Source organism: Pieris brassicae, chromosome 1 (genome assembly GCF_905147105.1).
Source record: "Pieris brassicae chromosome 1, ilPieBrab1.1, whole genome shotgun sequence".
In the NCBI taxonomy this organism is placed as follows: domain Eukaryota; kingdom Metazoa; phylum Arthropoda; class Insecta; order Lepidoptera; family Pieridae; genus Pieris; species Pieris brassicae.
The window spans coordinates 21,888,658-21,960,746 of NC_059665.1; the positions used below are offsets into that span (position 1 = coordinate 21,888,658).

The following is a 72,089-nucleotide window of genomic DNA, read 5'->3' on the forward strand; positions in this document are numbered from 1 at the left end:
CTCAGACATGTACACATATACCATGTGGTATCCTTATATATATATTTTGTAAGTGTTGCAATTATAATGATAATTGTTTATTTAGCATAAATTTTGACTACTTTTTAAGACTTGTCGATCCGAATTGGTGGATGTCTGATGACCTGTAACATCAGTCTTTCACAATCAATCATTTCCCTAAATAGAAGGAATAAAATTTATAATCATAATAAATAATACAGTTATTTCTTTATGTAGGATGTTTCCATCAGAAAATATATAAAAATCATTATTATTATTAATGCATATATATTTTTACATATTTGTTAAGCAACTTTATATTGTTTTGGTTTTGAATTATCCATTGGTGCAAATCTGGCGTTCGTACTCACAATCTCCCACGTTTGTGGATTAGATTTATCTGAAGGCTTCAGGCCTATCAACACGAAACAGTTTTGGCTGTGTATCAAATAACTAACTGTTAAACACATACAATAATAAATTCTTTGTTAGTTGGACATCGTGTCAAGACAATTCTCGTACCATAAACATAAAAAAATAATATCTTTAAACTAATGTACTTGAAACAATTATAACTTATTACTTTCTTGTTTCAGGAATTGAAGAAAAAACACTTGTAAATGTGACCGAATCATTACACGTGTCAAAACCCTACCAAGTTACGAATGAAAACTATGTCATATAAAATGTAGACTAGTGTAGATATATAGTGTGTGATGAAAAATGACGTCATATGAAGTAAATGATACAGTGATGTGGGCATATGATGAGGGATTCCCACTTCTAATGCCTCGCTGGGGTTATGTTGCATCAGCGTTTGTGCTGTTTCTTATCGGATTTTTTGGATTCTTTCTGAATCTGATGGTGATTTTGCTGATGTTCAAGGATCGACAGGTAAGAATAACATTATATTTTTTTAACGCGCTATTGCGAGGTTATTTAAGGTACCAAGGGGCTCGCACAGTGCTAGGTAAATAAAGACTTTTCTAACTAAACATTATAACAAAATCAGTATTAGTTATAGGTAACACAATGAACTTCCTGTTCTCAAATAAAGGGCGTAGAATGAGAATTATACATAACTCTTTTTTATTTCAACAGTTTTTTTCTATTAATTTTTATTTGCCATTAGCAACATAATAGTAGTGTAAAATCATCTCAAGTTATTTTCTCTTCCTTAGCTTCTAGTCCCGAAACCCCAACTACCTATATGCTTCAACTTCTTGCGATTTATTAAACAAAAAACAAAATAATAAAACACGTTTATGTCTTTTATTATTTATTGACTGACTTCTAATGATGAATAATAATAAAAGGAACAGTGGACAAACCTCTCACAAATATACTCTATGTAGATATAATGATAGATTTGAAATATAATTTAAAATTATCATAATGAAAACCTAATACAACTAAGTATTCAGAATATTCATAAACTTCTAATATAATAAAAATCTAAATTATTTTTAATTAAAATAAATTTTTATAGGTTGGTCCTTGTGGCATTATACCTTTAACGCTGGCAGCATTTCCTCGATTTAATGCGATAATTATGCGTTGAGCGAGGAAAGCACCACCTCTGGGGTGACCGGTACGATCTACCAGAGACCCCAAAATATTGGAGACATTGATATTCGTAGAAAAACAAGTTTCTTAATTTTATTTTTATTTAACAATAGATAGATTAGGTATTAGATAAATTTGTTTTACCTCTATCAATTGAGTTTTACCATACAAAGGCATGTCTTGAACACAGAGTTCGAATTTCGAATTGTTTACAATCTCGATCTTAAACACGTTAGTACAAACTGGCAGGTATTCGGTATTCAAAGGGTCGTGGTCAAGACTACGTTGACTTCAAAGACTCAGTTAAACATCCATTTATTTTATTATTTACTTGTAATTGCCCAGTTTGAACTTTGAATCTGCAAATGTATTCGGTTTAGATTCAAACCTAAAAAGGTTGGTTGGTAGGTTTATTTATTTTAAGTTAAAGCAGTAGAGCTGCACTCATTACATTTTACTATAAACTATAAGTTGCTGGATAAATTAACCTATTATTTTTTCGTATGAACGACAAAAAATCTAATAAATCTATAATTATTTACAGCCTATTATGAAATAAATGGTGGTTACAGGCTCCATCGTACCTTTCCTTTTAAGTCTTGCTCCACATGTTATGGATGGTATTAACTATGAGTTAATGTAAGTAAACACGCAAAAAAGTAAATAAATAATGTCGCTAAACGCTAGTAACATTTACAATTCACACAGTATTTTTACGGATACATGTTAGGTTTTTGTTAATTATTTTACATTGTTTGTTCAAGCTAACGAGTTGTTTGGGTTTTATGTTTTACTCTATATAAATAAAGGTATATTGAAATAGAATTTTGTTTCTTATACGTGTTCATTAACCCCACTCTGGGTTTAAATTAAAGTATTATTATCGATCGTTAGATATCATATATTAATTTCAGAAAGCCTCAAAACTATCGGAACGCTCTTTTCTTATAAACGGTTTAACAAATTGGTATGGGGAACAAAATACAATCATAAGGTTATTGGCCTCGGTCTGTGCCTCAGTCTCTGTTCTGTTGTTTTGTTTTTCCAATAGGCAAGTAGGCGATAAGCCCACTATTTGGGTCTAAAGTATGTCGATTTCCTTAAGTTGTTGCGTGTTAAATGCACAAACAGACAGAAAGTCCATTGGTACACAGCTGGGGAACGATACGACCGCTTGCTTACGCCACTAAACCACTACTGCTAAACAGAATATAACGAGATATTTCGATAAAGTTTTTACCATGTGTGAAACTTATTTCACAATTCACAGGAGGCTATATCACTTTATGAGTTGACATGTGAGTAATCGGTGAACCCATATTCGCAATCCATTCAACATTTATTATTATCGGCTTACATTTTTCAAAATCAAATCCTAATGCATTTATTCATATAGCTTCATTAACATAACGAATTTTATGTTAATATTTCTAAAAAAAATTAAGGTTTATTATTATACACATATTAAAAGCTGTCAAATCAAGGCTGCAGAGTGGGTGATAAGTTTTGTTGAAGAACGTCTAAGTTATTTAAATCTAATTGAAGATACGAATTTCTCAACACACGAAATAAAACTTTTTAGTATGTGTATGTAATTTTGTTTAACATTTCTAGATTCTTTGGTTATTCCTGTAAACATCAACTAATTAAATACATTTAAGCTACATAAATTGAAATGTAATGATTCAAATGCATTTCACATGTAGCTGTGAAGCGACGAAGGATGGTTGAGTAAATTATAAATTGCAAAATAAATTAAACAAAACAGAATAACCCCGATAAACAGTCATAAAGCTCGTATATATTATAAAAGAATATTGAAAACACTTATTTGACAAGATGAAAAATAAACACAAAAATTTAACAACCTTTGAAGATTTAATGACCCCAACTCAGCGTGAAATTGCCGTTAATTAAAATAATACTGTTAAGCTACGCTATTTTTACAAAAGTAAAAGTTAATTTTATAATAATTCCTTCACTCCTCCTAAAAATGTATGAATTTCAAATTTATATTTCGTTAAATTATCTGTACCTCAATTAATAGAAACTCAACTCAGTAAAATTTACAAGATACCAACATAATTTTTTGTTCGTTACTAACAAAACAAGTCTCTAAAAAAAAATCGGCTATAAACTTCCAAAAAGTCCGAGGTTCAAATTTTACAAGAACGATACAAATTCTTATAATCTATCTTATTAGCTACGATTGAACGCAAAAATGCATGTACGATTGTGGTGGAATTACTGCAGATAACGTTTTTACGTAGACAGCCTGTTTTGAGATTTAATGTTAAATAAACCGGTCTTAAATGCAGTTGAAACCAGCTACTTATAAAACTTACGCCTACCTTTCTTCATCAATAAAGAAATTTATATTACAGTTGTATAGCTATAAGAGGCTTTGGATCGTTATTTCCAGCTTAGAACTCTTAGAACCAATATATACACTACTTCTAGTTGCCCTAATTCGCTACGTTTTTGCTACGCCGTAGCGATGTAGACAACTGGTCGGCTACGAGTACAGAGCACGAAACGTAGATAAAAAGCACAATTCAGTTAGATAAAATCATTTACTTTTTTAAAAACAAATACTATTTAAAAATATATAGAAAACAAAACTTTTGTTTGTGAATGTGGTTTGTACTCTTTCTTCTTCAATTAATATTGATATTAGTTAATAGAAATGTTGCTGCATATGTTAATAATGCAATAATTACTACTATCCCGTTGCTTTGTACTTCTCTTGGCTTAAAATTTTGGCTTAAAATAAGCAATAGTGTTATCAAATATTTAAGAAAATATAAATTACATTAGTGTAGGTTTAAATAAATAAATTGGTTTCTGATTAATTCAATTCCCATGTTTCTCAGAAAACTACGATCGTTATGATTGAGCTTATTGATGAATACCATAAAAGTATATTAATTTGTATCGGATTTAAAAGTTTAGTTGCTATAGCGACAATTTTAAAATCGGAATTGATAATAAAAACTACATCAAATACCTGTGAGGTGTAGACTACTGTATGACTATTTAACCGACGTAGAACTGGTTCCCTTAGTTGAATTGTATCTGCTTGAATTCAAAGGATCGTCCTGATCTTTTAGATTTCGAAATTTATTGACCACTTTCTAAATTTAGCATACAGGTCGCTACAGGTTGTTTACAGGTCAAACCAATAATTGTTCATGAAATCGTTCATGAAAAATGATTGTTGATATTGTTACGAGCTAGGGGATCGGATAGAAAATGCCTTAGATTTCTTCAATGCTTTATTTCTTGATAAATCAATGAAGAATTTATGAACACAAATTATTCGCAGAAATCCACTTATAACACACATAAAATCCAGTCACTAATTAATTATGCACACTTCACACTGTACTTTATTCGCACTTTTTAGCTTCGGTGTTTATCTCTTGATATCGCATTCGAAACTAAACTAAGCTGGCTCGCTTATATATCCCTAGAAATAATCTTAAACAATATTCGAGAACTCTCTAGGCGGGATTGCTACTGAGTAGCGATTGCCCAATTCTAGAACGTCCGCACTCTTTGTCTCTTTCGCACATTACTCCGTCCTTGTCGTACGGCGTTCTAGAGTGCTCAGTCTAGCTTCGAGAAGGTTCCGATCTTCCCTCTCTCTCGTGTATAATTCCATCCTTGTCCCACACCTAGAAAATTGGATCTATAATATTCCTTCATCAAAGTACTTGTGTACCAATCGACTACACATGTTGTGAAACTGCCTGAAAATATGTTTTAGCCTCCTGAAAACTACCTACTAATGTTACCTACATTATGTGAATTACAATTCTCTAATATATGATTGACCATCCTGAAACGGTCAGAAATATTACGGTCATATTTCAGCCTGCTGAAAAGCTCTATAAGTAGTGGAAAAATCTAGAAACATTGCAGTTGACCCGCCTTCGTAACAATATGAATAGCATTGAACAATAATCATTCATGAGCATAATCAGAATTAAATCGACAAAAGTACAACAATATACCCGCCAATTGTCAATGCGTAATTTAAAAACAAAATTCCAGTTAATTTTAAAAAAAAAATACTCGACATAAACGTACACGTTTAGTTCACTAAGTATAAGGAACTATAATAGATATTTAGTGGTAAAAATGTTCATCAGACTATGATAAGGTTCATGATAAAATGGCTTGTAAAACCTCACAAAGTCATACAACTCTTTTAAAAAATTTATTGAAGACAAAGCAAGAAAAGGAAGTAAAAAATATGACAAACGTACCATTTTTAATTGGTACAAAATTAGAATTTTGACGATTGACTTAAAAATTGATTGAAAATTAACATTGTCCATACCATTTTCCTCTAAAAAAATCAGTAAATTTTTCGGTGGTTGTAGTCTTCAGGTTTGATTTTTTAGACTACTTGGATCTTATATGTAATCTTAAGTCTATGGCCCAAAATCGTTAAAGTCTTGAAAGGTAGAGGCAGCATGTTCTCTTGAAAATTAACATTGTCCATACCATTTTCCTCTAAAAAAATCAGTAAATTTTTCGGTGGTCTTGTGTAGTCTTCAGGTTTGATTTTTTGAACTATTTGGATCTTATATGTACTTATTATGTGGAGGCATCATGTTCCCTAACTGTACGTCGTGGATGCTCTGCGACATCAGGTGTGACGCGGACGATGGTTTCAATCGATCCCACAGGTATATTTTGCGGGCGAATCGAATGATTTAGTAAACTTATTTACCCACGACTTAATGAACTTAATGCTAGGAGCGTCACTTAAATTTCCGGGCGGATTTCAAAGCAATTACAAAACTTGCGATGCTTCACTCATCGAAAAGTCATTGCAAAAGTACGCCCCCTGCAACATAGCAATTAAAATCTGCACTCGACAACTACCGACCGCTACCCCTCTATTACTAGAAGAATATGTATTGATTCCTTGGAGGATGGGACGGGCTTTGGTATGGGATGCTACATGTGTGGACACGTCAGCCCCGTCTCACCTTTCTCGGACAAGCAAAAAAGCTAGGACGGCCGCAGAGCAGGCGGAAAATAATACTGTGGTGTAGAGGCGCTAATAAAACATTGGCAGTTGGCGCCTGGTAGATAGTACCAGTCACCCCAGAGCTGGTGCTTTCCTATAGCAACGAATAAGTATCATCAATACAGCGAGGAAATGCTGCTATCGTTAAAGGTACACTGCCACACGGACCAAACTTTTTAATTTTGTTTTCATTTTGTTTTTATTATTATTATTTGTATGAATGTCAAGTAAATTGTATTTATACTGTATATTTGATTATGTTTTAATAAAGGATATAAAACTTATTAAATAAAAAAAAATATTACACTAATAATCATCAGAGCAGATTTCCAACTTTAATACCGACATTTAACATTAAATTTAATTTAACATTTGTTCGCTATGAATGTTAAGGTTACGAATTTAAATCAATCAACTTACTATTCAACTCGTTGATAGATGGTATTCCAAAAGTCAAGTAATTAATTAGGACTGAATTTATTTGTGAGAACCAAATGTATTTAATTACAGAAGTAATTGCTTTTTGGGCAATTGCTCTTTCTATTTATATTCATTTATTAAAAATACATCTTGAAGGTTGTTTTATTTTATTAAGTGTCTTAGCAGTAGTGTTGGCCTAGTAGCTTCAGCGTGCCACTGTCATCCCTGACGTAGGATCAATTCCCCAATAGACTTTATTTCTATGTGCGCATTTAACATTCGCTCGAACGGTGATGAAAACATCGCGAGGAAAAACCGGCTTGGCTTAAACCCAGAAAGTTGATTGCGTGTGTCAGGCACTGTAGGCTGATCACCTACTTGCCAAATTGAGTCAAATGCAAATGCGGAATTCTGAGGCCCAAATCTAGGAAAAGGTTGTAGCGCCACTGATCTATTTAATACTTGTCTAAATAGTAGTGTTTCTTTCTTTTCTTAATTAAATTATTTAGTCGATGGTACTGGTCAGTGAAAGTCAAATGTACGAAACCGACTCGATCTACCTAAATTTCTCAAATATATTCCTTGTCCATCCAAAAAAACTTCTATTCGTAATCATAAAATTACATAGTATTAATGTTAATTTCCTGTAATCTCTTTTTAAATGATAAGGTTCCCCGCAACGCTTTTAATGTAATTTTTATTTTCATTGAAATGTTTATAATATTTCAGTGAATTTTGTCTAATCAATTGTATGGAAAAAATCATTATCCAGATCACTACCATGTCGTTTAATTAAAAATAATATTTTAAGAATAAGCGATTTTTGGTAAAACCAATTGATTTGTTGCTTATTTAAAGCAGTATGTAGTCTTTTGTGTCATTTCCGGAGGTCACGGAGTCAAAGTTTATTCTAAATAGAGGTCGTAGGCTCGAACTCCGCTTGGACTTTCAGTTTAGCTGCGTATTGAAGACTCGGTAGATGAAGGGAAACATAGTGTGGGAACTAATAGAGTCAGGCATAGAAGCCATGTCAGATTGATCACCTAATTGGCTATCACGGCAAATAGGGTTGTATCACCACTGGATTATTATAATTCAGAACATATAGTTTATAACTATTATTTACAATGGAGTATTTTGTCCAAATAATGAGGTGGTTTTTTAACAGATGGTTCAGGAACAGATTTTTTAAAATAATTATACTCATATTGGTCTGATACTTATACTTAAAAAATTAAGTAAAAACCATATCAAAGCAACTTCATAACCTACAAAAAAATTAACTTTAAAATTTTATGAATCTTGTACATAGAATCAAAAAGTATGAAATACACAAACAGTGAGCACTCTCAAACATCTAATTAAGAATTTTCAACAGTCACAAAGTTGTCCAGGCTAATAACTATATTTAACAATTGCCTTTGATGTACTCTAGAGCCATGAAGTAGGTACCTAATTTATAAACACTTGCTCTGCCCAGATGAGATTCTCTAATTTGATGCGAGCAAATAATTTTACTCGTCGCAGTGGCTCACAAAATTGAATCAGAATCCGTCGTTTAATTTGAACTGTTTAATAGTAATTTCAGAGACTAATTTCTTGCTTAATTAGACAATACGGATTAACTTTAATGCCAAAAATTAGGCATGCGGTTGAGCGAATATTTATTATTTATAAATTACGTTAATGTAACAACAAAAAATAATCGCGGCTTTGCTTTGATTTAACGTCAATTACTTATGTGGGCAGTAGTAACTGAAGATTATTTTTTAACCACAAACGTTGACGACATAGTTAAGTTTTCTGGAGAGAAATGGAGGGAGGAAGATAATAACAGGTCCAAATGGAAAGTTCAGGAAGAGGCCTATACCCAAAAGATCCACACAGAAACGGAAATAACAATAACTAACGGAGACTAAAAGTATAATAAATTAACTAACCCTCATTTGTTATGTATTTATTAACAGTATGGAAGGCTTTATTATTATTATTATTACATCATCAGCGGTCAATACTTGGTAGGTATATATGATAAATAAAACTCTAATGTGAAGCTCAGTAAATATAGGGATTTTACCCAGTTTTAAACAAAAATCTTAAAATTAACCTAAAACGTGAAAACAGGTATAATTTATATTTAATCAATTACACAACAACAACAATTACTCAATGAAACAATATTTAGGGTTTGTGATTTCATAAAAGCATTTCGAAACAGTTATTGTTATTTATTATCTAATTAGATAGCCTCAAAAATAAAAAATAATAAAATTCTTGTAAAAATCGAATGAAAAGCCAAAACTCGCGTCGTTTTCTACAGACTAAAGGCCTATTTAGATGGAGAGTGTTTCTAGTCTCAAATGATCGTACCTTTGAGACGAGAATCGATCGGCCTTTTTATATAAATAATGAAAATATAAAAAAGTTTCTTCGTCTAAACATTCACATCTCTCGATCTTCCACTTTGGCGACAATTGCCTCGCAATAGAAAATTTATTGTGTCCGTGTAAACAGTACCTTCGAGACGAGAAACTCTCTCCATCTTAAAAGGCCTTTACTCTTCATATTACAATTAAATAAAAGGTCAGTTTTGACGTATAACAGAAAATTAACAATTTAAAATATATATTTATTTCTTTACATATTGTTACGAGCTAGGGGATCGGATAGAAAATGCCGTAGATTTCTTCAAGGGTTTATTTCTTGAAAAATCAATGAGGAATTTATGAACACAAATTAATCGCAGAGATGCACCTTTAACACAAAAACACAGTCACTAATTACTTCACTTATGCACACTTCACACAGTACTTTATCACTTGTAATCACTTTATTCGCACTTTATCGCTTCTCTCTTGTTATCACATTCAAAACTAAAGGTGACTAGTCGCGTTTCGGCTCGCTTATATATCCCTGGGAATAATTCTAAACAATATTCGAGAACTTTCTAGGTGGGTTTGCTACTGAGTAGCGATTGCACAATTCTAGAACGTCCGCACTCTTTGTCTCTTTCGCACATTGCTCCTTCCTTGTCGTACGGCGTTCTAGAGTGCTCAGTCTAGTTTCGAGAAAGTTCTGATCTTCTCTCTCTCTCTCGTATCATTTCGTCCTTGTCTCACACCTAGAAAGTTCGGTCTAGAATATTCCTTCATCAAAGGGGTATACCTAGGCCTGAAAACGCCTGAAAACGGGTCTCCTGAAAACTGCACCAATCGACTACACGTTCTGAAACCGACTGAAAAAAGGTTTCAGCTTCCTGAAAACTAGGGTAACATTATGGAAATTACAATTTTCTAATATGTTATTGACCCTCTCCTGAAACGGTCAGAAATCATATTACAGCCTGCTGAAAAGTTCTCTAAGTAGTGGAAAAACCTAGAAACATTGTAGTCGACCCGTCTTCGTAACAATATATTTAAAATATTATAAGAATGCAGCAGCAAAAAAAATCTTTAGCACTTGCGAAATACTGTGTTGCGTTCTGTTCAGATTTCATTTGAACATTTGAACCAACTGCTGCGACGTCTCACGTGTGTTCCAAAATGTTAATAGCTGAAGGTGCGCAATACACCAACAGCTCACTAAAATAATATCATGTATGTGTGAATAGGTGTAAGTAGTATTTAAGATATTGTTTATGAACAATCAATCAGATTTGAATATTGCTCTGTCGTATTCATTTCTCGCTTACTCTCAAAGTGGCGAAGACTACAAGCCCTTAATTATCGTGGTGAGCCTGGCCGATAGCTTTGAGATAATCCTACCACCTCGAACCTTTGATTCTACCCGTAGGGCTCCATCTGTTACCTTAGATCTCTTGGTGCAGACATCCCGTACTTATTTATATATTCACTATTTATATGTTAGGGTACATCTGTAAGGCTTAGGGATTCGTAGGGTTGTTAGGTTCTTACATCTCACCCTCTTATATATTTAGTTATCTAGTGCAGCTTGCTCATACATACATTACATATACTCCTAACATACAATACATATAAAGATTAAACACATTTTTCACAGTCCACTAGCTAGCAAGATGTACACGTTCTTAGCTCTGAAACAAACTTTATCGCGATATTATAGAAAAATATGGTTCGACAGTACTACCTCAGGGTCGCTGTAGCCACTACATAAGTATGCAGAAGTCTTAGTGCTCATACTGTTGATTAATATGGAATTTAAAAAAATGATATTTATTTGTATACCTCTAACACTAAACTGAACTTAAATGGAATTCAAGCTGGAAGTTCTAGGCATCATCGTCACCGTCATGTCGTTCATCATCTTTATAGCGTGTACGGTAGCAGTGTATAAAGGGTGTGTATACAAGATAAAACGTATTTTACGCCAAGAATCGCAACATGTTAGTGCGAATGTTATGCAACAACAGGTGCATAGGCCTAACGTTAGACCTTTTTAGAGTTCAAACATTGTATTTAGTTTTAAGAAAGAAAATATGGTTTTCATTTGTAATCGTATATAATAACAAGTAAAAAAAAAATTATACAAAAGTATCAGTAGTCAAAAAAATTTGTTATGTTTTTTGTGTTTATATGGCTACTTGTTTTTATTTCTTTTAGTAGTAGTTTGTAGGTGTAATTATATATATATATCGAAATTTCGTAATTCTATTTGTCACGTGGATCAGGCAGTTGCCCTAAAACCGCCAGATATTGGAGTGCTGATAATAAAGACAGAGAATACTAATTTCGGTTTTGATTTGTGTACCTCTAACACAAAAACTCCATGGCGAAACCCACTTTGTTCCAACAGACGTCGACAAAATTTTTCACTGTGCATATCAGTTACAATTAAATTTACCTTTGTTTTATATTTTCAGTTATGGACACCATTGAACATAATTCTCTTCAACTTGGTGTGTTCGGATTTCTCTGTGTCAGTGCTGGGGAATCCTCTCACCTTAATTTCTGCTCTATTTCACCGCTGGGTTTTCGGGAAGACTATGTGTGTGCTCTATGGATTCTTTATGGCTCTATTAGGTAATATTTACATTAGTATTGTCTTTTGTTAACATAGCTTTTACACATTAAGAAAACACTTTTTAAACGGATTGAATCGTTTTTCCCACTTGTCCGACGTTTCACGTGCTGTACAGCGTGCGACCACCAAAATTTGAATTTAAAATTATGTATCTAATTATATATTTATAATAATAATACATAGCTGCAATCGGTTTAAAAAGTGTTTTGGAAATATTGATATTACATCATTTTTTGCTATCATGTGTTAAAAATTTAATGAATATAATATTCTTGAATTAAATTTTCCGTCTCTTTTTATACCAGCGTAAACATAGTTTGCAGGAAAGAGAGAAAATATCACTTAAGAAAAACACTTCTTGAACGGATTAAAGATATGTTTTAAGTCGAAACGTCGGAAAATAAGTTTTAAAAATAGTACATAGCTTTAATCCGTTCAAAAAGTGTTTTTCTTAATGTGTAAAAGCTATTTTAACAAAAGAAAATATCACTTAAGTTAAAAGAGTACAATTATACCGTTTTACTTTTTAAAAATAACTTTTTAAATCCTTAAAAACATCCTGCAACTATTGTAAATCTATTTTGGAATTTAGAATCTCTTGTAAATATGACATCATCAAAAATATCACTATCTGGTCCATCTATGCTGCTTCCGTTTAGATATTTCCAGCATACAAACTCATCTACTACACGACTCACGCTTAATTTTCCTCTGCAACATGCTTGAAAAGTTAATATGGTCGCGTTAATTAGAAATATGCAATTAGTAGCAAGATAATTATGTATTCATGATATTGCTGTAATAGAGGTGTATTAATATGAGGCTTTTACGCGAAAATGGCAGAGTAAACATTAATAAAGTATGCTATTGTCGTCGCATTAGGATTATGTGTACTTTTATTATTGCATCCCAAAAACCGGCGACTTTAATACAATACTAAGCTAACTCCACAATATTTAAAACGATATTCCGATCACATTTTCAACGATTGCCCGGTTGTGCTCGTAAAGCTGTCCTGATCCTGTTTGGATACTCCAAGGGACGAAGTCAAAGTCAAAAATCATTTATTGATATAGGTAACACAATGTACACTTATGAACGTCAAAAAAAGAAATATACATTAAATGCTTCTAATTTAAGATTTACTGCCAGTTCTCGGCGTAGAACGGAAGAAATGAACTGGCAATAAACTCTCCGCCACTCTTTAATCGCCAAGTTTTTTTTTTGTTTTACACAACGTTCGTAAGGAGCTGCAACCATTACACCATGTTATGACATCTTAAGTAGGTAGGTAGGGTGGACTCAATTTCCGCACTTAGACGCGTAGTCGGTCCATTGTGCGTAGAAGCCCTGGCTAATTTAGCCAGCCCAACTCCTTCCAGAAGCACAGAAGTCTCCCGGGCACTTCACAGGCTTCGCGGAGCGACCTCACTGTTCCGAGGATTTTTGTACGTTGATTAGCCACAGCCTCGCATTCCAGGACTACGTGGGTGACTGATTCCTCTGCGCTGAAACAGCCTCTGCACAAGGGGCTGTCTGTTGCGCCTAGGACGAAAAGATGTTTGTTAAGGAGACAATGGCCCGTGATTGTCCCTATCATTGTTTTGAGATTGGTTCTGTTCAGGTTTAGAAGTCGCTTAGTAAGTTGCGGGTTCACAGCCGGCAGAGCCATTTTGGACTGTTTACAATCTACACTTCGCGACCATCGTTGATTCTGGAGTACAGTGGATCTCTGGCGAATCCAGGTTCGAACTAGCGAGAAGGGCAAGGGGAGGAGCGGATGCGGGCCAGCAGGCATCATACCAGAGCCTCTTCTCGCAAGCTCGTCGGCTGCATCGTTGCCGAGAGAGCCACTGTGGCCCTTAATCCACTGTAAGGTAAATCTATTTGTTAGAGCTATTGCCTCCAGTGCTTCGTGACACTCCAGTATTAATTTACTGTTTGTGTTTTGGTTACCGAGCGCCATCAGCACGGATGCACTGTCGGATATGAGCTTAATGCAAAAGTCATTAACTCCCATCCGCTGTACGGCTCTGGCTGCTTCGGTTAGAGCGACACATTCACATTGGAAGATTGTGCTTTGTGTGCCCAGAGGTAGGTGTATGTTGATGTTGAGATCAAAGGAGAAAATACCAGCGCCTGAGCCACACCCTGTTTTTGAGCCATCAGTGTATATACGTAGCTCATTCAGGGGCGACTGATCTTGCTCCTCTTCTCTCAGTTGTATAAGATATTTCTTGTTGAATATTAACTGATTAGTGATTCTGTCACATGGCGCAGCTATAAGAGGTTGGTACTCTATTGCCCTGTTGAGAATCACTGTGTGTGAACTGTAGTGGTTTTTTCCCCATAGGTCCAATACCATAAGCCTGATGGCCGCAAGTGCCGCCTCCTGCTGTATGTGTAGGTCTAGAGGTAAGATTTGCAGGGCTATCTCCATTGCTGCGGTCGGAGTTGTTCTCATACAACCGCTAGCAGCGGACAAGGCAAGCCTTTGGAAGCGTCCCAGTTTCGTGATCGCCATTTGAAGTTCAGATCTTGGCCACCAAACCAGGGCTCCATAGGTCAGCATTGGCCTGATTATGGCAGTGTATAGCCATAATGTTATTTTAGGCGATAAGCCCCATTTCACGCCTAGCATCTTTTTGCATTGATATAATCGATCTGAAGAGATGGCGATCGTTGCTTTGCTCAGTTTGTGTTCTAGGTGTTACCCAAGTACTTTATTTCATTTTTGAGTTTGAGTTGTGTGTTTTGTGTGGTCCCAGAACCCTCCGGTTTGTAAAGTAAGTAACTCTGTTTTTGATGGGTTGACAGATAGCTCGTGCTTGTTGCACCATCTCTCAATTACTTTGAAAGCCCTTCCCATGAGATCGCATAGGGTACTTTCAAAGCTCCCCGATATCAAGATAGCTATGTCGTCCGCATAACCCACTGTGTAGAAGTTGCCAGCGTTGAGTTCTGTGATGAGCTCGTTAACTACGAGGTTCCACAGTAGCGGCGATAGGACACCACCTTGTGGACAGCCTCTGCTGACAATGCCCCGTGTTGTGGAATTAACAGTGAACTGTTTGCTCGTTGTTTTAGCATGTTGTTTATCCACCCTATCAGGGTTGATGATACTCCACATGTAACGAGTGCTCTGGTTATGCTCGTGAAGTTTGTTTTGTCAAAAGCGCCTTCGATGTCAATAAATGCACCAAGGGTTGACTGTTTTAACTTCAGGGAGTCGCCAATGCGAGACACAACGTTGTGGAGTGATGAATCCGTTGATTTGCCTGGGCTGTAGGCATGTTGATTTGGGTGCAGGAATTTGGATAGCGATACCTGGCTACGTATTTCCAGATCTCCAAGCCTCTCCATTGTTTTTAACAGGAAAGATGTGAGGCTTATGGGTCTGAAGGATTTCACCTGGGTATAGTCCTGTCTGCCTGGTTTTGGGATGAATATTATTTTCACTTCCCTCCATTTCAAAGGTATGTAGCGGTGGGCTATACATGCTCGGAAGATTGAGACAAGATAGTCCACCAAAAGGTTTCCACTCCATCTTAGTAGGCCTGGGAAGATGCCATCCAGGCCAGCCGCTTTGAATGGTAGAAAGGAGTTGATTGCCCATGTTACTTTTTCATTTGTGATTATTTTGTGAGCTACATTCCAGTCGGTGGTGGCTCTTTCTGAATAGGGTTGCCATGCCTGGTCGTTGGCAATTATGCAGCCTGGAAAGTGTGTTTCCATCAGTAGTTCACATGTTTCTGCATCGGTTTTTGTAAATGATTTATCAGGTTTTTTAAGACAACCGATCGAGTGATAAGGCTCACTAGAGAGGCATGATTTCACTGTGGTTGCCTGGTTGTTGGTTTCAATGCTGGTGCAGAAGTGTCTCCAGCACTCTTGCTTCCTAGCACGTAAACGTTTTTTGAATCGTCTTCTCGCGATTGTGTACTTGTCCCAATCGGCAGGTAAACGAGTATTACATGCTCTATTGAACAGCTTCCTGACCTTCTTTCGGTGTCTCTCCAGTTCGGGGAACCACCAGTTATGTCTACTCCCCCACCTAGGCATGGTAAGGGGACACGACCGTTCAAAGCTGGTCAGGAGTAGGGACGTTAGGTTATTTACATGTTTGTCTATGTCTTGTACATCAATGGTGGTTGGTATTGTTAGTTTGCTTACCTCTGAGCCGATTATACTGTAAAAATTTTCTGAATCAGTTCTTCGAGGTATGCGTCGTGGATGTGGTTTAGGTAGCTACCCTTTGATTGCAAAGCAGATCCACCTGTGATCTGAGCATGATAGCTCTCTGGAGACATGCCAGTCCTGTATGTGATCAGACAGACCAGAGGTCACCATTGTTAGATCGATTATGGTTTGCGAGCGTGCGTTGATAAAGGTTGGTTCAGAGCCGCTGTTTGCTAAGATAAGATTATTGCTAAGAATGAAGTTAAGCATATTCTCACCTCGAGCGTTGGTATTTGCATTACCCCATAGCGTGTGGTGCGCGTTGGAGTCTGCTGCGATTATAAGCTCCAGTTTCTCCCTCTCACAGTAGTCAGTCAGAAGGCCGAGTTCTGGAGTGGGCACGTCCTCGTCACCTGGTAGGTAGGCGGACGCCAGGACGATGTCTGGATGTGCGTCCCTAGGTAACCTAATGGTTGTAAGGTCCCTTGAACACAGTTCGTTAATTAGGTATGCTGGTACATGTTTAGGTATGATAATGCAGGTTCTTGGGTTACTTACGGAGGTATCCAGCAAAAGTTTACCACCGGTGTTACCTAGGCCGCATATCTTGCCATTCCTGATCCACGGCTCCTGGATCGCAGCAATGGTCTTCGGGTTGGTCTCCAGCAGTCTGCGTAGTGAAGCCGACGCTGTTTGGCTGTGCTGGATGTTGGTCTGGATAAGGTCAGTCAGGTTAGGGGGAGGAGCGCAAACAGCTGTCGCTGAATTCACTCCCCCCTGTCTCCTGAAAGAACTCGTCATCCGAAGTTAGTTACACCGGTGAGGGTGGTTGTTGAACTGTCTCCATGGGGACGTTTGCCTCGGCGACCGCGGCTACCTCCGTCGTTGACGAGGGCGGCTTTGGCCCCGAGGATCCCGTCCCCGATGTACTGGCAGTGGTTACTGTGGCGGCAGCTACCTCTGAGGGTTCATCCTTTTCAAGAATTCGGATATAGATCTTCCCCATCAGATAGTAGATGCGGCGTTCGTGTGCTTTGATTTTTGAGATCTCATACTCCGGAACACGAAGGAACAGAGATACGCCTGTCGGGTCCTGTGTTCTACGTTCGTGAGTCAGGGTCCAAGATCTGATGTTTAGGTGGCGGTTTTGCCTGGTGATCAGTTTCCGTAAAGTTTCCGTGCTACCAGTGAACTCTGGAACATGCAGTAAGCACGGCACCTTCTTCGGAATGTCTGACTGAGGCCGTACCACCAGTTTGGTGTCCAGTATCGGATTGTTGATGACATCGCATGCTCCGGTAAGCAATCCCAGTGTGTAGGTATCCTCGCACCAAGTTTTGAGGACACCATCTGAGAAGTGGGCTCTACCCCGGAATCTGATGTCGTTGGTTTCAGTTGCTAGGGTAGCTTCAAGATCCGCCATGAGCTCATCTTGGATTTTACCCTCGATTTGTAGGCGGTTGTTATCTGCCTGTTCTTGTGTCATGTCTATAAAGGGCTCAGTCATCACGGCAACACAAAGCTCGTTGGCTTTGTAGGATGCTGCCGCTTCCGTGTAACTGGCCGAGGTCCCTGACTCCAGCTGGAGTTTGTTGGGTTTAACCCTTTTACTCTACCCAGTCGGTGTCACGGTTTCCTCCGGCCGATCGCGTTTCTGGCCCTTTGTTTGTTGTTTGGTTGATTTTGGGTTTTTGGTTTGGTAACCCCCTCTAGGTTTCTTACCGCCCTTAGAGCCAATAGGCTTGAGCGTGGCAGAGGACCTAGTCGGCTTCGGTGCCCTTTTCCCGCCTCCTGCAGTTGTGGTGACCGCGGGGGCAGTTCCAGGATTCTCAGGTAGCCTCTGAGAGCCGGTAATCAGCTGTTCCTGTTCCGTCGCTCTTTTGGCCTTCCTGAGCCGTCGCCTTTTTGAGGAGCTTAGGACCATTCTGGGAGTCGATTCCTGAATCGCTGATTTCAGGGCCGACATGTCCATGGTCGAGGTTTGTGCACTGGACGTGCTCACCGTCGCAGCCTCGGTCTTCCGCATCGATCTTGCTTCGGATGCCCCCCCTATGGACGCAGACATTGCTATATCATCCTTCGGAGTTGCTATCTTCTGCTCGACCGACGCAGTCAGCCTGGCCGCAACAGTGGACGCATCCTTGTGCGGTGGTGTATGAGATACCATTGGAGTGGGCACGGTTAAGGGTGCATCCCGGTTTGGCGCTTCCTCAGCCGCTACCCTCTCCTTTGGTGCCTTGGACGCTGCCCTATTGGATGCATCCGTTTGCGAGATAGGGGCATCAGAGTATCGTGTCACTGGTGACTTGCACCTCGACACGTCCTGCGACGCAACCCTGTTTATGTTAGTTTTGGGCGCATCCGTGGATGCAGCCTTTTGTTGGTTTGTGTGTTTTGCCTCTTTATCCATGAGGTGGTATGAAATAGATTCACCGTCGGAGCTCTCCACCCGCCACGGAGCCCTCAAGTCGGGGACGTCCCTTGCTCAGCAAGCGACGTCAGAGCTACTCCTTCGGTATAGAGCCAGCGTGTAGAGGGGCAGGCGCGTCCGCATGCCGCAAGAGAGTACGGAGCTGTTCGCATCCCGAGACGATGACGCAAACTCACCCCGAGTCCCGTGCCACGCCGACGCCCCGACGCCCCCCCCCCCCCGACTCTCGCTAGGTAATCCACGGCCTCCCGTGTGAGGGGAATCCAGACCAAAGAGGTGTGTTGTTTGCAGCGAACAACTGTACCGGCGCACTACTCCACCCAACCTCCAGGACTCCTTCATCCCCCCGTACGGGTCCCCGCGCACGGCACAAACACGCGGGAGGTCATTTACTGTCCACCGTCCTTTTATTTTGGATGATGAACTCGCAAGGACATGACCTCTACATCCCTGCAAAAGTTCGCTTGGTGGTTTTAGTTACGTCTAATATATAAATCTAATCTAATATATAATACATAGGGTATTAGACCAAAAACAGGGTTGGCAACCTCGGGAAGGTTAGTCCACCTAACTTGCCTTGGGGATCACAGCGAGGTCGCTGTGCGTACCTGCGCTACCCCCAAGACCACGCCTCCCTACCCATCAGAAGGATGTGGTAGGGTGGGTTTGCACCTATGCTACCATGCTAATGCAAGCATGTCGTGCTGGGAACCGTAGAAGCATATCCAAACCCAACCCCGACATCTTAAGTAATAAATGATAATAAAATAAATTAAAAACAAAGATTTGTATCAGATTGTCAAATATTTTATCTGTGTCGGACATGACACGACATTAACAGTGTATCTAACACTTGTGTATTACAACATCTCTTATGTAAAATCCACAATAAGTCCTCGCGTATCTCACGTGTAACACTAATTTTTTTGCAGGAATTACCTCAATAACGACCCTCACAGTTATATCCTTCGAGCGTTACTTGATGGTGACGCGGCCTCTTCGTTCAAGGCACCTAAGTTCAAAGAGTGCCGCTTTCTCTGTGATCTTCATATGGATGTACTCTCTGGCACTTACCACACCACCTTTAATGGGGTGGGGGAACTACGTGAACGAAGCAGCAAATATCAGGTAAGGCGTACATACGTACGGGTTACGTATATTGTAGTCAACTCGTAAAAAGTTGAATTTCTTTTACTTGCAAAATACTGGAAATATATTCTAAGACTTAAAAAAATAATCTTATGATTTTATTATGATTAATTTAATATTTTTTCTCAGCTGAACTCTTAGTAATGTTATGCTGCCATCAGTAATTTCCATACTTTCCAATCTACTTATCAGGGAGGAGTACTTTTATTATAGATTAAATTTGTTACCAACGTAGCTGTTACGGATTTCTTAGAACGGGCTGTTTACATAAGGATCGCAGAGTTTTTATTGAAATATAATATTCAGATAATACTTGTAATGTGTGCAAAGTTATCCCTTCGTAATCCGGAAAACGTAAAAATTCAAAAAGTACTCGAATACATTAGTAGTCCATTTAGAACATTTCAGTTGTTAAAACAAAGCTTATATGTCACGTTTTTTAATAAACTATTTAAAGAAAATATGTTTCATCACACTGTCACTGAATCAAAGTCCATCTACTAAAAACTTCGAAGGCTACTAACTATTCGTAACGGGTTTACTACTCCCATTTTCCGTACCTCAGAAGGCAAGTTGCAAAGACTTGCTCGGAATATATAATATTTTTGCGACCGTATCCATTTCTGATTTGAGGTACATGTTTACGGAAAATTAAATGCTTGTGTGTATTTCATTATTTATTTATTTTTTACGTTAATACATGGTGTGTAATTAATGTTTATTAAGATGTGTCAATGTTAAGTTTGTTAATGGGTGTAGGATTTTAATTAATTTATTTTGATGAATCAGAAGTTGTTTTCTAGTTGAAGTGCAACCCCATACTTCTACTAAATATGATAAATGAGATTTTACTAAGGAATTATATTGTAAGGTACATTTCAGCGATTTAACAAAATAATACTGATATTTACGTTATAAATTGTTGTGTCATTCGCAGGATAGCTCCGATGGACTGAATAATTTGTCACCACCATCATTTGTTGTTTGGATGTAAATAGGATTTCATTGAATTCAAGAGCATAAAGTGTCTCAGAACAACAGAACAAAATTTTATTTTTTAATGGTCTTTTTCAGCAGAGCAGTGTTGGCCTAGTGGCTACATCGTGCGACTCTCGTCCCTGAGGTCGTAGGTTAGATCCCCGGCTGTGCACCAATGGATTTTCTTTCTATGTGCGCATTTAACATTAGCCCAAACGCTGAAGGAAAACATCGTGAGGAAACCGGCTTGACTTAGACCGAAAAAAGTCGACGGCGTGTGTCAGGCACAGGCTGATCACCTACTTGTCTATTCAATTTACAAATGATGATGAAACAGATACAGAAATCTGAGGCCCAGACGTAAAAAGGTTGTTGCGCCATTGACAAAAAAAATCGTCTTTTTAGAAGGTTTATCTACCATTGGTGCTACAACCTTCAAGGTGTGGGCTCCAGGTATATAATACCCTAGTATGTGATCAGTTGTGTGCCTGACACATACCTTGACTTTTTTGGGTTTAAGGCATGTAAGATTCCTCTCGATGTTTCATACTACGAGCAGTGTTAAATGGGCTCATAGAAAGGAAGACAATTGATACTAAAACGGGGATCGAACGTACGACCACAGGGATAAGAGTCGCACGATGATACAACCCTTATCAGTAGCAGGTTTCTCTTATTAAATTAAAAAATACCTATGTTTCTTTCAAACTTACTCGTTTACGCTCTTACGCTGTGATGAGCTACACATACTAGAAAAATAGTATATAATTATGTTATGGTTTATTTTTTCTATAGTATACATTTTCTAATACGGAGTTGAGACCTATGATTATAATGGTTACTACAATACAGAAAATCGAGGCAAGGAAGTAATTTCTTTGAACTTCAAGAACTTTACAAAGGAATAAAGTTCCTGGTGTCGCTACAATAATAATTTTCTTCTTATGTCTTAAAACCCCCGCCACCATTTAACTTGATTCAAAAAAAATGATTCTAGTTTTAAGTTCTAATAAAGTCTTTTCTTTTCTTCATTCTGTTTTTTTTCTCTATTGCCTATAAAAAGGTTCTATGATATACATGGAACATGAAGCATATTTTTCCATATATTTTTTTATGCAAATATAATTTGGTTCAATATTCGAATTCTTCTTACTGATAATCGGCCATTTTCCTTATTACGTAATATTTCCATACATTGCTCATTATTATGCCTTATCTTCGAAATTTTTATATTTTATACACAAAAAAGTAACGCAATTGTAATTTTCCTTGGTTTACGCATACATTTAAGTATACATTATATATTACAAAACGACCGTTTTAACAGCGTTGGTTGCGTTTACTGCGTGAGACTCTTATCCTTGTGGTCGAAGGTTCAATCACCGGCTGTGCTCCAATGGACTTTCTGTCTATGTGCGCATTTAACACTCACCTGTACGGTGAAGATAAATCGTGAGGAAACCGCTTTTCCTTTGAAATGTCGACGGTGTATGTCAGCCACAGAAGGTTGATCACCTACTTGCGTATTATAAATGATGACGGAACAGATACAGAAATATGAGGCCCAGACCTAAAAGGTTGTAGCGCATTGGTATTCGCCTGGTATAAGAAGTAATATTAGTTAAGGATTTTATCATATCGAGCACCAGTTTAACTTCCGAATTCTCGCCCAAGAATATAGAATATTTGTACAGATCTAAATGTCAACGTACTGATGAAAATTGGGTTTATGTACCTTCGCATTTAATACATCGTGTGGGAAACAGGCACAGAAGCCCAAGAACGAACTAATGATCACGAAACAGAAATCTACGGCCAAGATTTTACTAGGTTGAAACTCCACTAGGTTTTTTGTTAGTTATACGTAATATATATAAGTTATACTGCTTTTGGCGCTTTAGGTAAAAATGATGAGAGTAAATTTCTACGATGCGTGCGCACACTGTCACAAAAAACCGACAACCATTTGCATAGTCGACATTTAAAAAAAAACCATTACTTTAATTACGTAGAAATAATTGTTTTGTGATAATACTAGCTAATGAGTTATAGTAAAACTTTCAATTTATTAAATACCTTTTTCTATTGTTAGTGTAGTTTCCTTTACAAACGCAGAATAAAATTTATAAAAAGATTTTTATCCTAAAGATTGTTACGCCTAAAAAGTATAACGTTTAACGCGTGAGTATAAATTATACACACATGCATTTTTAAATACAATTGTCGTGTTCGTGTTAAAATCCGAGAAAGTTAGATTTTACATAATGTTAATACAATTCTAATGTTACATTCAAACACAGACTGAGATTGTTTAACTCGTTTATCTTCTTAGATGGTTAATATAAACAAAGGGTGACAAATATCTGTCCCCAACAATATACTCGTATGCCACTAAATCTAAACCAATAACAAGTGCCATGTGTCAGGATTTTGATAATTGTCTGATTTGTAGTTGATAATTTGACCGGTCCGATGTAAGGTATCCGATCAAAGCTATTAGTTTTGTTTTCCACTTCCTTGTATAATGGTGTTGCGTCAGAGAGGTACAGGTGCTTATGAATATGTAATAAACTGCTAAATAAAACATTTGTTACTGCACTTAATAATAATAATAAAACCACTTTAATTCCATATCAAATGGGTGTTAGTTTTGTTTCACTCTTAGTCTAAGTTATAAATTATTATTTCCGTTTCATTGTGTTCTGCGGTATGGGTCCCTTGTGTGTAAAGGTCTGTTACTGTACTTATTATAGTTAAATTAAATTGTACATTGTATTAATAACATAAAGTTATTAAAATAAAAATTCCCTCGCATAAACTGCTCAAAGCAAATTACAGACAATATTGCAAAAGTTTTACAACTTTATAAAGATCTTTTCGGAACTTAAATCATAAGATCGGATTAGGACCACTGTTTAAGAGGGTATTATTGTCTTCGGAAAGAGCGGGCTTTCATCTTTCAGCCCGTAATCCATCGCGCTATTCAAGTATGGATAAACCACGAACGCTGCAAATTATTTCTGTTTTTCTCCATGATAATATCGCCAGAAGAAAGCCTTTGTTTGCATACATTTAAAATCAATTTGTTTTTATTTTTAACGTTAAAATTATAATCACCAATTACAGCATTGTATCATCTTAGATAATCTAAACACAGAATATACATATATATACTTTAACGTAATAAAAAACTTCACGAAAATATCATAACGTTTTAATCTGTATTTTTTTTTGTTTTAGCCAATAATTGTTGCCGTACAAATCTTGTATGGAACTCAATTTCCTTTTCCTTCGGAAATTTAAAGTGAAACTGGTGCTGGACATAATAAAATACTTAATTATTTATCTACATCTTAACATTTATTTAATTTTATTCACATTTTTTTCTTTATTACTTACACTACTAACTTTTACTACTACAATTATTATTATTTGTTTCTACTGAGTATTAATATTTAGATTCTTATTCTTTTTGCGACTAGCTGCTTTGGTCTCTGGCAGAATGACCAGCGCTGTGGATCAACTCTGCTCCTCAGCATAATGCTAAGCCAGGGCCAATTACAACCAGAGCACACACGCATTACCCAATTAAACCTTAAAAGAAATTCTTAACTCTCATTCTTTTTTATTTATTTTTATTTTTGATTATTGTTATTTTATGTGTTTCTGTGTGTGTGTTTTGTTAGTAATAAATGTTATGTCTATGTCTAATTAATATTACTTCTACCACCTGTGACCATTTCCAATAGGGAAGTAGGTAAGCAACTTTCTGTGCCTGACACACACCGTCGACTTTTTGGGTCTCTCTTTTGGTTTTCTCGCGATGTTATACTTCACCATACGAGCGAGTGCTGAATTCGCACATAGGCAGAAACTCCATTGGTGCACAGGGAATCGAAAGTCACCCGTTAAAACACTGCTCAGGCAAATACACGCGCATATTCTGTTGTAAAATAATTATTCACCAGTTGCCATATAAACTATGTAATTTCCTAGTCGTAATTAAAACAAGGGGAACACAATGGCCGATAATTATTTTCCTTTGTTTTCAGAGTTCAATCACAATATTAGAAAATATCCACACACAGAGAGCCTCCGGTGTTGAATTCCGAAATTAATGAATACCTTCTACTGGCCCGAGCATAATTTAATTGACATACAAATTGAAATTAAATAATGTACACGCAAATTATATAACTTAACGTTTCGTATATGTATGAGTTACGTAATAATTTAATAAATCAAGTTTTTTGTACCGTTTGCCACTTTATTACTAAAATTTGGCTGTTAACAACTTAAATAGCTCAGTATTTTGCGCTAGTTTAAAAAGCTCTTCGGTGTTATGCCGGTCCATTCCCGTATGTCCCGCAACCCTGACTTCTTACTTCTATCAGCCCGTATGTTGGCTTGAATTTTTTCCGTGTCCGAGAAATGCGATTTTAGGTATTTTAACAGTCTGTATAAACTTTCGTGTCGTCTCGATGTGTAGTCTAAGCCAAACACGACGTTAGGTAGAAGTTAAGTTATATAAGATAATTACAAGTTTTGAAGTTAACTAAATTAATTAATTGGGATAATAAAAAGCCCTTACCACACGTCAATATTTGGATACAATTGTTTGCAATGTTTGTTTGTTTTTGTTTGTTAGCCTAGTGGCTTCAGCGTGCGGTCCTTGAGGAACATTCGCTCGAACGGTGAAGGAAAACTATTAAACTGATACAGAAATCTGAGGGCCAGACCTAGAAAGGTTGTCAAGGTTTTTTTTTTAATATGTGTAAAAAGTCGACCTATCACAAATGTCCCAAGAAAAATTCCCGGTGTAATCTAATGTCAGATCACACAAACAACTGTTTGAAACACATGTACATACATATTTTAAAATTGTAGATATATGGAACCGGTAAAATAAAAGTTGTCCTAACTTTACCAAATATTGAACAAGACACTTTAAACATGCTTTGGCAAATGTATGAATCGTTTATGTCTAGTTATTCAAGCCTCATACGTGATATGTATTTAACTTACCTTATTTTGAACCCGGGGAAAGTATAATTTGCTAATAAGGAGCAAAACGTCCCATACGGAATATCTAACAAAATTGCGTTACACGGAATTCATTACTGAACATGAACATTTAAAAAAGGACTAACCATAAAACGTGTTTAATAATGAAGTAAGAAAAATACCATTTTCATCGATATTCAATCAAAACAAAGAAATTTTACGTTGAGGGTCGGTAGATAATATAATAAACCGAACAATTTAAATATGCTTAGGCAAATGTAAGCTTCGTTTTTAAGTTTTATTAGCTTTCTGCAAGTTATGTGAGTAAATTACCATCTCATTCATCTAGAGTTCTCTTAATTAGTAATACTAATTAAAATACCTTTTTGAAATTAATTTATACGTAAGTGAATAGTGTTTTTAATGTATTACATTACGTTAAATTTTAATCAAAAGGTGATGCACAAAACAGGATTTTTATATTTTGAAATCGTAGAAAATGTAATTTTTCCTCGTCTTTCCAGCTTTGTTTTACACGAACAATGACTCGCGGGTAATCTCTACATATCAAATTCTCGTGTCACAATGTTCGTTCCCATACTTCTCCGAAACGGCTTCAGCGATTCTTCTGATTTTTTTTATACATATTAAGTAAGTTTGAGAATCGGCTACTATCTATATTACAAACCCCCAAGTGATAATGGGTGTCCACCCCATATTTATTTTGATTTTTTAGACATCATGCAAAAATACATACAATCCAAAATTTTCACCCCTCTACTATCAACCCTAATATTTTATTTGTTAAGTTAAAAAAAATTATTTGAAGTCTAAGGTTTATATAGAAAAATAATCACAGAAAGACCTAAAAATTTTCATTCCGGAAAACCGAACAGGGATAGCATAGCAAAATGTTCCACGTTGGCATGTACTAAAAAGGGTAGGCTAAGTAAAAACACAGTAAGGAGAAACGAAGTTCGCGGTGACAGATTTGAAGTGTGGATTAAAAAAAACTAAAATTGATTCAACGCAAACTTATTAAAAACTGTAGGAACGCAGTAGATTTGACAAAAACATCATTTAATTTAAAGATTTATTTCTCTAGGCAGAAATGTAGGAAAGCAAAAGGTGAAATAAAAATATCATTGCCGTGTGCAATGTACACCTATGAATGTCATAAACAAATATAATATTGCCAAATTTACATTTACTGCCAGTACTCAACCCAAGGGCCTAGTCAGGGACGGACGAGAAGAACTAGCAATAAACTCTCCTTTGAATCGCCAAGTTTTGTCACAATATATTGACACGACACGAGTCTAAAATATTTTTTTTTCCTAAAGTTATTTTCGGTAATTATGCACATAAACGAAAACCCTTTTTAATAGGAAGATTGCTTTTGTAATAGTTATTGTAATAATACTATTTTTTATTTGAAAAAAAGCAAAGCGTGAACTTATATATAATGTTATTTTTCAAAACAAATTGTAAGTTATTTTATAGTAAAACGTAATAAAAATAATAGACGTTACTTTGAATGGTTTTATCCTCAGGTTAATTCCAAAACAAAAATCACAGATTTCTAAAATTAATGTTCAATTTGCTTTATACAAAGCTTTTTCATTACGTTTTTTTTTGTCTAATTACGACCTATATTATAGAAATTTCATGCTTGAAAGCTTTTTTTATACATTTTACTACCGTAATAAGTCACTCTTAATTTTATTTTAATGTACCGAACATATTATGCACCGTTGACAAACATCGCAGTACAAATGTGACATTGTATTTTACATAAAGGATTTGTTTCACATTAGCTCTAGTCTAACATTAGCCTCGGGATACAAAAGCTTTTCAATTTTCTTCACTAATGAAAAGTCAAGTGAATAGGGAATTACATTTCAATGCTGTTTTAACTTTGTTTTAACTATCGCTCTTCGCGACATAACCTGGACTAGCAGGTTGCCGGCAAGATGGACAGCACAAGGCCGTGGGGAAAATCGTCAACCGGCTGGCGTGACCAAGTCATTCTCACGGGTTTCCTCATAACAGCTGCGCTAAGGCAAGCTATAGACCGCACGAAGTGGAGATAAATCACCAGAGAAAAAGAAGAGAGAATAAGAGAATTAGAATTAAAGTAATTCACTCCTTCAAGTAAATAAAAAAAAATCACAAAAAATGTTTTTTTTTTGGGCAAGTTCCAACACTACGAAATCTTGTTTTGTCGGACCAAAATAACGTAGCAATGCCGATTTTAATAATGTGTTTTTTCTGCTACGTTATTACATCAACGCTATGGATAGTGAGGGAACTACATTAACTTTGCATATCCGTTGGGATCGGTATCGATATTGGAAATTACAGAGTAGAGGCGCTGGTCATTCCTTCTTCTGGGTTTCATGTTTGTCATAGCCACGAGAGAGTCTTTTACAACTACTCGACTACTATTTTATTACACAGTGATTTTAGCTTTTCATCATATTATCGTTTTTTTCATCGAGTATATATAATTTAATAGTATACTTCAACAATTAAAACATAATTTACATTGACTTTATTTCGCTTCTTTAAAGTAAAACGTTGAATAAGTTTAGGTGGCATTCGACACTGCCATTGAACGACCCATCAGCACTTTGAATTCCACTTCTCATCATGACTTCAAAAGGCTATCATACTGATATCATGAATATCAATATGTATGTGTAATATTGTTGGAATTATATGATATTCGTGTATGACTTTTGCACACTCGTAAAATTGTCCGTAAAGTAAATTTTGGAAATCAAAAATGTTTTTTGTTTAGAAAATATTTTCATATTATATAAATGATGTCACAAATAGCACAATGCGTGCAGCAATACAGTACATTCTCTTATTTAGCCTTACATATACGTATGGTATAGGTATCTTATTGTATACTGGCGTCATTTACTTTATCAAGTAAAACTCAATAAGACGAAAGAAGAAATTGCTCCCAATCTTAATCAACATTGTATCTTTCAAAACGGACTCTAATGTTTAGTTTCACGCTTGTTATTCTTACATGAATTTAATCAAGTGAAGCTTGTTTATAAACGACTTTCACTTAAATGTTGTTGAATGCAAAGATAATTTACGGATCACGTTGTAAATTTTCTTTGTAGTTGTTCTAGTTTTTTACTGTTATTTCTGTCTAGCTTTTGGCTAAAAATACGCAATGAGATGTTTGTGAACTGTATTTAACAAAAACTTACTTTGTTTCAGTTGCTCCGTGAACTGGCACGAGCAATCAATGAACACACTGACATACATACTGTTCCTGTTTGCAATGGGCCAGATCGTACCGTTGTCTGTCATCACCTTTAGCTACGTCAATATCATCAGGACTATGAAGAGGGTATGTGTTATTCGACAATTTTTTTGGGCTCAGTCCAATTTACACGTACCAGACGACCAGACTTTTTTTTAATAACGGCAAACAGAAGCCCATCTGATAAGTGATGCCCATAGAAACTCACATTGCCAGAAGGCCCGCAAGTGCGTTACCGGCCTTTTAAGAATTTGTACGCTTGAAGGATAAGTCGAATTGGTTCGGATATACAGTCAGCAGCTGGTTCCACAATCCACATAATGGTGTTGGAAAAGGTGCCTTAAAAAACGGTCAGTTGTGGAACGACGTATAACTAAATATTTTAATAAGCACAGCTAAAATTCAATCGTAAAATGAATTTAAAATTACAATACAAAATTTTCACGGTTATAAACAACAATTTATTCCAGCAATTATATAACTCGACATTGCAATACCTTTACCGAAATCGTGGTTATCAAGTGTCTCGGTCTTGAGAAGTTTAGTTTCAACTTTCTTGCTTGGTTTTGTTGTGAAGTATAGATATATTTTAATAGAGGACTCTAAGTAGAACTCGTGACTCTTTACTCTATGCATTTAATGCTTAAAGTTTTATTTAAATTAATAAGCTATGCAATAAAGCATACGAATAATTAGTCAGTTTAATTACACTTTAATTAACTTTACTAGTCAGAATGAAAGTCTTATTTCATATTCTTGCAATCATACAAATATAAGCTCCAATATAACTTTGCGAAATAACAGGAACTGTTATTTAAAATGTTTTATGAACCTTGCTAGCTACAACTATAATTAGTCCTCACTATTTAGCGTTTTTTTCGATAGATCCTTACAGCGAAATAATGCTGCTTTGGCTTTAAACAGCCGTTTTCAAGCGCAAAAATTAAACCTACTAATTGTAAGTATGCAGTATTATCCCGATCCTTCAAGATCGCGTGCCACATTTCGAGATCATTCGAGATCTCGTAGGATTAACGAGATTTAGTAGTAATGTGCACTAATTTCAGAAAAAAAAGCTAACACGAATTGCATCTATCAATATCTATAATTGCATAAGATTTTTATTTACGTACTGCTGCTATTAAACACTAAATGGCTCTTCGAGAAGAATATGCAGAGACTCCGAGAGTAGCTAAAAGCTGTGTCTTCACGTAATTCTACGTGATTAGATAGATTAGAGACACTCATAAAAAAGAGTATCTATATGAGTGTGGGGGAAGCTTCCATAAGCTAAATAAAGCTTACTCTTGTAATTATTTTTCCTACGAGATCTCGAATTAACGATTTCGAGTTTTGCATTCCGTAAGTATTAGTTTCTGAACTCTGAAGTTGTGCTTGCGAACACTGCTTTTGGTACCTACTACGCTACTTTTGTGAGCTGTTACGGTGCTCGTCCGTACCATATTATTAATTTCAACCATGATTCACTTTGATGTACGTTGCGTTTGTTCGCACTACAATGTCCTATTCCTGCTCATGTCATCTCATTGTCTCAGTTGGCTCTATTTTCCAGTACTAGGATACCACTTCGATATCTTCTTTGTCAATATTTTTCTTTCTTTTTTTTAACTAACAGTGTCCTTATGTATCAATGTTTTACATCTTGTGTGAAATATGTACATTTTAATTTTTTTTTTTTATATACATGTGTCTTTACTACGACATCATGGAACATTACGATCTAGCCTAACTTAAGACTAATAAGTAATTTAAGTCTAACCTGATTTACTAAAAAGGATTGATATCATAAGTAAGTGTCCAATAACGCTACTTATAGTCTCTATTAAAGGGAAGACACTCTGTTCTTGTGTTCAATATATTTTTGTTTTCATTCACTGATTAGCACTTAATAATAAAGTTCACTAACACTAGTTCACTAGTTCAAATGGTTTTATCCTTTTCAATCTTCTCACTTGGTCAGTGGTGTCAAGGAGTTGAATAGCCTCGACATTCACGTGATGGTGGAGCCTATGTTCGTGTGCTCCAGCAGCCTTTTTTATTAATGTGGTGACGTCCTCTACATTAAGGTCCCGATGGAGGTCGTAATTTCGAATGTACCAGGGAGCATTGACTATTCCCCTGAGCTTACTTACTTACGATTACTTTGTTTTGGAATCGTTGGATTACTTGGATATTACTATTACTGGTACAGCCCCACAACAACTGAACATTTTAATATAAAGTTCTTAATGTAGATGAAACTCAACCTAATTTTCATTATTAGGATTAAGTTTGACAACTAAACACCCGGAATACTGAGAATTGGGCTAATGTACGTAATTTAGAATTGGTTCATACGGTATCAAGATCCGAAGCAATTAAAACAGTTTTGTCCACTAATTAAAGCCCTTTAAACACATGTCAAATTCTATCTGAAATACGTTTTAGTGGGTAATTTGGTTTTAGAAAAGAATAAATGAATTATTACATGCGTGTGTCAATTCCGTCAATTAAGTCCAGAATTTCGAGGCATGTTAAGCAGTGCTTAGCCACAATATTGGCGGAATATTTAATTTCTCGATTCTTGGCTATTAATATTAAATTGATCTATACTTGTAAAAGAGCAGCCTTCATGATCCTGTCTGAGAACAGAACATTTAATGGAAAGTAGATTGCCGATTATTTCCGTAGTTCAAGGGATTCATACGCCAAAGTACTTTTTTTTTTTGATACCAGACTCGACCTACAACAGAATCTCTGTTATTCAGGGTGAACAATACCCACTAAAACCACCTCGAGTAGTTCCTACAAAGCCGCGTAATAGAGCCTCCTGGGTCGCTATCACATTCTACCGGGATCCAACGGCAGGTTTCACTCAAACAACTCCGGTGCAGTACACACTGCATAGGAGGAAGAAGATGGGCATATCTTCTCCTTTCTCATCTTCTACCCCTAGGATTCGTCCTAAAGTGCTCCCTCTCTTGGTCTGCTGTCTCCTTCTGTAGCACTACTTGCTCACGACCATTCCATACCTGGTTTGCCAACCGGTTTTTGTACAACACCAAGCAAAGCAAGGTAACCACGAGACTCCAACGTATCCAGCAAAGGAGCAGATAAGTATTATTAGTGATGTTATTATGGGAAGAATAATATGATACTTTGCTATATTAAATAAGAGATATTTATATTTATAAGCTTAATATTTGACCACTGAAAAATAATTGCAATTAATCAACTTACCAACTCTCGCATTCTAAGCACTCACGGCGATAGTGACCTTAGTTAAAATATTCTCAGATAAATACTGACATTATTGCTGTATATATTATGTCTTTGACTGTCTCATACGTAATTAACATCAACTTACACTAGTATTTAAATTCAGGCAGTCCATGTATTTTAATGTTTAACGTATTTAAATGAACACGAAAGGAACATCTTTGTTTAATAGATTAACAATTGAATTAGATATTCACTATAGTTGACGCATTATGAACTAGGGGGGGGGGGTTTAAAAGATATTTGTCTGTCTGTCTCAGTTTCATTTACTTTTGTGGAGAGGTGTAGTGATGTGCGTAAGAATTGTGGAGGTGCATATCGATAACGGTATTTAGCTTCCTATAAACTAATTGTCTAAGGATTTTGGAATCAGTCCAATAGTTTGAGTTTAACCTTTACAAATATATAAATCTCTTGTATTTGTATTTGTATATTAAGTATAGATAACCAACAACACAACAAGAAAACACGTTATAAAACGTGATACACTTTTCTATATAAATTATTTGGTGACAATAGCACACCCTCGTCAGTAACACACACTCCACTAGGTACAAACGTACAACGTAATAACGTTAAAAACGAATTTCCTAAACTTAATCAAAAACACTATACGTACATTTTCATGAAACAAATCCAGTTTAAGCGATATTTATTATTCCATTATGAAAATAACTGAAATTTTTTCAACACATTAATATCGTCTGATAAGGGGAATTCATTTGAAAAACAAGCGAATTATAACGGCGTTGAAGAAAAGAAATTCATTGGCTTTAAAAATATTCTATATTTGGAGTATCCTACAAAATAATAAGTACTACTGTATCACAGTTTATTGTAGTATTTCAAAGGAATTATTCATTTCAATGAATTTTCAATGCTTTGATAATATAGTGTATAGCCTCGTGTTTTTATTTCAGCTTCGATCTGAATAAAATATATTTCTTAACAACTACAGGTACAAACATATAATGTCACATAAATAATACCTATATTTACCTCCTACTTATATATACTAAAAGTATAATATTTATTTATTTTATTGTTAAAATTAAATAGAAAGTGATATTCTAAATGTAATCTACAATTAACGTTATAGCTTATTTTATATTAACTTATTAATATTAAGTCTGACACGATCTGCAATATTAACTTATACGTATCTTTGAGAACATTCCCAGTATTTACTTACCAATTTAAATATAAAAGCCGAATCGGTGCTCATGTCCCTCTCAAATTTATGAATAATAAATATTTATATGTTGAACAGTATTGGCATAGTGTATTCAGCGAGCGACTCTCATCCCTAAGGCCGTAGGTTCGATCCCCAGCTTGTACCGGTGAACTAATGGACTTTATTTCTATGTGCGCGTTTAACATTCGCTCGATCGGTGAAGGTTAAAAATCGTGAAGCCATCGGCTTGCGTCGACGGCGTGTGAGAGCCATAAGAGGCTGATCACCAAGTGCCTATTAGATTGATAAACGATCATGAAACAGATACAAAAATCTGAGGCCCAGACCTAAAAGTTGTCGCGCCACTTTTTATTGTTTTATATGTAAGAATTAGAGGAAGATCATTTCTAACAATTATGTATTTTCATTAGAGGAATTAAAATTGATTGACTTTTTGTATCTACAGAATTCGCAAAGGCTTGGTCGAGTGCGCGTGAGTCGCGCCGAAGCACGAGCAACGGCAATGGTTTTCGTAATGATCATCTCATTCACTGTTGCTTGGACACCTTATTCACTATTTGCTCTTATGGAGCAATTCGCCTCTCAAGGCATTGTAAGTATTATACTAATCTTGTCTGAAATCTGAAACTATTAAAATCTTGGTATTTCAATATCATTTAAAATGTTCAGATTTCACCCGGGGCTGGAGTGATACCAGCACTAGTAGCCAAAAGCTCTATCTGTTACGACCCCCTCATATACGTCGGCATGAATACTCAAGTAAGTTTATTCCTATTACAAAATCAATGTTTACTACGTAATGTTAATGTCATTTAATTTTCAGTTTCGGCAATCAATCAAGAGAATATTTGGCGTTCATTCAAAATGTCAATCTCCAGCCACCAAAGCATACAACACTGGTATGTCACCGGCGCATAAATTATCCGCTTTTAATGATATCACAGTTCGATTCAACACTTCAGATACTAATTTACCCAGCACTCCCAAAAAACTCAAAGACAGAGCACTAAGCAATGACGAATCCGATGTGTCAAATGAGTTCAATCGTTTCCCGAATAAAATGGGTGAACTTGGAACAATACAGGAAACAAAAACAATCTCAGACTGCGAGAGATCAGCAGACACCGCTTACGATGAAGATAGCAGTAAGAAGATAGACTCCGACCATTCACCGATTCTAACAATAGACAAAGAACGTCTCATATTTACCAAAAGAAAAAATGAAAATCTTGTAGAACTTTCAAAAGTTTCAAGCGATGACAGCACCTCCTCAAAGGGGCTATTTAAAGAGACAATAGTTTGTCAATATATTGATAAAGACAGTGTTAAAATGGAGAGAAATTTTAACGTGTAGCTAGATGATTAATATCATTTCGAGGGAACAAAGATTTAGCACAATTATACGCTGTAGTTGAAATATAAATATTGTTATGTTTAGAGAAGTTTGCATGAACGAAAGAGTATTTTTAAATGAATGAAGGATCTGTGATAGAAGTTAACAGTGCCAATTTAAACGACGTGTATATAGTATTTTTCTAATGACGAATTTATGCTTAGCTTAAGAACAATTATAACGTAAACTAAGTACTTTTTTGGAGTGAAACACCGACCACACCATATCATACACAACGCAAACCTTTATATAAGTAACCCAAAAATCATATTTTAAAGCGTTTTTTCCTACCGAGGTCCTTTCATTTTTTACCAATTTCTTTTTAAAAAATCTCAAACATTCACTAATAATATTAAACAACATCTTGTAAACCTATCCTATGGTGATACAGAAAATATTCTTACTGTGCAAAAAAAGTTTAATTATAAAATTGTTTAGAAATATTTGTCAATCAAGTATAGTTAAGATGTCAAAAGATAGAGACTGGCTACCCACAACACAGGGAATTCTAGTGCACTTTATTTTACGTAAATATCCTGTTATCGTGCATAATAAAGTTTTTAGGAACTTTTTAAGCCCTTTTACCATTATTTTTGCATTCAATGAAGCTTTTTTTGGTCGCGAGAACGCCAACGAGAAGTTGATATCGCAATTAACTACCATTTTTGTTAAAAATTAAAAACTATATTTTCATAATTAGATAAAACTTATGTACATAAATATCTAGGCCTAACAAACGATACATATGTATTACGAAATTATGATTAATTTCTATATACATTTTCTGAATTATCATACTATTATTGTCTTCTTCATTAGACTCAAGGTCTGGTCATTGAATATAAATGGAATGCAATTCCAATATATACTCCTTTTCTTTACCTTTATAGATTTAGCGGTTTGAGGGTGTTGCGAGCCGTACCGAAATCAACTTACCTACATAAAAATCGATCAAGTTAAGGCACATTTTTTTGTTATTGCACGATAACCACTACCGTTTAGATTTATATCTATATATTCAAACATAATTCAACACATTGAGTATAACACCAAATAATTATGGTCTCAAATGTATTTCATTTTCCTTTGTAAGTCGTTTTGAATATTCGTTATGCCAGATTTCGTCAAAAGTGTATCTGAACTTATATAATCCGTCCATAACCTGTTATATTGAACTCATCTATGAATAACGGTATAACGGCGGATTACGACAATTTAATAAAAAAAAGTGTGGCGTGAGTCCATGAAAAATCACAAAGACATTAAGCCCGAAAGAAAAAGGATTTTCCTATGGGTATTTGATGTGTTCTATTCTAGATTTGTAACGTGTTTTTTTTTATTTCGTTACAAAAATAAATCTTATTCGCTTAAATCAATTTGTACTCTAAAATAACGTTTCATGAATTATGATAATTAAATTTTGTAAGTTTTATAATATATATGTCTATTTCTTCGATACTTAATAAATCAATTTTATAATTAAGAAAGTTTGTAAAACGAATTGTGTCCAGCTAGAATATATTATAAGATATTCTTGAAACTATAAATAAAGCATTTTTGCTAATGGCTGTTTTTATTTTACGTATAGTAGAATATAAGTTATATAATTAATATCATTGATCCTTTATTTTTCCTCTTGGTGTTCCTAACTTCATAACATCTTATTCTTACTCTTAACATAACTTAGGCGAGTTTCTTGGCAATCCGATTTCGACGCTATAATAGCGTTTATATGAAATAACTTTTTAAGACCAAAATATATCAAAAATCATCGTAAATTTAAATGATCTAAGTATGTGATGTTTTAATTTAAAAACAATAAATATGTGTTGATCCTTCACTATAATTACAACTATTGACGCTAATTAAAAACACAATACAATATAAATTCCTTGATACAAAGAAATCACAAAGCCGCCTTCAACTTGTGCCTAATTTCGTTTTAATTTAATCATGGCGAGTATTTTCGAGTTTATTTAAAAACAACACATTAGTTTTGCCAAGAGATGTTTACTAGCGATGTTATGTTATTTAAATACAAAGCATTTGGCGTTAACTTAATTTTTGGTTCGCAAAATAATGTACCGTCCGTCTCATCTCACACGAAATTTTGGCATTCGTTTTTTTCACTAGTCACTTAGTCAGTCGCCCTCACTCCATTGAAACGAGTACAATACGTTACTTAGCTCTTAGCCAGCGCTCGTTATTATATTATAATTAATTATTTATTATATTATAGTGAAACATTGAACATAAAAACCATTTCCAAAAACAAACTTAAGACTTTCGCATTTTTAATATCTAATCTAAAAGTAGATTTCATGGAATAACAAATAAAACCGCGTAGTATATTTAAACTAAATTGATACTTATATTATTTTATTTCCCGCGTGTCAATAAATAAATAGTACAAATCAACTAATATTGACAATGGTTTACAATAAGGGACAAAAAATAACTCGTTCTTATAATTTGTGCTGGTATATATGTCGAAGCCAACTAGCTTAATAAGACGTTCAATAAAGAGCCTAGCCGTTTAACTAACGTCGCCATTTAACTAGCGGCCTTAAAGATATTCAGGCAAGATGCGCCACGCAAGCTATAAGCCCTCTCTTACTTATAGGGATACGGTATAGAAGTAGTAGTTATAATAGAAGTAAATTTATACCCTTAAATCGAAATTAATTCATATGATTTTTTACAGTTCATAGTTTCAGACGCGTATCTTGAGTAAATATAAAAGTTAGTGCAATTTAGGCTTTCTTAGAGATTATTATATCAAATTCAAAATAACTTTAAACATTTAGGTAAATAAGTATACTTATGAAGTACAAGAAAAGTTATATTAATTGTTTACTACCAGTTCGCAAGTCTAGGGCGTAGAGCGGACAAGAAACTTTCCGCCACTCTTTTTAATCGCTAAGTTTGAGTCACACAAATTGTGTGTAAGTAAAGTAAAATTGATTAATTTAAGTTTAACAAGAGCTTTGAATTTATTTAGTAATAATTTTCTAATTTTGTTATAAAAATGACACACTCAGTGAATCAACCACTCCTTATGGAAATTGCCATAAGGAGTGGTTTATCTTCTGGAGCCGAGTTAGCCATACCGCTTAAATTAGTTCTGTTTCGAGTATTATACTAGTGAAAGTCACCATTTGTTTTAAAACCGTTTACATTTTTTTGTACATACAACAAGGCTCCAAAAATATATTGACCATAAGTGTCTTAATATTTAAATCCTTTAACTCATTCCGTACCGACCTCGAAGAGCACAATAAATATTTATAGGATTTAACCTCTGCAGCAGCACCCCAGAGTAAAATACCGACATAACGGTGTGAAAGTAGCTATGATACACAATCTTAGTCGTGTCCTTATTAGTTAACTCTCGGATTTTCTTTACTGCATATGCTGCAAAGCTCAGCCTATTCGAAAGAGCTCTATGTGTGGGCCCCACTGGAGTTAACTATCTATTGTTATGCCTAGACAGTTTTGTCAACGAAGGCTGCTCTATCTATATATGCACTGTGCTCTATCAGGTCGCTACTGGAGTATTTCTGCAATAGAATTGTATACGACACACACTGCAACAAAAGCGTAGTGGCAGGACTCTCGAGACGCCAGGTTTCACTCGGTGATGAATATACAGGAATAGGAATATTATTCGAGAAGAGAGGACTAACGTAGCCAAAGTTAGTCCTCTAGTAAATTTTAACAAATTATGTGAATAAAATAAAAAATACAAAACATAACATAAATCTATCAGAACCATATGTAAATTTGATGGTAGTAATTATATGACAATGTAACGTATATAATACGATTATTTAAGATGATAAAGTGGCATAAATAAGAAAGATCTAAGAAACGGTGGCTTCCTTTGCCTCGGGGATTAAATCGCGTTACCAAGCTCGCGTTCTTCGAATATAATTATACCCTTTAATTACAATTAAGAAAAAATTGTTTTGTTTCATTAAAACAGAAACACGACGCCTAATCCGTCATAATGAACGTTAGCTTGTGTTTCGTAATTACCAATACAAAGTTTTGTAATTAAATGAATACTGTGATTTTACAAAATGTTATTTAATTGTTATTCGGGTGAAAAATCAATCATTAATTTATGTATTAAAACTTCTGTATATAAGAGTGTACTTTGAGACTTTTAAGCCTAAGATCGTACGTTCGGATCGCGGCTTAGATGCATCAATAAACATTTGGAGGAAATTAAAATACCTCTTTATAGGCAGACTTCGTAACTAAATAACTCAGTAAATTTTCAAGCAAATTGATATTCCATCGTGCGCTATCTTTTTTCATAATCGTAGATGTTCGTATATGTATGTATGTATCTAGTGTGGACAAAGTTTTCGCCAGTTATGCGTACAGTCCTGGCTTATTAAACAAGACCTAGCTCTTTCCAGAAGCTCAGCAGGTCGCAGGCTGCACGGAACGAAGGTGTCCGACTATCTGTATTGTATAAAATAATTTATTTTATTTTCACAAATTGATAAAGTTTATGACGAGCGATAATCAACGCAACTGGCACACATGTTTTTCTTGGCCGGTAAGAGTGTCGCTGTCATGGATATTAGTATTGCCAGTAAATAAAAATTAACGATTTTAAGTGGAATAATTTGAAGTCATGCAGACTAACTTAATAATTTATTGAAATGTCTTAATAAAACATTATAATACTAGTATCTAGTTAATACAGTTCTAGGCTTAAATAAATTAGACACAAACTTAGGAACAACTGATATTATAGGTTTTGTTACCTGTACTATTAATATAATATCTTACCTTATCTAGCAATCAGAACCGTCCAATAATTAAAACATTGACATTGTATTTAATAATGCAAGGAAAAAAATAATACATTTCAGTTCCATTTTTAGTAGAGCTTGGTACATAGCAAAATTATTTATTGTACGCACCAAGAAATTACAAAAGATAAACAATGTCAGTTTGACATTTCAAAATGGCGACGTCAGTACCAATTTCAGCCACCGGCCAAGGAAAAAATATTACCAATGCCAAATATACCATAACCAATTAGGCTCCACAGTCACAACTTATATACTAAAAATTAATAAACATACTGTTTCAAAGTGGATTATAGGTATCGTAATAAATCAAATAAAACACCCAATAATTTTCAATTTTATTTAAATAATCTATTCACTGTATTATATATTATACGCTTAAGCAATACTGAACAAAATAATAAACATTTACAAGACAAAACTATAGTTATTTTAATAAATAATTGAATTCCATGTCACGGTAACAGATTCTAATTAATATTTACATTTAAAACTAAACAGAATCACTATTAATCTCATTATGTAAGATTAAAAATATTGTATAATTATATCAAAAACGTCGAAGTTAATATTCAAAATTATGCCACCGTTAGGCAATTCAAAACTTTCACAATTCCAATATCTTATATAACACACCAGAATATATCCCAAGTTCCAATATTCATTTCTCCGTGATTGACAATTCTATAAAGTTCAACACTCAATATAAGAAACAATTATGAATCTACAGCCTAGACTAGCAATTGTCCTATTTTTATTAATCAATTACATAAAACCTCTATGGCTTTATGCGAGTCAAAACCTTCGATGTGTCAACAAGCATAGATAGTAGAATGTATCACTGACATTGACAGGTTGAAAGAGGACACGGAGTATGACAATCTACATATTAGCTGGTTCAACGCAAAACTTATTCTTCTTCCCGCTTCTTTTTTTATATCGATTAATAAAATACTCTTGATAGAGCTACAGGATCTTATTCTTTGAATGAATCATTTACGTCAGAGCTCTTGACTGTACGGTGCCGTAATAAAACTATTGAATGAAATTTAGTACTGGGGTTAAAATCTTTGTCAAACTCATACGTCACATACATATTCATAGCTGTTTTGATATAATTTAAAACGGGGTGTGTATTGCCTTGTGTTACTTTATAGTTTACAATATACAGCCATGTTTTATTTCTTTTAGAATGTACTTATTTCAAAGCTTTAAGGATATAATTCGATCCCTCTTTCAATTGTCAATGCAACTGTTCTCTATAGTCTATGTTATACGAAATCTATCTGAGCAAATACCAAAATTTAAAAAAAAAACTATATACCTTTGCTGTGTTAGCAAAATAAATCTATGGAAATACAGCCTTAATAATTGTTCAGTCAGTATGAAAATTTATAAAAACGTACAAAACGGGGTCTGGTTTTGATTGATGTATCCACGAAAAATTATGTCCCAATTTAAATATTGGCACTGTAACGAAGTTTCCAATCACCAATTTCATTATTTTGTGACGATTAAAAATTCCGCCAAAACAAACAAAATATTAATCTAATATATCACTTGTATAAGATTACACTGATCCCAAAAGGTAAATTCAAATCCATTACAAAATCCATTTTCACAAAATTCCTAAACGCTACGATCAAAAGTTTCCCCACATATATTATGGGAATATATATTTCGTTAAGTCACTGGTGTAACGTCAAATTAATGAACTGCCTTTTATGGATCTCAGTCATAATGCTGTTAATAGGCCGCCCATACTTTTGTTCAACAAATTTAAATCAGTCTACTCGGCATTAATTCTATTATATACGACCTTTATATATAAAACATATATTTCCAACTGTCTTAGTCAATTAATAACACAACACAGAATACGTCGATAATACATTCCAGAATAATACAATACAGAATACGTTGAAACAATTCCAAATATTGCAATACACGAAGTATACAATGCAGATCTCTGGCAAATTATAAGACTGTCTTAGTCAAGATCCATACGATATGCAATAATACAATACAGAATACGTCGATAATACATTCCTGAATAATACAATACAGAATACGTTGAAACAATTCCAAATATTGCAATACACGAAGTATACAATGCAGATCTCTGGCAAATTATAAGACTGTCTTAGTCAAGATCCATACGATATGCAATAATACAATACAGAATACGTCGATAATACATTCCTGAATAATACAATACAGTCTTAGCGCTTTTGCCGTTCTCTCGAGTCCTCCCTACAAACGCCTCTAGGTGGGGAATCGCGTCCTTTGTGACTAGCTTTTGAGGTCTTCCTGGACCTTTTGAACTTCGCTACGTCATCTCCGAATACGTCACCGGTCCTCAGAGCTGAGATGAGGTCATCGAACTCACCCTTTTGGCCATTTGTGAGGGTTCCGTCACGTGAGGTGTCGCCGTTCGCGTGTCCGTTGCAGTCCTTACCGAGGGATTTTCCGACAGAACCAAGCAGGCTTGAGCCCTGTTTACGCTCCATCGTACGTTTTTTAAGCTGAAAATATTAAAATTATAAAATATATATATATTTATTTATTTTCTAGCCTCAAAGTTTAACCAATAAAATACAGTCCCTTAACATTACATAAAATTTTTATTCATATAATGTATTAAATAATTAAGAAATCATGAATGTTTCAAATCTTTTTTTCTCCCTTAACTTACCTCCTGTTCATGTCGAGTTCTTCTCTCCTCTTCATCACGTCTCCTCCTGGTAGCATCACATTCAGCCCTTGCTTCCACCAGCTGCGTCAAAAAGCTGTCCAAAGCTCCGAACAACAATTCAGGCGACGCTGATGGCTCTTCGCCGAACGCGTGCGCACACGCTTCTAAACGGCTCTTCATGTCCTGAACATTGAAAAAAGTTTAATCATAAAATACCTAATATCAAATACCAAACTAAAACTCAAGTTACAGATATCCGAGTCTTACTAATATTTATATAATTTTATTGAATAGGATATAGAACTGTATTTGATCCTCCTATTAATAATAATAACACTTATATTATCGCGAGTGCGTTGCCGGCCTTTTAGGAATTGGTACGCTCTTTTATTGAAGGACGCTAAATCGAATTAGATCGGTTCTTAGTTATTCACTTAGGTAGTTTTGTGAGAAATAAGACAATACCTGGAAAAGATCCTCAAGTTGCGTAAACGAGCATACAGCGTGTGCGTGGAAGTCCCTCATGACAGACAAAAAGGCGTCGTGGGACTGCGCAGGCGCAGGCAACGAAGCGTGGTACTCCAGTTCACGGGAAACTTCGCGAAGACCTGTCCTTAGAGCACTGACATCCTTCTCCAACTGCTCGATGCAGACTTTAGCAGCTGCTCTTACATGGGGTAAATCTTCTTCTAGGAGGAGGACATCTTTGAACTGGGAAAAAAATATTTGAAAAAAACCTTTTTATTATGGCGAAAATCGATTTCATAGACCCCATTTTACTATTTCAAAAGATTTGAATTGATGTGCTTTGACGTGGAAGGTTCTAGAATGAAGTTTGAAGTTTCTTGTAAATAAAAAGTTACTCAAATTCTTCGAGAAGATTACACAGGAGATAGAAGAGAAGTTATTCTAGAACACCTAATGAAATTGAATAAGCGTTACCTGTGTCTCCAGCATTTCGACGAGGTAGTGAAGGAGCGTGGTGTTCCTCGTCACACTCGACTTGGTATCAGCTAACTTGTTCAGAGAAGACAACCGGAAACCGGATGCATTGCCACGAGCACCGCTGCCGTTCAATTGTTTGTTAAATAAATATTTGAAATGAGTGGAAATAAAAAATAAATTAGCGGCATTTGTCAATCTAATAGGCAAATAGGTGATCAGCCTCCTGTGGCTTTAGCATACGATTCTCATCCCCGAGGTCTAAGGTTCGATCCTCGGCTGTGCACCAATGGACTTTCTTTCTATGTGCGTGCGCATGTAACATTCGCTCAAACGAAAGAAAACGTCGTGAGAAAACTGGTTTGCCTTAGACCCAATAAGTAGACGGTACTTAGGTAGGTACAGGAGGCTGATCATCCACTTGCCTGTTATATTGAGAAATTATCACGAAACAGACACAGAAATCTGAGGCCCAGACCTCAAAAGGTTCTAGCACCACAGATTAATTTTATCACTAAGTGATTGTACAATACCTAAGTATTATGAGGAAAAAATAATCGAGAAACGAATATATTCAACGTCAAATCCATTGAACTCACCGGTTCATATAATTTCCCAAAGCTAAAACGATTTCCAGAAGAGTCCTAAGTCTTCTAGAACGAGTCAGATCCCTAGCAGCACGAAGAACGACAGATGCGCGTGCGCTGGCTTCGGCCACCGCTGCCGAGAACTTCTTCTTGAATAGTAATGTTCGGACGCGTTGGTGGTAATGAGGGATTCTGGAGTGGTAAATTTAACAATTCAGTAGCTTCGATATAAGATTGATGAAATCTATATATGTACATAAATACGTATATACGGTTATATATTTTGAATTTAGTATTGCCGCAAACCGGAAATCCATCCACATTAAAAAAAACAGATAACTTATTTCCTAGCATCACATTTCGAAAAAATAAATAATACTACTTTTAAAAAAAACCGCGAAAATTTTCGTTTAGTAGTACCTACACACACAATACAAAGTCTATAAAGATATAAATATCATTTATTAGGGGTTTTAAAAACACTTATTTATATTATACGTAAGGAATAAGGACACGCAGAAGCACATATAAGGAAGTCAAAAAATCGATTGTAAAAAAAATATTTTAAAAAAGCCGCTAACCTATACATAATCTATCATAAGATAACAGTTACATACCTAGACCCATTCATCCATTTTGTTTTGCTATGATTCTTTAATATGTAAAGAAAACACTAAGAAGAGTTTAACTCACTTGGAAATCTCATAAAGAAACCGATCAGCTCTCGCCATGCTGTCCAGCTCGTCCTGGTGCTCCTCCAGTAAGGCGGCTTCTTCAGCACTGGGCGTGAACTTCAATAACTGCTCAACCATATCGATGGGTAATTGTTCTGAACTGTCCATTCGGAGGATTGCTCTGGAAGAGGAATCAAAGACACACTTGAGCGTTAGACACAATAGAGTCGTTTTGTTTCATTGATGTATAGTAAAGATCTAGATAAAATGATGTGCTAACTGGGCGGATGTTTCTACTATACTAAGAAGAGAGGATAAATATGATTTGGAAAAACACTACGATTATTTGCCTTCAACTGTTGGAGAGTACGGGATTGACTGATAGAGCAAGAATGCCCGATACATTGGTTTGGGTACCATGAGATTGTCTCTAAGAGCTGGCTTAGACAAGGACAAGGGCGTATAGAAATACGGTATATACATAATAGCTGCCCCCGCCAACTTCGCTTCTCCTTAATGTGGTTTTAGTTAACCTTAATACTGTGACACGAAAGAATAATTTCACTGTATTATCGTCACTATAACTGGAATTTGATTTACACTTCGGTCTAAGCAACACGTGGTTGGCTATGCTAACACCAAAACTAAAAAAGTAGAAATAATTGAATTTTACGGTATTTCGTTTACTACAAAATAAATTTAATTTATACTTTAGCCTCAATAACACGTGGTATTCATGATATTTAATTGTAGCTTATATGACACGTTTGTCGGTTTACCATAGCAGTGCCATCTATTGATTACTTATTCAATCCAGTCGAAAAGTATCGACATCTGTTAGAATCTTTTAGAGTTAACAGATAATTGTGACTGTCAAGTAATTATAGACAAATAATTTGCAATAAAATAATTAAAGATCTAAGTTATCCTATCTCTTAAGTTGGACCAGACTGCTCACGGTGTGCCAATTTAATTTAAAATCGGTTAAGTAGTTAGTCCATCACGGACAAACATCGTGACAGGAGATTTATATATTATACATATATACCTTGTATCAAATAACATATTATCTTTGCTCCAAAATAAACATTTTTCCCCTTTCCCTGGTAAGCCTATTCTCTATATAAAATATCTATCTAACATAAAATGCTTTGGAAAAGTAAAGAAAAATTGTTACTCATTAAATATAGCGATAATAATATAAGGCCGGCAACACACTTGCGAGCCTTGTGGTTGGGGCGGCGGCATCACCTAACATCAGGCAAGCTTTCTGCCCGTTTGTTCTATAAAAAAAATATCTAAGCTTCCCATAATTGATATTTCTATCCTGATAAAGCAATTTGCACATTTCAATGTAGTAATCTCTAACCTGCATATTTCTTCATCAGACATCTTCAGTTTGGACAGCAGTATGGTGCAGTTCTGAGCACGTCTTCCGTCTATCACTGACAAAATCTTCGTTCTCGGTTTAGAACCCAGTTGCCGAAGGTCTTCGACAGAGCCCTCGTTCTGAATTACAGACAAACACAAATTTATTATAATAATTTATTTTTAACAGGAATTAATAAACTGTTCTAAAAAAAAACTTTTCTGAACCATATCCTATCCTGGTCAATCGTGACTTTCGTAATTCTTGTATATTACATCGCAATACATGAATCTGTGAGATTATCCTTTTAGTTTATTTTATTTTTTGTATTATTTTAGATTAAGGTTGGTGATTCTATATTTTTAATAAGACTTGGAGACTAAAAGTTCATGCACTTTTTGCACTAGCCATCACATTTTTTTTTAGTTTTATTCCCTGACTAGGGTTGCCTAGAAGAGATCGCTTGCTAGCAATAAGGCCGCCCTTATATTTTTTAAGTCTTGTATTATTATAAACTTATAATTAATTTACATAATTTTAAATTGACAGTCACCGTGACCACGCACGCTGTAAAACACGCGAAACATCGGGAAAAAATTATGTAAAATAATTATAAGTTTATAATAACATAGCTTCAATCCGGTAAAAATGTGTTTTCTTAAAATGTGTTAAAGCTATAAAGACAATTCTATGTTATGTTATTTGTTTTTTCTATAAATGTAACGAAGTGTTAATAATTAAAATAGAAACTGACTAATAAAATAGGAAAAACATGTAATTTCCGTGTTTTTTAAAGAGTGTTTAATGAGTCAATATAAGTAAGGTTTAAACGTATCCCTACATAAATAGGAGATGAATTACTAGATCTTGCTATGCAAAAAGGAGAAAATCCAAACACCCTACCTGAACTCCATTCTTCTGGTAAGCGCAGAACATCTTGTCGATCGCGTGCAAATCAATCGCGTTGTAAAGCTTCGTATCGTCCAACTCCTGCCAAATCGTTCCGTGTAACTTCGTATCGGGAAGTTTGCTCCAGTTGAAGCTCTTCAAGGGATTTCCTGGTGTGGGCACGTTCTTCTTGGGCCTCGGAGCGGCCGGGGCCATGGGGGCAAGGGGGGCCGGTGGCGGAGCGGGCGCGGAAGGAGGGGGAATGGAAATTATTGGGGGTGGCGGAGGAGGTGGGATGGAGCAAGTGATCACTGCGCTTTTGAGGTTGCTGACCTGAAGAGAAAAAGTGCCACATTAGACATGATTCGGTACAGTTATTGAAAGCTAAAGAAGGACATTAATAAGAAAGATAGCTATTCCAAAATAGTGTCTTCACTCCTTGAAAGGCCGACAACGTCCTTGTACTGGTATTCTAAAATACTGTCTTCACTCCTTGAAAGGCCGACAACGTCCTTGTACTGGTATTCTAAAATACTGTCTTCACTCCTTGAAAGGCCGACAACGTCCTTGTACTGGTATTCTAAAATACTGTCTTCACTCCTTGAAAGGCCGACAACGTCCTTGTACTGGTATTCCAAAATACTGTCTTCACTCCTTGAAAGGCCGACAACGTCCTTGTACTGGTATTCTAAAATACTGTCTTCACTCCTTGAAAGGCCGACAACGCACTTGTACTGGTATTCTAAAATACTGTCTTCACTCCTTGAAAGGCCGACAACGTCCTTGTACTGGTATTCTAAAATACTGTCTTCACTCCTTGAAAGGCCGACAACGCACTTGTACTGGTATTCTAAAATACTGTCTTCACTCCTTGAAAGGCCGACAACGCACTTGTACTGGTATTCTAAAATACTGTCTTCACTCCTTGAAAGGCCGACAACGCACTTGTACTGGTATTCTAAAATACTGTCTCCACTCCTTGAAAGGCCGACAACGCCCTTGTACTGGTATTCTAAAATACTGTCTTCACTCCTTGAAAGGCCGACAACGCACTTGTACTGGTATTCTAAAATACTGTCTTCACTCCTTGAAAGGCCGACAACGCACTTGTACTGGTATTCTAAAATACTGTCTGCACTCCTTGAAAGGCCGACAACGCACTTGTACTGGTATTCTAAAATACTGTCTTCACTCCTTGAAAGGCCGACAACGCACTTGTACTGGTATTCTAAAATACTGTCTTCACTCCTTGAAAGGCCGACAACGCACTTGTACTGGTATTCTAAAATACTGTCTTCACTCCTTGAAAGGCCGACAACGCACTTGTACTGGTATTCTAAAATACTGTCTTCACTCCTTGAAAGGCCGACAACGCACTTGTACTGGTATTCTAAAATACTGTCTTCACTCCTTGAAAGGCCGACAACGTCCTTGTACTGGTATTCTAAAATACTGTCTTCACTCCTTGAAAGGCCGACAACGTCCTTGTACTGGTATTCCAAAATACTGTCTTCACTCCTTGAAAGGCCGACAACGTCCTTGTACTGGTATTCTAAAATACTGTCTTCACTCCTTGAAAGGCCGACAACGCACTTGTACTGGTATTCTAAAATACTGTCTTCACTCCTTGAAAGGCCGACAACGTCCTTGTACTGGTATTCTAAAATACTGTCTTCACTCCTTGAAAGGCCGACAACGCACTTGTACTGGTATTCTAAAATACTGTCTTCACTCCTTGAAAGGCCGACAACGCACTTGTACTGGTATTCTAAAATACTGTCTTCACTCCTTGAAAGGCCGACAACGCACTTGTACTGGTATTCTAAAATACTGTCTTCACTCCTTGAAAGGCCGACAACGCACTTGTACTGGTATTCTAAAATACTGTCTTCACTCCTTGAAAGGCCGACAACGCACTTGTACTGGTATTCTAAAATACTGTCTTCACTCCTTGAAAGGCCGACAACGCACTTGTACTGGTATTCTAAAATACTGTCTTCACTCCTTGAAAGGCCGACAACGCACTTGAACTGGTATTCTAAAATACTGTCTGCACTCCTTGAAAGGCCGACAACGCACTTGTACTGGTATTCTAAAATACTGTCTTCACTCCTTGAAAGGCCGACAACGCACTTGTACTGGTATTCTAAAATACTGTCTTCACTCCTTGAAAGGCCGACAACGCACTTGTACTGGTATTCTAAAATACTGTCTTCACTCCTTGAAAGGCCGACAACGCACTTGTACTGGTATTCTAAAATACTGTCTTCACTCCTTGAAAGGCCGACAACGCACTTGTACTGGTATTCTAAAATACTGTCTTCACTCCTTGAAAGGCCGACAACGCACTTGTACTGGTATTCTAAAATACTGTCTTCACTCCTTGAAAGGCCGACAACGCACTTGTACTGGTATTCTAAAATACTGTCTTCACTCCTTGAAAGGCCGACAACGCACTTGTACTGGTATTCTAAAATACTGTCTTCACTCCTTGAAAGGCCGACAACGCACTTGTACTGGTATTCTAAAATACTGTCTTCACTCCTTGAAAGGCCGACAACGCACTTGTACTGGTATTCTAAAATACTGTCTTCACTCCTTGAAAGGCCGACAACGCACTTGTACTGGTATTCTAAAATACTGTCTTCACTCCTTGAAAGGCCGACAACGCACTTGTACTGGTATTCTAAAATACTGTCTTCACTCCTTGAAAGGCCGACAACGCACTTGTACTGGTATTCTAAAATACTGTCTTCACTCCTTGAAAGGCCGACAACGCACTTGTACTGGTATTCTAAAATACTGTCTTCACTCCTTGAAAGGCCGACAACGCACTTGTACTGGTATTCTAAAATACTGTCTTCACTCCTTGAAAGGCCGACAACGCACTTGTACTGGTATTCTAAAATACTGTCTTCACTCCTTGAAAGGCCGACAACGCACTTGTACTGGTATTCTAAAATACTGTCTTCACTCCTTGAAAGGCCGACAACGCACTTGTACTGGTATTCTAAAATACTGTCTTCACTCCTTGAAAGGCCGACAACGCACTTGTACTGGTATTCTAAAATACTGTCTTCACTCCTTGAAAGGCCGACAACGCACTTGTACTGGTATTCTAAAATACTGTCTTCACTCCTTGAAAGGCCGACAACGCACTTGTACTGGTATTCTAAAATACTGTCTTCACTCCTTGAAAGGCCGACAACGCACTTGTACTGGTATTCTAAAATACTGTCTTCACTCCTTGAAAGGCCGACAACGCACTTGTACTGGTATTCTAAAATACTGTCTTCACTCTTTGAAAGGCCGACAACGCACTTGTACTGGTATTCTAAAATACTGTCTTCACTCTTTGAAGGTGCTACTTGAAAGGCCGACAAGGCACTTTTACTCTGGCGTTGCAGGTGTATAGGAAAAATATTAGCTTGCTACTTTCTATGGAGATTTTGTGATTGGTAAAAAATATTTTATACAATAAATAGCTATAAACCACATAAATTTTTGTACTTATAATAATTACTACATTATTTCACTATTTTTCATATTAATTACACGTTCTTGAGGTTACAAACCCCCACCACTTAGACCTACCTTTGCATCATCAGGTATGCTTCCTTCGCTGACTAGTTTTTCAAACCTTGCCCGTTCCGTTCTCTCTTGGTTCAACTGCAAAATTTTAACAAATTAATTTATACAAATTCACGCCAGGATTTACGAGAAACTAAAGACTAAATTTGCTGATTTTCAACATAAATGACATTTCCAAAGTATAATTTCTTGAATTTCCTCCTATCTTCCTTTACACTGAAACGTTGGAGGGACAAATGTGCAATTCTGAAAATATTTTTTTAAAGGCTACAGTCGACGCATTATAAACTGAGTCGGTCAATAAATGACACTGACAGTAGGAATGTGCACGCAATACGACACGTTATATATAACTAGCACGCACTAACGCACTCTGACTCCTGATTGGTCGTCACTAGTAAGGCTTGTTTCTCTTGGTTCCCATTACATTACTAACGCTTCGTTACGCAAAACGCACAATGGAGAATTTATTTACAAAGGTGGTTTTGAAGAAATTAAATGGTGCCATCCACACTTAAGCTCGGGCTGTAATTCCTGTCTTTAAAATCGAAAACTGACACCGAAAAAAAGTTTGCCTCAATTTCCCACCCACAAGAGCTTGCAGCACTGATTTGTAGAGTTAGAGAGAGAGGCGAAACAATCATTTTACCTTACAAATCAAAAACTTTTATTTTCAGATAGAGAAAAATTCTTCCAACTAACATAATTCAGCATATCGATCGTACCTATTGATTTGCACGTTCTCCAATGCTTATGCACATTACTACACGTCTCCATAAGACCCGTAAGTGCGAGCGAGACAAACAGATAAATATGAATTATGACCCGAGGCCTTAGTTCATAATGCGACTACTCTAGTCTGACCGGCACTCAAAAGCTGCAAAAGATGAGCCTCCAGTCAGTTTGTACCTGTTTTATAAAAAAAGCCAAGTCAACCCTACCTGCTGTTCCAACTGATGCGCCCTACAAGCACTGGCTCGGGCCCTTTCAGTACACTCCATGTGGGCCGCTGTTTCCCTCTCGAGGCGGTCTTTGAGGCGGCAGACCACACCTTCCAGCTCTTCTCGCTCCTGGCTCTGCTGGTCCACTTGCTTCTCCTGTTAGTTCACATGCAGGTGAGGGGTTATATGACTCGTGGGTGAAGAGGCTTTATTGCATTGTTTGCATTGCAACGTGACAAATTTTATGTCAAAATTTAAACAAAATCCAATTTAATTTAAATACTATTTTTTTTAAAACATACAACATAATTCTTTAAAATCACTTAAATTCGTGTTTGTACGGAATTTATATATATATATGTGTGTGTGTGTGTGTGTTTCATATAATATGGTCGATTGCAAAGATCTCTATCTCTTCACCCACACATATGAATGTGAATATGATTAATATTAAACCAACAATTCTTGCATTGCGTTATGGCTTTTTGGTATTTTATTAATGGATTACTGAATGGAAACAATGTTTTCCATAACCTATGGATTAATCCCAATAAAATTAATTATGTTTATTATTGCTAATACGCAAATTAGTCGATTTGCAACAAAAAAAAATGAACTGCCTTAAAAAGAAATTCTGGATTTTTTGTTTACGTAAATGGTCACACATTTTAGATAAAAGAGTTTGTAACATGGTATATGTTACAAATATATATAAATATAGATATAGTATGATGTAATCAATTTGAATTAATTAATAAATTAACAATACCAAACTATTAAATGTGTAAAAACAAAAAAAAATTATTAGGAAAACTAAATTACCTAATAAAAAAAAATTACAAACTCATAATAGAACTTTTGTAGTAAGTAACGCAAAACAGCGAATTTGTACCCTTAATATCAATTAAGGCAAAAAAACTTTCGTATTGTAAATTGCTGCTTACAGATAGGAGATTTTTTTTTAATTTCTAAGAAATTTGGATTTCCTGATATTTGGTATTGGAGTAATTTTGTTGTACTGGATTTTTTTTCCAAGAAATCGTAAAAGTTGTTAAAACCCACAATTCCACCACTATAAATGGATAAAAATGAAAAGTAAAAATCCTCCATCATACCTTCTTAGCCAGTTCCGTTGCCAGGTCGACATTTTCCTTTTCAAGATTTTCGGCTTTGGTCCGAGCAGCTACGAGTTCCTCTTCTTTCGCGAGCAAATGTACGATTTCGGCAACATTTATTTCCAATGGAGCTACATCTGGGTCATAGTGCTGGAAAAAAAAATAGCAAAAATTCCATTTATCATTCTTATAATAACAGGTTTATATAAGTGAATTCTATATTGGTAATGCTTGTGTTTAAAAAAAATAACAATGTTGAATCATAATACTATTCATAAAAACGAAAGCAGTAAAATTTCAAACTCTTTAACTCTAATTTTCTTTCGTCTCTTTCTATCAAACTGTATTTTTGACATTATAAACAGAGACAGGACATAACTTAAAAAGTTAGTGTTTTTAATAAAATATTTCCGAAAAAAAATCCCTTTCCTACCAAAAATAAATATTCCTGTATATGCAAGGTACCTTGGGGTTTTCTTCAGGATGGTCTCCCTGGTGGCTGCTGGCTCGGCTGCCAGCGGATGGCTGCTGAAGCACCACCTGCTGTACCACTCGGTCCAGCAGCAACCAGTGCTGAGCGTGGGGATTGTACTCCACTGGAAATGGATTATCGACTATAAATTTCGTGTTAGTATATACATATATATATATAGAAGTTTAATTACGAACACATGCACAGAAGATAACCAACCTGGATACCGACTTCAGCGCCATCTGCCGGGCTGTTTTATGAATCTAAACCGTCCAGGGCGTCCAGCCGTTTAAGAGAAGTTCAGTGTCATACACACGTAACGTAGAATTATATACACATACTAGCTGCCCCCGCGAACTTCGTTTCTCCTTAATGTGGTTTTAGTTAGCCTTAATACCGTGACACGAAAGAATAATTTCACTGGATTATCGTCACTATCATTTGAATTTGATTTACACTTCGGTCTAAGTAACACGTGGTTGGTTATGCTAACACCAAGAATTTAAAAAAAGTAGAAATAATTGTATTTCACGGTATTTCGTTTACTACAAAATAAATTTAATTTATACGTTAGCCTCAATAACACGTGGTAATCATGATATTGAATTGTAGCTTATATGACACGTTTGTCAGTTTACCATAGCAGTGCCATCTATTGATTACTCACTCAATCCAGTCGAAAAGTATCGACATCTATTAGAATCTTTTGGAGTTAACAGATAATTGTGACTGTCAATTAATAATAGAAGTCATTTGCAATAAAATAATTAAAGATCTAAGTTATCCTATCTCTTAAGTTGGAACAGACTGCTCACGGCGTGCCAATTTAATTTAAAATCGGTTGAGTAGTTTAGGAGTCCATCGCGGACAAACATCGTGACAGGAGATTTATATATATTAAGATATTAAAATAAATAAACAATTTTTTATGATAATACTCACATGGCAGCAACAACAAGTGCCTGAGCATAGACAGTAGATGCGGGTATGCGGCGGTATGGCTCAACTTATTTCGCAACAAGTCGAACATTTCCGTCGCACTCTTCGTGTCGACGTGCTGCTTGTCGTAACGTCGAGATAGCTCCCTCTCATCCTCCGTCCGGACCATCTCGAAGAACTCGATATGACGGTCGAGGGTCTCATTCTCGTATTTACGCAATTTCTCAATAACTGAAAATGTTTGAAAGTTATTGATTATATATTTCCATTCACACTAATGCACAAAACAATGTAAATAATTGTAAGGGCTAATAATCTAGTTCTTAGGGTAGGAAATTGAACACTTCAATGATGACTTGTAACTTTATAGGGTACCAAAAAATTGCCCGTGCGCATGTGTGTGTCTTCTATAATCTCCTCCTTACTCCACTCGACCAGGGAGATGTCCGTGTCAATTCGTAAACAACGAGTCAAATGAGTAACTATTTATTGCACATGCGCACTTGTAGCAAGATTCTTAAGAATATGTCTAATATAAAATAAATAAATATTAAAAGATAACATAATGAATATTATAATCAATGTATAGTCAGGTGTTTTAATGATGATGACTGGTATTTTGAACCCGTATTCGACATTTTCCATTCATAGATTATTTACAAGTTTTGGGCTGTTAATCAATGGGACAGTTAAGACTTCATTCGATAATAACTTTTAGTTAGGTAAGTATGTAATCTAATATTAGTTAATTTACATATTACATATATATAAGTAGAGGCGGTTTTTGCCGCGCACCACCGCTATGTGTATCCAGCTGGCCACTGAAGTATTTCCGAACGAATTCGTCTTAGAAAGAAAAGAGCGTACCAATTCTTGAAAGCCTTCTGGCATTGTGAGTGTCCATGGGCGGTATCACTTAAAATCAGACGAGCCTTCTAATACATCAACAAATAAAAAGCGTAAACAAAACAGTAATTGCAGACTTGAAGCCAAATAAGCTCTTTAGTTTCTCATACTCATAAACTTTAATACAACATGCCAATAATGTCAGAAAAGGTCGACTGCAATTCTATTGAAATGACACTTATAGTTATGAGCCCTTAGACAAGCCAAGTTAGTTTTTGTTAACGTCACAACAATTCTACCCCTAATTATATATTAGTTATAAAATCATATTTTATACGATTAAATTCAGTTGTTAACCAGCTTCAAGCAAAGTGTTTCATTAAACATATATCTAAACATATCGTTTTTTTAACTCAAAATGTAACCCAAAACATAAATATATACCTTATATAAGCCACAAAGAAACACTTAATAATTAAATGTATTTTTAACCAACTACAAAAAAAACTGAAAACAGATTATCAATTCGATTCGGTTAATTTTAGTTCTAACAACTCACCAGGTTGTATTCCCAACATAAGCAGCTCGTACCGCAAATGTAGCCTGAACTCCAGGCTTTCCTCGCCAGGTCCATAATTCAGTACTGCGTTCACAAAGGACATGATGGCCGTCTTAAGACCTAGGTCATCCCGGTAGGCACCCGTACTACGGTCTAGCTCATTCACGATGCCTTGAAATCTAGACCTTTCACCCGCGTATTTTTGGTAGTGGATCATTGCTTCAAGTACCTTAAATATAATAAAATATTTTGAGGGTAGTGTATAAATATAGGGACGGTACGTACGTAATTATTTTTTAGTAATTAAGTTTTTTATTGTTTCGGAACTCAAGTATTGTAAGGGCCTGTAGTAATATAGATAAAAACTACATTTATTTAACGCCAATAAGTAATAAGGAGGTTTGGTTTGATAATTCTACAAATAAGGTACAGGAGAGGTAGGAAAAACATTTTGCCGACCACCAATTAATGCAAAAATTTTGCTTTATTGTTCAAAAGTTAATAAGTATTATTCGTTAAAATTTTAACAAATATACCTAAAATAAATATCTACAATCTATAAACAACCAATCAGAGTCACGTACGTCGACGCGAAGCCCTCTGATTGGTCGAAACATGGTTCCTCATTATTCTTATCCTTAAAATTTGTATAAAATACTTAATTTACTTTATAGTGTTAGGCACAAATGTAAACGAAATTCACATTGATTCTACAAAAATATATAGAACTTAACAGTTTTATTATGTTCCTCGAAGTTTCTACAATTTTATAATTTAATACTTCCATTAGGTACATTGTGATTAACCTCGATTTTGTACTTTTTTGATTAGATACTATGTTGTAGTACATAATTTGTCGTGTTTTATTTTTAACCCATTGTCATTTTATGTAAATACAGTAGATTATTATAACGAGACCCTGGCAATAACACTTTACCCATAAATCTTGTACATTATATGGAATCTCGAAATAACATTATCTTACCTTTTTATGTCCTCCTGGTACAAGACATACTGCGCCAAGGATTTCAAGGGCCGCCACTTTAGTTTTAACATTTTCTGTGTCTAGCGATTGAGCTATTAAGTCGATACTGGTCGGATGGGCCAGGACGTGTGCACGGCCAGTCTAAAAATATTTAAAAAATGTTTCATGGAATTTATGCTAAAATAAAATTGTATATTGTTAGGTAATTTATTTTTATTATATCCCATAAGTATATCTAATTAAATAGATAGAGGGATAGAGCTATATCGATCTCTTTAAGAATGTTTGTATCACTGAACTTTTCATTTATAAAAACTTTACCTTTCAGGTTCTTGAAATGAGTTAAAAAGATTTTGACGAAGACATTCTTTTCACTAACTAATTAAAAGTTTAATATCTGTTCCTTCCAGCTATTTATTCCTAACCAACAGCTGCGGGTAACATTATATATAGTATTGTCTTTGGTTAACATAGCTTTTACACATTGAAAGAAAACAATTTTTTAACCGGATTACAGCTAGAAAGCTGTAAAGCACGCGAAACGTCGGAAAAATTTAAATTTAAAAATATGTAAAATAATTATAAGTTTATAATAATACAAATAGCTTTAATCCGGTTAAAAGATTGTTTTCTTTCAACATTATATATTACATTGAAGTTTGAGAAATATAAAAATAAGCGCCTGACAAAAAGTTTCACACCATTATCATCTAAACATCATCGAAAGGAAAAATAATCTACATAATTTTAAAACTTTCCTTTTAGCGTGAATTTGGCCGATATTCACCAATAATTTATCGCTATATATTTTAATAACGGGTTATAAAATCAAGTAAAACACTTACAGAATTATTCATGAGCGCCTTAATCCCAGCGATAAGGTTATGCCTCGTCATTGCAGCATCTCTTGGTGCTTTCTGCAAGGCTTCAAGGAGTGAGGTGAGACCTCCTTGCTTGATGAATCGGAGGACAAAGCTATGGGCTCTTGTGCGTAAGGCAGTTTTCAGGCCATCGACTAGCGCACAGGCGTCAGTTGGTGCAGCACTGTCTGATGAAGCAAAGGCCTGGAAAAGGAGTTAACGAATTTAGTAAGGGTTAATAATTGTATTTCTCATCGGGGTTTTAAAGTACTACACTAAAACGTATTTTAAACTAAATAAACTTTTCAATAAGAGTATGAGGAGCGAAAATATATATATTTAGTACCATTAGATACTAATTAGAAACATATTAGTCGAAAAATAGTCAAGTTTATTTTTTTATCGAATAGACAAACTAGCCTACGGGACGCCCAAAAAAGGCGGTCATTGCAGCCCATAGACAAATTTTAGTAGGTGCCTCGGAGGCCTTTATTAGTGAATCAAATGGTAGTAACGTTTCAAACGCCTTAAATTAACAACATTGTTTTTTCACGTGAATTGGTTTTGGTCGATTTGTGATAAAGGTCGGCTTGTAATTCCATTAACACTTCGTTATGTTTCCTCGAACCATTTTCTTTTTCCTGTAGGTACACATACTTAATTACCGGTAAATAGTCACAAAAAGCGAAAAGACATATGTAACTTTAAAATTGTAATTTTTTGCAGTTAAAATTATCACAAACGGTGATCTTCTAACGGGAATACGTCGAATTTCCAATAACTCTTTATAGGTACCTTGATATACTTTTATTATTTAAAGATTTAAGTATAAACTTACAAAATTAATGACGTATACAAACGTACACTTTAAAAACAAAACTTTTCCAATGTGTCCAGAATATAATCTTAAAAAAACTAGTTCATCTTTAACCCTTTTTACATCACCGTTACAAATCTAAATAAAAGTACATAATCTGAATAAAGTAAGTGTTTTCCGAAGAGTTTGTAAAACTTATCAACTCACATCGGCTATCTCATTTAGTGCCTTGATGTATTCCTCAACTTGGGGCGCGGTCGCCAGTGCGGAAGGTTGTCCCGGTGGTGGGCGGCGACTGCAGTATATCTGCCACTTCTTGGCGGCTGGAAGCTCCATCATCGCCGCCTTGTTCACTGCTGTTAGATCCAGTTCCTCCTGAAAATATAATATATTTATTTAGAATGTTTGTCTATTATACAATATCATATATGTAATCTTGATGATCTTTAGAACTTATCTGTGATTCAAACGTATATAAGCTTACAGACTTAAAAATGTAAATTATGGTATGTGTTTCAAAGATTGTATTCGGAAACTTTTATATATATGTCACCGGAATATAAGAAATCCGTTTATTATTCTTAGGAAATTAGGATGGATAAATTGTTTTATTTTCCGCCCACATTTTCGCAAATTGATAAACTTAACGAACTCGCGTGTAAAATAATAAGCGATAGCGAAACGGCGCTCTAATTGGTTGAATAAGTAACCTATAGTGGTATACTAACCTAACGTTATCGTTTAGAATCTTACAAATAGATATCCATTAGTTTATAAATTTATCACGAGACGTCACAAATTGATAAATTGATTAAATATCCAAGGAATTTAATAAATTTTATTATACTCCGGTGACATATAGACGCCAAATTAAACGACGATTTTATAAAAAAAATCAACAGATATTTAGAAATTACAAATCCACTAACGCAACCCAGTTGACTAACTTAAAACCACGCAAATCGGTTCAACGCAATTAATATGTCGAACTAATCAAGCGAGCAATTTCCCAAACACGATTCCATCATACAAAAAAGGCAACACAACAAAAAATTGAGACCTTCACACGAATTCCGCGACGAATGTTTTAGTGGAAAAATCGGCCATCTAAATGCAATAAGGAACGCTACTGGAATGCAGTTTAGGCGATCTCCTTGTATATTTTGTACTGGATTTTTATATAAAATATATTAACAAGTATAGAAGCTAATCGTCGTACTACTAACACACACACCAATGAATGTTTTTATATTGAAATAGTAATATAGTTTGTTAACTGTTAAAGGTAGCAATTCAGTTAGGAAGTTCTGCTAACAATAATGGTACACTGCCACAGCAAACTTTTAAAATTTGTTTAAATATTCTATTTATACCCTTTTAATAAATATTATTACTATGTAGGTTAAGAATATAGTAAATCAACATCACCAACACGCAAATGTATAGTACATAGATACAGTTTATATATTGTTAATATTGTTTTTTGTTCTTGTAAATATATCTATAACTTATGGTTACTATGTTATATTTTCATCAAACTTTTCCATGTTAAAGAAATAGAAAGATAGTTTTAAATGATTATTTTTTTTATAACACGGAGCAAACGGGCAGCAGGCTCACCTGATGATAAATGACCCACGGACACTCTGAATGCCAGAGGACTCGCGAGTGCGTTGCCGGCCTTTTAAGAATTGGTACGCTCTTATTATTACATTATTTTGACAAATAACTAAGCTTAATTGTGTAGTATTATTTTATTTAAAAAAAAATATCTAACTGAACTTCCTACCTAATAAAAGTAGAGTTAAGAAACGTATAGTTATTAGTTATTTCGACTATGTATTTACGTGTTGTAAATGTAATGTAAGTGCGTGCTATTTATTTCACCATGCCTCCTGCTGATAGAGGATCTTTGACAATCTGAGACAAATCTTTGTTTTTAATTTATTATTAAAAATTTAACATTATTATTTATTACTTAAGACGTCATGTGGAACATGGTGTAATGGTTGCAGCTCCTTACAAACGTTGTGTAAAACAAAACTTGGCGATTAAAAAGAGTGGCGGAGAGTTTATTGCCAGTTCTTCTCTTCCGTTCTACGCCCTTGATTTGAGAACTGGCAGTAAATGTAAAATTAGAAGCATTTAATGTATATTACTTTTTTATTGACGTTCATAAGTGTACATTGTGTTACCTATAATCAATAAATGATTTTTGACTTTGACTTCATAATTTTAATTTTAGTACAAATCACAAGATCAAGACCAAAGCATGCTTTCAAATTACAAATAAATTACGACAACGTCATTTAAAACATACTAATTTTACATATTCTATTTCATTAATTCAAACCAACTGAGAAAACGTTATATAACTATTTAGAAAAATGACACTGTAAATGAGACAATATTAACTAAATAATTAGTTACTTAAAATAACCAAGGCTATACACGCCCTACAGTAATGAGACAGTGAAAAATATCTGACAGATTTATAAAGGTTAAAATTTGAGTCATTGGACCAGCCTCATTCCAACACTCGCACTTCAAGGTTTTAAAAACAATTACATCACATGAAATATATTTAAGAAAATAATCTAAAAGACTTATTCGTCATTTGGACTATCTGTGGCGCGTGGCTTTTAATTTCTTGTTTGAAGACGATCGTTTTGTTATACTCTTTAACTATAAAGAAACTTTTCAACATTAAAAAGTATTCTCCGAACCCTACTAGTTCCTGAGATTATCTCGCTCAACATAAGCTATAAAATAGATACACAGAATATCAAAATTTTAGACTTTGTCTTAGTCAACCCTTAAGATTATTTAATGATTAAGACTTTGTTACATACAGGAGTATAATACAGTTGTCATAATAAATTAAAAGGAGATCAACTAGCGTCCTTATGACTTTCGAGCGATCTCTTCCAGGAAACCAATGTGAAAAAACAAAATAAGGCAAGAAGTGCAAAAATACATAAGATATATAGACAAAACGAATGGAACAACCAAACATATGTAAACAGTGTACATAACAATATTAAAAAAGGGACACATGTATCACGATAACTTTAAGGAGGATTATACTTATGTACTTGACACACGTTATAATTTTTGTTTCTCATACGAGCCGGTTTCATCGCCATGTATTCTTTAACATTACGAGTAAGGTATTCAGGTTACAACGACTCCTAAAATTTAAAATTATTTTTGACATACGGGAGTCATACTTCACTTAGTCTCTTACTTGAATCTTGCCCAAAGCTCTCGGCTAAGCTCACACCAGTTTCAGATACGTTCAACTAACTCAAATGATGTGAATCTTTAAACATTATTCGCATTAACCATGGTACTTATTAATTAATGTATTTATTATTTATAATAAACCTTTACCTTATTAATAAATTCCCGTGCAATATAACATACCGTTCTAAGGCTAGTTAACCAAAATAACTAATTAAATTCACTAGTAAATACACGATTATAAGGTGTGTACTTTGAACAATTTGTAAGCTGAAACAGCTTTCAACAACTTTCTAGCACCAAGAGAGGCACGAAAGCTTGGCCCTAGTAATAACCACTCAGTGCTTTCCATAATATTTTTACAATAAACTCAACCTAAAGTTCCACTAACTATACTGATATTATAATAATTGTATTTCTGTATGTTTGTAGTAAATAAAGATAAAAAAATTTGGGCGTTTCAAAATTTATTATACCATTAGGATACTACAATATCCATGAAGACGAGCAAAGATGAGAGAGGTTAGTTATAGATAATATATTGACTTACAGATATTCAGAAATAAAAATTACAAATTTCGAAAAACGAGAAAAAAAATCATACTGGAATTATGACCATACGAAAGACATGTTTGTAAAGTTCAGATTATATAAATAATCGTTTTTCATAAGCACTTAAATTCACAATACACAAAAGTTATATTTATCAGATTTATAGGATTTTTTTTATATAATAGGGGGGCAAACCAGCCAACGGGACGCCCAAAAAGGCCAGTCAATACCTATGGACACCTATTCTACTTGGTGCAATGCCGGATTTTGAGGAAGGATAATGCTCTGTTTTAAAACAATTGAAGGTTGTATCTCCCAGGGAAGACCCCAATCGATTTCACAGTCAGCTAGTGCGCAAAACAAAATATATAGTGGAGCGGATCGTGGAAGACAGTCATGAAGATGATGCTGATAAGATTTTGAGTTAATACGGCACATACGGTGATGAAACGCGGCAGGAGGTAACAACTCTTCATAATACACTCTGAAAAAAGAGCATAGAGACGCAGTCTTTGCGTAGAGAGAGAAAGACATCCCTAGCACCCAAAAAGACGAAGGCTATTAAAAATTAAAATGATCAAAAAACAGACACAACTGAAGCAGCCCAGAGATTGTGAGAGAAATAAAGAAGTTTCACTTCAAAAAGTATCGCTACTTCTTTAGTGGTAACCCCAAAAACGAAAAGATAAACACTCTCCAACATTCATAACATCTTACTCAATGAACAAACTATTTTATCAGTAGTTGGAGGTACCAAGCGAGTAGCAGTAAAATTATCATTTTATCTACAAGGCTTTCAATAACGTCTAGCTTTTCTCCAATAAATTCCAATCAAAGCTGGTGAAACTCAGTGGCATTATTTAGTATTGAAATGTATACGAAACCTGAGATACTGAGGAAAGTTGTTGGTTGTTTAATTGCTTCGATAGACTTAACAATTTATGTAACATCAGTAAAGTCTACCTATTCAATGTGAAATTGACGTATTTACATTACTAACAGACGATAACTTAAAAATCATCTGTAATTCATTAGCCTATAACAAGACATAGACATAACATCTATTACTAAAGTCGAAACGAAGTCGTTACGAAACACACAAAATAATAATAATAACAACAATGAAAAAATAAAAATAACAAAAACTATGGAAAGAAAAAAAGGTGTGTGTTCAGCATCAGACATGTTCCACGGCATTGGGCATTCTGCCAGAGAGCTCAACAGTTAGTTTGCGCCTCAGACGCAAGAAAAAGAAAAGAAAAATAACGAATAATAATCGTAAAAATAAACAGTTTAAATAAAGTATATGTAGTAAATGAACAAAATATAAGAATTATTGGTACTTAAACTACTATAAGAAAAAGATTACTAAATTTACTAATATTTAAAATTTGGGCGGATTAAAAACTAGATTTTCTTAGAAACTAAGATTTTTACCAATTACAAATCAAAAAAAATTAATTAAGTGTAAAATATAAAGTATTAGATGAGTGTAAATGCTCAGATAATAGGTAAAATTTATGATGATCGGATACATGATGATCCTAAAACAACAAAAGAAAATAAAAATCTATCTACTCAAGAGAATTCCAGATACACACCTACAGACGAATAAAAATGTATAACTCATATTTGTAAATAGTAATAACGACAAAATAAATAACTGGGCTTCTAGGAATTTTCTACGTCACATAAACCGGTTTTTTCTAATTCCTAGAACGAGCACAAAGAACGTAAAGGTCGCATAATTTCTCAGCAGTCATTATGAGCAGTAAGTTGTGTTATGTTCTTAAATACTATCATTAAAATTATTTTTAGAAATATAAAAAATCTCGCCTCGCAGCTTCGTAATTCTAATTACCCGAAACTCCTGGATTCAAGTGAACATTGTATCTAAAAAACCACTAACAAGATCGTTACTTTCAGATAGGTAATTATGGATCGCGGTTCTAGCCTTCGCAACACATACTAAAGTGGATTAATATGAGAAAAATAAACTTTCCTTTGTTTTATATAGAACGGGCTAAACGGGCAGAAGGCTTATCTGATGTTATGTGGTACGACGCTCACGGACACTTTCTATGCCAAAGGGCTCACGAGTGGGTTGACGGCCTTAGAATTGGTCCGCTCTTTTCATGAACCCCAAGTCGAATTGGTTCAGAAATATTTCAGTGGGCAGTATGGAAACCGGCTGGTTTTGGAAACTGGTGGTGTGTGGCAGAAACTGCCTTAAGAAATGCTCAGTTGTGGAACGGCAGACGTCGGGATACGGGTGAACTTTCGTATTCTAGGAATTAAAATCAGCAACAAAACGAGACACTATGTATGTCATTACTTAGTAACCCCTGGATTCACAATCCTCAAAATATTGTATCAGTCTCACTTCCCCAGTCATGCTAAGACAGGCTGATCTACTACCGGCCAAAACATAGTAAGAAAGTAATAATTTGTAATCCAAATGCACAGTCGATACATGATTTTATGAATTCACAAATTATCAATATATTTACAATAATTTAAAAAAATTGAAACAAATTTAAAAAGTTTGGTCCTTGTGACATACCTTTATCGCCGGTAGCATTTCCTCGCTGTATTGCGATACATTTTCGTTGAGCGAGGAAAGCACCAGCTCAAGAGTCACAAGTACTGTCTACCAGGCGCCAACTTAAATCTTTAATTAGCGCCTTTAATTAAGAGTTTATTATAATTATTAAGTAGGTTAAGAATATTTTAAATACTGTACTGTGAGTTTATTTGCAACAACATAACATCTGAATAATAAAAAAAAAAATGAATAAAGTGAAAAGTTCGTAGGCTGATATTAAACTCAAACTCAAAATAACTTTATTCATATAGTAGTAGTAACCAAGTGCAGTTATGAACGTTAACAGAAAAGATGTTAAATTTATTCAGAATTTGCATTTACTACCAGTTCGCAAAGGGACCGGGCAAGAAGAACTGGCCACTCTTTTTAATCGCTGACTTTTGAGTCATGCAAATTGTTTGAACTGGAGCAAATCAATCCCAAGGATTAGGATCGTTTAAATAATCGTCAAATTTATAAAACGCTTTATTGATTAATTTACGTTTAACGAGAGTTTTGAATTTATTCAGTGATAATTCTATAATTTCCCTTGAGAGTTTGTTGTAAAAACGAATACAATTTCCATATAAGGAGTGGTTTATCAACCGGAGCATGGTTGGCAGTACGCTTAGATTAGTTTTGTTTCGAGTAATCATACTGGTGAAAGTCAGCATTTGTATTTAAAAAAAAATTTAAGTATATATTGACCAGATATTTTAATAATATTTAATTCCTTAAACTTGGATGGCGCTACTAGTATTGAATCAATATTATTTTTAGATAGCCCCAACCTTCAAAAGACAGGTTATAACTCTTAGTTGCATTTATCACTGGTCTCTATAAAACCAAGTCATTTGACAACCACGCACAATTTATACAGTATAAAATTAATTGCGATCGTGGCTTCAACTCTGTCAAGGTTAACGAAGTCTTCGTTTGATACAACAACTTTGTACCTACATTTAACATATATACGAATCTGAAATTATATTCCGAACTCACAATCTGGTAACAAAACCCGGTAGACCGAGGCTGCGTTGGTGGGATTGGGTTGTGAAGGACCTCGAAACATTAAGGGTTCGAAGTTAGAAGGAAGTAGCACTAGATCTATACTTGAGGATGCTTACACTACTTCACTATTTATATACTGACAGCCGTTTTCAGCATACTAAATCTGGTGAAATTCTTTAACAAGAAACAATTGTTTGAGCAGTTTCACCAGTAGATCAGATTTTTCTATGTTTCGTGATCATTTATCAATTTAATAAGCAAATATCATCCTTCCACACAGGCCGTCAACTTTTTGGGTCTATGACAAGTCGGTTTCCTCACGATATTTTCCTTCACCGTTCGAGCGAATGTTAAATCCTTAAACGCTTTATCAAAGGCCCAAATCTAAACGGTTTTTTTACAAAGTCTTAAAATATCTGACGACTTAATAAAATGAGAATGTGAAACGAATATTACAAAGTTCAAGCAAAAACCTGATTGAATACATTATCGCAACATATAATTGTTTATGTCACATTAAACAAACATAATCGCAAAACATCTGGTCATTATTACGGTATTAGCGCTACCTTTAGATTTTATACAACTTGCAACTTCCCTAAGACTAATTATTGACAAAAATTAAATAATTGGTTTTAATAAAGGTCTGCTGGCCAGCGGTGAATCCCAAAAAAGTGCGTGCGTATAAAGTACACATGTCAGAAGTCTCTGTAAATCTGTAAATTTGCCCATACATACAAAGAATTTTACACCACACGCGAAGACATACAGACAAGATATACATTTCGACACAAAAAACGCCTAAACCTACCACCTTCCCGATTACAAATACATGCATCAAGCTCACTAGTCATGTCAATCAAAATTTATAATAAACTACCTGAGACACTAAGAAATGAAAAAAAGATACATATATTTACAAACAAACTAAAAAAACTTCTTATACGCAAATGTTATTATAGCGTTAATGAGTACCTAGAAGATAAAAATATAGCTTAATTTCATAATTATTAATCCCCAAATATTCAAAATTAAATTAAAAAAAAATGTTATTCTATGTAATTGGTACTAGCCTGGAGTGTGAAGTTTTATGTGCTATTTTGTTGCTATTAATTATGTTGTATAGGTTTTGTAATGCCTTCTTTTGCTGTGCCCTAACAGGGTCCATAATATTGTACCTAGCTTGAAGCCTCATAAACATCTTTTGTAACGTTATGGAATGCAAATAAATACATGAATACATACAAGAAGTGAAACTTCTTTGGCAAACTATTTTTTAAGTCTTGTTCATATTTGAATGGGAGAGGGAGGAAAAAATGAATATATTTAATATTTCTTTGATTTTTACATTATTCGACGCGATTTCTTTTGGGATTGTTGTGACTAAAGCATTATGACAAGTAAAATATGCAATATAAGATCAAGTTTGAACATTATCTAAATAAATTGTAAAAATATCATCCATTGTCGTTCTACACTCGCTTCACGACTATTTTGACTTTTCTCACTCTCTTTCAATTGGTATCAATCACTCTCTTCCTTTTCTTCGACAAAAACGCCAATGTCTTCATACGCTACTATTATTATTGCGTTTCATCCGTAAAAATTTCACCCTCATACGCCTAAAGAAGTTTCACTTCAATAAACAAAATATATTTAAATTACTTCAAACAAACTATTACAATTATTGAACTTAATTAAATATGACAAACGAATCGGCCCGATATGAGGTTCACGATCAAAAGGAAACAAATGTAAGAGACATTGAGCATATAAAACTTGAAGTTTATGAAGCAAAGACTCTCTGGTATAGGTCCAGCTTAACGAGAACAAAATTAAGCATTTAAAAAATGTATACATTGCTATTCCTTCCCATTGGAAATAAATGTACAGGTATCAGATACATTACGACGTACAAATTGGCTGGATTTGGAAACATTTTAATAGATGGAAAAACTAAAGATTGTATTACTAGAACGATGCCGGTGTCTATAAATCTAAAAGGAAACTGTGGAGTGTCGTGTCAACGTCAATTCTGTAAATATATCAATCAATGGAGTCCGATGGGGCTTTGAGCACTTTCTCTTGGACACTGATTGGCAATAGTGTTACGAACTCGAAGTTTTTAATGATTTCTCTTAACGAATGCTGTTGGAGAATTTGGTGTTTCATAACATGTATATATGTGATACGTAGATCTTTATGAGTTAACGATTTCGTTAACTTCTAGGCAGCTGCTGAAACGAGTTACCTGTATGTAGCGACGAGCAACACAAGATTTTAAAAACCATCACAAATTATTTATTAAGGACTACACAACCTACACAAATAGTTATTGAAGTTATACTTCTCTTGGCGCTTTAGAGAAAAATGATAAGAGTAAATTTCTACGATGCGCACGCGCACCGTCACAAAAAACCGACACCAGCACACCGTCACGAAAAACCGACACCCTGAATATTCGAAGAGGAAAACGTTCCTCTAAAGTGCTCGAAGAAAAATATAACGCCAAAGAAATATATACATTTGAACACGATTTTATTTTTAATTTTCTTAAGGGCTTTAAAAATTTAAATTCAACATAATTTAGGAGCTTCCTCAGCACATCATACAATACAAAGTATCAGAAAGAGACCGTCATTGTTTAGAAGCGTGAGATTCATAATTACCCATTTGATCGCCAACCTTCGAAAGGAGATATATAGAAGATGGCTTCTCTAAGAAGAAGATTCATGAATGCGCGAAAACAATTCTTTACGCAAGATCCCACCATCTGTTGGTTCTGTACCATACCTGTAAATAGTGCCGAGTACCGGAGTGCCGGTGTATGCCAGCTGAGTGATGATGCCAGATAATAATATATATTTTTTTAAATTGATATATCTGCGAATTAAATTGGAGCCTAATTCATTCATATAATAAACATTTTTAAGTAGATTTTAAAGTACTCCATCTCTGTCTATCAAATTGTGTTAACGCTATGTTGAAGAGGGAGAATAATTTTAATTTAATTGCCATTGGAGCCTTTAATACCCACTCCTTATATGGAGATTGTATTCGTTTTTAAAACAAACTCCCAATTAATCAATAAAACTTTTTATAAAATTGACAAATAATTAAATAATCCCAATCCTTGGGATTGGTTTGCACCAGATCAAACAATTTGCATGACTCAACACTTGGCGATTAAAAACAGTGGCGAAAAAATTCTTGCCAGTTCTTGCCCGCTCTACGTAAATGTCAACTTCAGAGAGTCGGTTGCGCGCGCATCTTAAAAATTTACCCTCCTAATTTTTCTTTAACGCGCCAAAAGAGGTATAACTTTAAAAAAATCTAAAATGTTGACTATAGCTAACTTTAGGGTGTCGGTTTTTTGTGACGGTGTGCGTCCGCATCGTTAAAATTTACCCTCCTAATTTTTCTTTAACGCGCCAAAAGAGGTATAACTTTAAAAAAATCTAAAATGTTGACTATAGCTAACTTTAGGGTGTCGGTTTTTTGTGACGGTGTGCGTCCGCATCGTTAAAATTTACTTACTACTACTAGCGCGCCAAAAGAAATATATCTTTAAAAATCACAAGGTGGAATGAAGTTCGCGATGGCAGCTAGTTTATATTTATTTATTGAAGTTTACCACATCATACATACTATATAGATACTAAATAAAAGTACTATGTTAATTAAACAACCTGACAATCAAGGGTTATGTAGTCGCTATTTAATACAAATGTAAACATATACTGGAATTCTTACATAATAGTACTATGTATATTTATAGCGTAGCTTTCTCTTGACCGATTAGTAGATCGCGTGCGATTACAAAGTGCCTTTACATTTGACGATACGATGTTAATTCGTAGTACGAAGCTTCGTTATAGTTATTAGTTTTCATGTCCATATTGTAATGTACCTAATTTTGGTTTAATTTGAATTACAAAATTAGATTTAACACATTACAAACAAAGCATTGAAGTACATACAAAAAATATGTAAAGCGGTGCGGTCCCGATAACATGCGGACACGACCAGTAAATAAAAAATAAATTATTATATTTTGAGTCAGATTTTATAGTTGTAGTTGCATAATAATAAATTCGCTTCATTTTCAAAGAAAGGGTTACAACTATATAAGTATACAAATATCATAATGCCATAATAATAATAACAGTTTAGTTATATATAATTGTTGTCAAAACTTATGGTCTAAATTAATAAATAAGCTTTGATTTTTATTCTTTTATTCGTGCATTTGTAAAAAAATACATTTGGAATGACTTTTATCAATAGATCATATTATATTCATTATATTATATTAACGAGTTCATTTTTTTATAAAGTGTTGGCCTAGTGGCTTCAGCGTGCGACTCTCATCCCTGAGGTCGCAGGTTCGATTCACGGCTGTGCTCCAGTTTGTGCATTTAACATTCGTCGCACGGTTAAGGAAAACATCGCGAAACCGGCTTGCCTTACAACCAAAAACGTCGACGGCGCGTGTCAGATACAGGAGACTAATCACCTTTTAGTTTAACAAATGTTAATTAAATTATTTGTTTTATATTGTGTCGTATGCCGTAATCGTTTCGTATAAAGTCTCGAGTAACGGACGCTACTAATACGCGTCTGCGCATTTGATAGGATTATGCGTCGCGTCGTCTTCGGGGTCAGCTTTTGACCTCTGTAGTACTGTCAAATACCTCTGTCCATCTTTATATAGACATTTGATTTATTGATTACAATATATTCCCTACGTAAGTGAACTCAATTAAACAACAGAGTGAAATCTAAATTTTGTTAAATTTGTATGACGCCCTTGACTTGCGAACCCGTTATTCGCTTCGATTTGTATTAAATAGCGACTACATAACCCTTGATTGTCAGGTTGTTTAATTAACATAGTACTTTTATTTAGTATCTATATAGTATGTATGATGTGGTAAACTTCAATAAATAAATATAAACTAGCTGCCATCGCGAACTTCATTCCACCTTGTGATTTTTAAAGATATATTTCTTTTGGCGCGCTAGTAGTAGTAAGTAAATTTTAACGATGCGGACGCACACCGTCACAAAAAACCGACACCCTAAAGTTAGCTATAGTCAACATTTAGATTTTTTTAAAGTTATACCTCTTTTGGCGCGTTAAAGAAAAATTAGGAGGGTAAATTTTAACGATGCGGACGCACACCGTCACAAAAAACCGACACCCTAAAGTTAGCTATAGTCAACATTTTAGATTTTTTTAAAGTTATACCTCTTTTGGCGCGTTAAAGAAAAATTAGGAGGGTAAATTTTTAGAATGCGCGCGCACACCGTCACAAAAAACCGACACCCTAAAGTTAGCTATAGTCAACATTTTAGATTTTTTTAAAGTTATACCTCTTTTGGCGCATTAAAGAAAAATTAGGAGGGTAAATTTTTAGGATGCGCGCGCACACCGTCACAAAAAACCGACACCCTAAAGTTAGCTATAGTCAACATTTTAGATTTTTTTTAAGTTATACCTCTTTTGGCGCATTAAAGAAAAATTAGGAGTGTAAATTTTTAGGATGCGCGCGCAACCGACTCTCTGAAGTTGACATTTTAGTTTTTTCTATTGTTATTGTCGTTATCTACAAACGAAGAATAAATATATTGAAACGATTTTATCTTGTTACGCCAAAGAATTATAACTTTTTTATTTTATTATAACTTTTTTTAACACACACGTTTTTTGTTTACTTAGCCATACCAGCATATCAATTCAAGGGTGTACTACAGACCGAAGAATTCGAGTGTCAAGCACAGGCTGATCGCCTACTTGACTACGTAACAGATGCTGAAATCTCGGGCCCAGACCTAAAACTGACCCACTAGCTTTTTTATTGTTATAAAAATATTTTCCTGGCTTTTAATAATTTACAGTTACATAAGTTTTTTAATCATATGCTTTAACATTTAACGTTTTATGTCTTAATAACATATTTTATTGCAATCATTAAAAATACTTACTTTTTACTGCATTTAAAATCAAGATGGCAATCTACCTTGTAAACAAAATAAGGCAACTTCTGCGTATTTTAAAAGCGATTTGAGCATTGTTCGACAGAATTTGACAAAACTCGATACAGAGCTTAATACTCAGTATAAGTACATTACAGTAGTTACAACGTAAGTCACGTTATGTTTGTAAATATATTAAGACTAAGTAAATCTAAGTATTTATCTTGAAATAGTATTTCTGGAGTGAGCGAAATTACGGTCGAACGGAAAGGTTTCTTACGAACGCTGCCTTAACGATAGTAAAAGTTGTAGAGCTTGATGTTTACAAAAACTCAGTGACATCATATATTAGTGTTTCCCATTAGGGGGTTCCCCCACGCCCCCACTGCGCTGCTATAAATGTTTGGACACAGGGCACACACGGGCGTCTTGCTCATCCACTGTGGACCGTAGCAATCTGTGCTATAGGTGCGGGAAAGCTGGACACAAATCTGTCACATGTGAACATGCCGTCGAACCACGTGTTGGGTGCAAGAAATTGCAACCCTACTGTAAAGACTTGTAAGGCGATTGCAATGTAATGAAAGATGGTTGCTTTAGCAGGCTTTCTCTTGGTAGAATGCTTGCGCGACCCCAAGTTACCCCAACAGTGACCTGATTGGTTTAGTGGGTAGGGCTTTTAG

General features: G+C 35.2%; 2 protein-coding genes across 10 annotated transcripts in view; one reads left to right on the forward strand and one right to left on the reverse strand.

Annotated features, from left to right (window-relative positions):
- The first annotated feature begins 723 nt into the window (after positions 1-723).
- On the forward strand, positions 724-34,889 carry LOC123706759 (parapinopsin-like). Its single transcript, XM_045656164.1, has 7 exons — positions 724-894; positions 11,871-12,030; positions 19,574-19,769; positions 29,016-29,148; positions 33,981-34,127; positions 34,205-34,294; positions 34,359-34,889. Exons 1-7 carry the CDS (start codon positions 724-726, stop codon positions 34,887-34,889), a joined length of 1,428 nt encoding a protein of 475 aa, XP_045512120.1.
- A 5,250-nt stretch (positions 34,890-40,139) lies between these two features.
- LOC123720347 (disheveled-associated activator of morphogenesis 1) overlaps positions 40,140-72,089 on the reverse strand; it is a 112,421-nt gene continuing 80,471 nt past the window's right edge. For 7 of the 9 annotated variants that reach the window (XM_045676965.1, XM_045676970.1, XM_045676923.1 and 4 more), the window contains 17 exons: positions 58,245-58,412; positions 57,206-57,424; positions 56,361-56,501; positions 55,376-55,604; positions 53,974-54,201; positions 53,025-53,155; positions 52,560-52,709; positions 51,445-51,600; positions 50,507-50,581; positions 46,928-47,245; positions 46,025-46,164; positions 44,675-44,836; positions 43,994-44,173; positions 43,395-43,518; positions 42,918-43,163; positions 42,453-42,635; positions 40,140-42,282 (listed from right to left, as the gene is read on the reverse strand). In XM_045676965.1, the coding sequence (XP_045532921.1) occupies positions 41,980-42,282; positions 42,453-42,635; positions 42,918-43,163; positions 43,395-43,518; positions 43,994-44,173; positions 44,675-44,836; positions 46,025-46,164; positions 46,928-47,245; positions 50,507-50,581; positions 51,445-51,600; positions 52,560-52,709; positions 53,025-53,155; positions 53,974-54,201; positions 55,376-55,604; positions 56,361-56,501; positions 57,206-57,424; positions 58,245-58,412 (3,153 nt within the window). In that variant the 3' untranslated portion in view covers positions 40,140-41,979. The remainder of the gene's footprint in view (positions 42,283-42,452; positions 42,636-42,917; positions 43,164-43,394; positions 43,519-43,993; positions 44,174-44,674; positions 44,837-46,024; positions 46,165-46,927; positions 47,246-50,506; positions 50,582-51,444; positions 51,601-52,559; positions 52,710-53,024; positions 53,156-53,973; positions 54,202-55,375; positions 55,605-56,360; positions 56,502-57,205; positions 57,425-58,244; positions 58,413-72,089) is intronic. The other 2 variants (XM_045676931.1, XM_045676956.1) reach the window with 2 other exon arrangements.

Excerpts from the sequence above, each read along its gene's own strand:
- LOC123706759 (XM_045656164.1), top strand. The coding sequence starts at position 724 with ATGACGTCATATGAAGTAAATGATACAGTGATGTGGGCATATGATGAG. Across the intron at positions 12,031-19,573 it reads ATTCTTTATGGCTCTATTAG|GAATTACCTCAATAACGACC; the intron begins GTAATATTTACA and ends ATTTTTTTGCAG. Across the intron at positions 29,149-33,980 it reads TCATCAGGACTATGAAGAGG|AATTCGCAAAGGCTTGGTCG; the intron begins GTATGTGTTATT and ends TTGTATCTACAG.